Source organism: Notolepis coatsorum (assembly GCF_963971535.1).
Source record: "Notolepis coatsorum genome assembly, chromosome: 5".
Taxonomy (NCBI): Eukaryota; Metazoa; Chordata; class Actinopteri; order Aulopiformes; family Paralepididae; genus Notolepis; species Notolepis coatsorum.
In genome coordinates this window covers 58,108,218-58,180,306 of record NC_140169.1, presented here as the reverse complement: position 1 = coordinate 58,180,306, position 72,089 = coordinate 58,108,218, and the positions used below count along the sequence as shown (strand labels likewise).

The 72,089-nt window shown below is 44.5% G+C and overlaps 3 protein-coding genes across 3 annotated transcripts; 2 read left to right on the top strand and 1 right to left on the bottom strand.

Moving 5' to 3' along the window:
- Window positions 1–24,437: 24,437 nt before the first annotated feature.
- LOC311228212 (uncharacterized protein) lies at window positions 24,438–30,824 on the top strand (the record flags this gene model as incomplete). The annotated part of the gene is made up of 4 exons (XM_084314123.1): window positions 24,438–24,663; window positions 27,686–27,799; window positions 29,995–30,561; window positions 30,814–30,824. The coding sequence occupies exons 1-4, from the start codon at window positions 24,633–24,635 to the stop codon at window positions 30,822–30,824; spliced, it is 723 nt and encodes a 240-aa protein (XP_084170249.1). The 5' UTR covers window positions 24,438–24,632.
- LOC311229063 (high mobility group protein B1-like) lies at window positions 30,393–34,068 on the top strand. The gene is made up of 3 exons (XM_084315074.1): window positions 30,393–30,561; window positions 33,034–33,168; window positions 33,258–34,068. The coding sequence occupies exon 3, from the start codon at window positions 33,329–33,331 to the stop codon at window positions 33,839–33,841; it is 513 nt and encodes a 170-aa protein (XP_084171200.1). The 5' UTR covers window positions 30,393–30,561; window positions 33,034–33,168; window positions 33,258–33,328; the 3' UTR covers window positions 33,842–34,068.
- An 8,487-nt stretch (window positions 34,069–42,555) lies between these two features.
- LOC311228211 (uncharacterized protein) lies at window positions 42,556–56,570 on the bottom strand (the record flags this gene model as incomplete). The annotated part of the gene is made up of 4 exons (XM_084314122.1): window positions 42,556–43,511; window positions 44,326–45,797; window positions 54,600–54,983; window positions 56,522–56,570. The coding sequence occupies 4 exons, from the start codon at window positions 56,568–56,570 to the stop codon at window positions 42,912–42,914; spliced, it is 2,505 nt and encodes an 834-aa protein (XP_084170248.1). The 3' UTR covers window positions 42,556–42,911.
- Window positions 56,571–72,089: the final 15,519 nt, after the last annotated feature.

Sequence of the window (72,089 nt, the reverse complement as noted above, 5' to 3'; positions counted from 1 at the left end):
GGGATATCCGAGAAATGATCATTTGAGCGTATTTTCATTGCCAATAGATGGCTAGGTCTGGAGCCGTGAAAGTAGTAATTTTGTCTTGTCCTATGTATCAAGAACTCAGACTGTTGTTTAAGTATGGAGTTTATTTCTTTTTTGACTATCTTACGTTGTGTGTTTAGTCGTTCACTATAGTTAGTTTGCAAGGATGCGTATAGGTCCGCATATAATGTTTCCAGTCCTTCTAGCTTTTTTGACCGGGATTTTCGCAAATTGGAGGCAAATAGTGTGACATGACCCCTGATAAATCCTTTCAATGCGTTCCACAGGACCCTAGGGTCTTCTACTGTGCCAACGTTGATCTGCAAAAATTCAGCTAGTTTACTCCTGAACTCAGAACAGAAGTCATCGTTCTTTAGCAAGGTCGAATTAAAACGCCATCTGGGAGCTCTTGCGGAGAGCCTGCCAAAGGTTGCCGTAAGGAAAATCCCCTTGTGGTCTGAGAGAGCCAAGGGAACCAATGAGACATCGAAACTGTCAAACATATTAGGGGACGCGAATGCATAGTCAATTCGAGAGAAGCTTTTGTGTCTGGCTGACAGGTGAGAGTAATCTTTGAGTGTGGGGTTGGATAAGCGCCAAAGGTCTGTGAGCCCCGTGTCCTGGGCCCACATCCTGAGGGCCTTAGAGGCCCGTTTTTGGTCGCTCGTCTCAGAGGGCCCGGACCTATCCATCTCCGCATCCCAGCACGCATTAAAATCGCCACCCACAATGAGAGCGTATCCATTAAGTTCCAACATATTCTTCGTGATTGTATTATAGAACGCTGAATCAAATGTGTTAGGAGCATACAATGCTATTATAGCCATCTTCCTATGCGAGAATTCAACTTTTGCTATAGTAATCCTTCCCTCCGTGTCCGACCATACGTCCAGGACTTTGATATCAAGGTTACGTCTTGTAACTATGACGACTCCTTTCGTCTTATCATCGGCTGAGGATGAGGAGATAACGTGATATTGCCGATTTGCCAGTCTTGACACGTCACCTACCAATAAATGCGTCTCACTAAGGAGAGCAAGGTCAATATTTCTCCTCTTCAATAGCCAAAGGACACTGGCACGCTTGTGTGGGGCGTTAAGCCCTCCTGCGTTCCAAATTAAAATATTCAATTTAGCCATGGTCGAGCTTGTCTAAATGCGTAGAGAACATACCAGTGCAGCCAGGCTGAGTACAGAGGCGCTGATCCAGGCGGGCCCAGACGGTCAATCCCAGGAGTTCAGAGGAGGAACAATTACACACATATAAGACAACAGTACATAAAACACATAAAAATACCACCCCAGCTACAACCCCCCCTCCTTCTACTCTAAACCCTTGAAGTGGATTCCCAAGCTGTTTCGGCTCTGCTCTGATCAGAACCGGGTTGCCTGCTAGTACTCTGCGTTGTGATTCAATACCTTTAAAGCCCTGGGAATCACTTCTCTTCAAACTGAGCAGTCAGGCAGAAGGAATTAGGAGGAAAGTAGTTTAACAGTTGTTTAATCAAAGTTTAAGAGTGTATACAAATTACAATAAGAAAATGCTATAGTTGTTGATCAAAGACACTATGCCGTCTTGATAACAACCAGACTAATATTACAGTATAAAGAATGATAGTTGATAAGTTGTTGATGATCTTTGTTCCCTTGGCTAGTGAACAAAGAGTTGATTTTCCCTCCAAAAAGTCATTTTGTTCTCCTGCTGACTGCTGTAGATGGGTGAGCTGGTGGAGAGAGGTCCTGTCCTGTGGGTTGGTTGGTTGCAGAGTCCCTCTCCTCCCATCACACACCATTCTTATAGCACAAAGCCCAGTGTCTCGGAGTTGATGACATCATCACATTATAGGCCAAACCCTCTTCACATTTCTGCAAACGGAGGCTGTATCAGCAATCTACCTTAATCAAAGTTTAAACATTGCATCATTTTCATTTCCTTATATCTATTTTTGAATTACAATTGCCCACATAAACACAGATATATTTCTTTATCACTAAGTCTACTGACTTTCAGACAAATATCTAACAAATCTAATCATTTTGTTAGCTTAATAGAATACATTTCAATACATTAAACAATCAATTAATCATATTGAACATAAATGAAAATAGCACAGACACATTAACTAATTGTAGACATTTAAGTATGACCAAACCTAATTATATTTTAACTTACTTCAATGACTTAATTCAAGATTATAAGTACAATATACCAGGATTTCAATAGTGATCTTCTGTGTGTGTGTGTGTGTGGATGTGTATTTGAAAATGTGTGTGTGTGAGTGTGTGTGTGTGTGTGTGTGTGTCTATGTGTGTGTATGTGAGTGACTATGTGTATGTGTGTGTGTGTGTGTGTGTCTATGTGTGTGTATGTGAGTGACTATGTGTGTGTGTGTCTATGTGTGTGTGTGTGTGTGTCTGAATGTGTGTGTGTGTGTGTGACAGGAAACTCCAGCGAGATAACATGTCTACGTGACCTTTTGTCTTTGGCAGACCAGTTGGCTCTTTGATGTCTCCTAAAAGGAGACATGTTTCTCTAGAATTTCCTGCCCTTTGTTCTGACCCACCCCCTAAAGGGAAGTAGTCTTACCCCAGCTGCCACTATGTGCAAATGCCCTCCTGGGGTGACAATGGCAATCAGTCTATGTAAACACACACACCCAATCTATGAATTATTGTTTTGAGGCCCAAGTATTTCTACACATTAGTTAATCATGAGATATATATGTTTGGATTTTACAACACCCTAACCCACCCGTCCTATTATAAGCCCTCCTATACCCACTCTCCAGTCCCCACCCTATGCCCCATCCACTGAGGATGGTCATCTTCCTATCACTTCCCACTAGAGACATGGATCCAATAAGACGCTCCCCACTCCAACCCCCCTCTAGATAAACCCCTGAGTAAACCCCCACTAGTCCAATAAACACAAATAATAATAAAAATAAAATTCAATAAAGATATCGGTCGAAAACCACCTGAGCCTTGGCCCCAACATGAGACAACCATAATGGTAAAAATAGCCATTATTAAATAATAACTCCACATCAACCTGCAACCATCTATTTCCAAATCTGCGCTTCAACGTCGCAATGTTATAGCCCAAATGGGTACAGGAAAATTCAAAACAAAATTAAATTAAAGCATCCCAGCCGATAGTCTAAGGCAGGATCGGGTCACAGGTTAATTGTGCAAAATTGTGTGAACAATGTCAATTAAACAATGACAATAATAAGAAAGGGAAAAAAGGGGGTATGGTCAAAGTGCACCCCTGTAGCAGTCCCTCTGATCAGGCACAACGGCTGAAATGACATAACCTATGTAAGAAAAGCATTAAACACATTAATTAATCCGGGGATGGTAATAGGCAATATCTGACACAACCCGTTATCATCTATTGTTTCAATAAAGATATCGGTCGAAAACCACTGTGAGCCTAGGACTTAACATGAGATAACTTATAATGGGAAATTTTTTTTTTAAATATAGTCATTATTATATAACAACTCAACATCAACCCTGCAACCATCTATTTCGGAGTCTGCGCATCAACGACGCAATGTTATAGCACCAATGGACAAAGGAAAAATCCAAAACAAAATTAAATTAGAGTATACCAGCCGGTAGTCTAAGGTAGGATCGGGTTCCAGGTAAATTGTGCAAACAAATGCCATTTAACAACGACAATAATAAGAAGGGGAAAAAGGGGTTATGGTCAAAGTGCACATCTGTAACAGTCCCTCTGATCAGGCACAATTAAACACATTCATTAACCCGGGGATGATAATAGGCAATATCTGACAAAACCTGTTATCATATCTTGTTTATATACATATTCAACCGATCTTCTCCTACCGGAGCCCAAAGCTCAAAACAGCATGGATATAAAAATAACAGCATACAAGAATTTAGTTAAGGACCCGATCACCGTTGGATTGTGCGAGCCGATCACACTTATACAGCAACAACAACCAAAGTGCGTCACTATTAACGGGTCTCGAACGACTCCACGCAGGCGATAGACGCAGCCCGCTAGCTAGCCCGAGGCTAGCGCGTGAGCTAGTGATGAATCCGGATAGCACGTTAGAGTTTGTTATGTACATTGATCAGCTAGCTCGCTAGCTTCCAAAGAGGCGATACACAAGTACGATCATGAGGTCAGCATTAGCAAGTAACAGAAGTCATTGGGAAGTCCCGCTAGTTGGATGGGCAGTGGACAGTTAGAGTGTCTGGGCATGACAGCAAGTATTTGTGAATAGTCGGCCCTATCAATGTATATAGGCCCACACCGCCAAGTCACTCACCCGACATAGATATCAAGCAACAGTCTCGGGTATCCCCTCGAGATATTCCTTCGCTTTAGCCAACGACCAAAATGAACGCAGACCATCGGCCTTCTCCAACACAGATAATTTCGCGGGAGCGAATAGCGTGGGCCTCAGGCCTAGTTTCCATAGCTTGGACAGGACCACCTTGTATTCGCCTCTCTGTGCTTGAACCTCCGGCGTAAAGTCTTCGAAAATGGCCACTTTGTGATCGCCAAGCCTCAGATTACCCCTTCTGGTACGAGCCGACCGCATGATGAGTTCTCTCTGCTGAAGCCTGTTCAGCTTGACTATGATGGGCCTTGGCTCTTTGTTCACGCCGGGAGAAAACCTGCCCGCCCTGTAGGCCGACTCACAGACAGGAGGCGAGGGGAGGACGTCAGTTCCTAGTATTTTTTGCAGCAATTCGGGCATGGTCTCAGAGAGACGGCCTTCACCGCTGGCCTCCGGTACTCCAACAATCCTGACGTTGTGGCGTCTATCCCGGGACTGCATCTCCTCCATTGCCGACTGTAGTTTGTTGACTTCAGCCTGCCTAGCCAGCAGGGCGGACTCGAGACCCACCATCTTCTCGCCCTGTAATGATACCTCCGTCGTTAGCATGGCTAGTTCGTTAGCATTAGCCGAGGAGACAGCATGCATCGACTCCATCTTGTCTATCAGCGGGACTACCGCCAGCCGTATTTCTTCTGATATCTCACGATGGAGGTTGACACAAAAATCCGCCAACACTTTCTTCTGTGTTTCAGCGAAGCGTGTCTCAGAGTCTGCGTGTAGCTTGGTCATGACCAAGAGCACAGCATCGCTAATCTCACCGAGACCGGGCGACGATGCGGCCAGGCCCGGTGGTGGTTTGCTGGTTGGGGCGCTCATGGATCTGGTTTCCACCACCGACATCGCAGAAAGTCGAAAAAAGTCGACGACAGTATACTAAACACGACGACCTAGCAAACAGATAAAAAACAAATAAAAATAAAATAAAGACTAATGGGGAGAAACGTATATTCAGCACGGTAGAAGGGAGCTCATGTGAAACACGTCTACTCCATGATCGCTCAGCTCCGCCCCCGGACTAGATAGTCACTTAAGTATATATACAGCGCAAGGTGCACGCATCAGTACCTTACCCCACCTTACCCCGAGCACCTGCTTGTCCATCTAAACAAGCCAACGTAGTTCATCGTGGTGAAGTGAGCAACTCGTGCGTTGAGAACATGTGCGAATAGAGTGGTAAAGTGTCAGAGTTTAGTGTAGTAACGTCAAGTTCGACCTAGTCTGGTGTGAAGTAAATAGTCGTTCATTTATTGTGTATCGTGCGGCCACAGTTCGTTCGTGTGTAGCATTACCCGGCGGTTCGTCGTGTTTTAGCTAGTGTACTTGGCCAGGGTGTGTGGCCTAAATACGTCGCCAACACCCGAGGAGGCCTAGTCGGAAAACCGTTGGACATGTGCACAGGAGAGCCGGCGTCGGCGATTGCAGAACCATTACTGGTTGGATTATATTGATTTGGAACGTGTTACCCGGAGAAGAGCATCATTGATTTCCACTATCGTTTGGGATTCAACCTCGTGAGGATTACAACTCGGGCTGGCCTCGTGGACGGAGGCTGGCTAGCTGTCATCAGTGCTATCGAGCATTTGGATTACAATTATTGCTTTGCTGCTGATCAAGGGATTTACAAGGACCGACTCCTGTACCTGGAGTCTCTTTATTCTTCATTGAATCAGACTGAGTATCCGAGCATTCCTCTACCCTCCAGGCCTTACACCCCGGAGGGAACCCATTGTCTCCAGGCGGTATCAGCGTTGCCTTATATAGTTGCTATTATACGACAGGTGGTGTCAACTTAGACCCATCGTAGGATTCCTGCTATTCTTAGTGACTCATGCTATTGACTGACTTTACGCATATTCTTCGCCATACAAGCGCGACCCTAATTCTCATTCTGTAACCTAATGTTGCATAATAATAAAATACCCTCAAATACTATTTCTTTGTCAATGCCGTGTTCTTGTGGGTGTTCACCATCTATATTTGATGTACTGTCTGGCCAGTAATTAAAGTACATAACTAGCAGTGGTTTAATCTATCACAATCTTTAATACAGTCAGGGTTTTGTAACCCCTCAGTTACAATTGGTCCTTCGAGCCGGAGGGTATCAGTGTAATATTTAATATAATATTAATATTGACATGGCCAGCGGTGAACACTCTCCAAGCGGCTCCCCTAAGCTAGAACGCCCGCAGCGCAAACGTCAGCTACCGCCATATCTGGAGGACTTCGCTTTCGTTCTACCCCCTAGCTTATCTAAACAGATGTTAAATACGGATAAATCGGATAGTTTAAGCATGTCCAATCCTATCGACTTGGCGACCCTGCCAGTAGAGACCCCAGTGGGTTCAAACGAAACTGACTTAGCTCACGGGGGGGACCAAGTGGGACATGACGTGACTATAACTCCAGACAGCGTCACCGGGATAGACCCCGGAGCGCTCCAGGATAAAGAAAGCGCTCCAGGGATAGAACCCGACACACAACCAAGAGAAGAGTACCGCGCTCAGGAGATAGACCTCGGAGCGCGCCAGGAGAACAGATCTCCAACAAGCCCTGTCAGCACTCATTCAAGGGTACTACGACTATGCTTGCACCTCATGGTACCAAAGCACCTCAAAGGCGCTAAAAACAAAATTACAAACATCTCAAAACAAACTGGTCAGACTACTGCTTGACCTTACTCCTAGAACCCACCTCACCCCTGCCCACTTTGACAACCTAGGATGGCTTAGAGTAGACGACAGAGTACAGCAACTTGCAATGGGCCTGGTCTACAAGATACACTACACGACCAAGGTACCCATGTACATGACAAAATACTTCCCAAAGGTCAGTGAATACCACGATCACAACACCAGAGGGAGCTCCACAAATCATGTTAAACCCAGATTCGGCTCAAACAAGGGACTAAACACGTTTCGCAATTATGCCACATCAATGTGGAACGCCCTACCCAAAGCTGTAAAGGAATGTGAATCACTACCCACTTTCAAAAACACTCTCAAAAAACACCTAAGGGAGACTGCAACCCGAAACTGGCCCCTGTAAATGTCCGAACACAACCCCCTCCAATGTACAGTAAATTACCAAGTATGGTCTTGTCAATAATCCAATGTACAGTGTTGTTTGTACAGTTGTACAGTGTCCCCCACCCACCCCTCCTACCCAACCCCCCCCCCCCCCTACCCAACCCCCCCCCCCCCACTCCTAACGAACCCCCCCCCCCCACTCCTAACCAACCCCCCCCCCCACCCACCCAACCACCTCCAATGTACAGTCCCCCCCCACCTACCCAATCCAATGTACAGTTTCCACGCCTAATGTATATACTCCTTTCTTTCTGGACTCTTTTTGTATCACAAACAGTGCTGTAATTGCAAATCTGGTATGATAAATGTATAGATGGAGCAGTACTGTCTATCTGTATGTCATGTATGTCATATATGTTACGATGAATTGAAAATGGGGGACCCTGATGTAAACAAGACGAAAGTCTTTCTCTGGTCTGCATCCCCTTAACAATTGTATGTATTGAGCTGTACTGTACTGTACCCATTCTGCAATCTGTTAATAAAGTTTTCATTCATTCATTCATTCACCCGATCACCTCCGTCAGTGTCATCCCCCAGCGAGGCGGACCAGAGACTGGCGCAAGCCTTGATCGCCACGCTGACAGCCTCAACCGAAAGAGACCGACTCCAGGGTGAGCGCGACCGGCTTCAAGCAAAGACGCTTAGTGAGCGCGAACACTCTGCCACGGAAAGAGAGCGCCTCCACGCGCAACTCCAAGCGCAAGCCCTTAGTGAGCGCGAACACTCTGCAGCGGAACGAGAGCGCCTCCGGGCGCAACAATTAAGTGAGCGCGAACACTCTGCCGTGGAACGAGAGCGCCTCCAGGCTCAACAAATGAGCGAGCGCGAACAACGAGAGCGCCTCCAGGCGCAACAATTAAGCGAGCGCGAACACTCTGCAGCGGAACGAGAGCGCCTCCACGCGCAACTCCAAGCGCAAGCCCTTAGTGAGCGCGAACACTCTGCAACTGAACGAGAGCGCCTCCAGGCGCAACAAAGGAGTGAGGACGACCGCATCAGACTGGAGGAGAGGCGCCTTCAGACGGAAGAGAACATCGAACGAGACCGCGCCAATGCACAGCGCGAAGCAGAGCGCGACGCCGCCAATGCGCAGCGCGAAGCAGAGCGCGACCGGCTGCAGGCGCAGATGATAGAACAATTGATCGCCAGGGCGACACCCCCTCTCTCCGCACGGAGCTCCCGGAGATCATCACGACAAGGGTCTAGGGCACCTTCCCCTACCCGACAAAGCTACCCGGGACCCGGCGAACAGGAGGAACCTGTCTACGTCTCCGAGCCCCCTCCCCGACCGGTCCATACGAGACCCAGCCAACGGGAAGAACCGGCCTACGTCGCCGAGAGACTAACTAGAAGACTCCAGGACCTAGAAGAGGAAGAGGAGGAATATCAAGCCCACCAGCACGAACATACTTTGGACCAGGAGGCCCAGTACAGCCCCGACTTCAGCCCCGAGTCACTGCACTACAAACCCCCGACCCAACTCAAGGGTGAGTTTGACGTACAGTCAGCACCGAGGAACAGCACCTGGGGACCCGGCCTCTGGTACCCACCAAGTACTAACCCACGACCACACGTATGGGGAGACTCGCCCAGGAGGCCTCTTCCCCTACGCTCGCCAATGTACCAGCCACCCATGGCATCTTACCTTGGCACACCGACGTTCCCAGACTTTACGCGCGAGGACAGAGCACAGTACACGGAATTACGCATGTGTTTGGAGACTATGATGTCCGATGTCCACGACGAGTCGTACAAATATGCCATCCTCCTCAAGCATCTCAAGGTGCCCAGAGCGCATAACATAGCGCTGGCATATTCCAACTCAAGCACCCCATACTCCGCGGCTCTGGTGGCCCTCGACCAGCGCTATGGACGCATATGGGATTACGTGATCCAAGAAATACGGGATATCGACCGCCTCCCCCCAGCCAAAGACAATAGAGCACTGGATGACCTCTCTATCAAGGTACAATCCCTCGTGGGGATGCTGGGGTCCCAAAAGGAGAAGGGGAGATATGAACTGTATGCAAATTCTAATGTGGAGCGGATACTGGAGAAGCTCCCTCCAGCCCGCCAAGATCGTTTTCGGCGGCAGAGAGACCACCGTGACCCCAACGGCCCAGAGCCATCCCTCCTAGACCTGGCTGCTTTCCTCGCAAGGGAAGTTAGCAGTCTACGACTGGACACATTCGTGTGGAGTGGCTCTAGCCCAAGAGATGGACCTCGGAGGTCCAACGATAACCGCCGGTCAGTGACAGTTATGCACCAGGCCGAGTCAGTGCCGCAGCACAAGAACCACAGCACCCCCCAGACCAAGGGGAAGTGGAAGATTGTATGCCAGTACTGTGAAAATGAACATTGGCTGTCTCAATGTGACACCTTCAAGAAGCTGACAGCTGACGAGGTGAGTCAGTGGATCAAAGCCAACCGCCGCTGCTTCCGCTGCGCGCGCAGCCATATGGCAGCTGAGTGCCGCCTAAAGAAAAGATGCAGCAAGTGCGACGGCGCCCACTTGGAGGTCCTACACGACAGCAACAAGAAGAAACCCGTACCCCCAAGCAGCTCGAGAGTGAACGTCATGTACATAGACCCTGCGAAGAGCGGGAGCTCCCGAGTGCTCTTGAAGGTGGTCCGAGTGCTCTTAAACTACGAGGACAAGGTCATGGACACTTACGCCGTCCTAGATGATGGGTCAGAAAAGACTCTCCTCCTCGCATCCGCCGCAGCCCGGCTGGGTCTGCGGGGGAACGAAGAAACAATGACAATCCGTACCATTAGAAGAGACCTGAAGACCATAAAGGGTGAAAATGTCTCCTTCACGATAGCAGCGGTCGAGCAGCCCGAGAAGCAGTATAGCATCACTAACGCCTTCACCAGCCACGACATAGGCCTGTCACGGTACACCTACCCCATCACAAAGCTGATGGAAAAATACTACCTATACCGCTCATCGACGACGCCACCCCGACCCTGCTCATAGGATCCGACCACGCACACCTCATCGTCCCAACGGACCGGGTCCACATCGGGCCCAGAGGCTGTCCAGCAGCGGTCGAGACCCGCCTGGGTTGGACACTACAAGGCCCCCTCTCCGGGTCTTCCAACCGACCGACAGCCCCTTGCTGCCTCTACACGAGGATAAACGAAGACGACACCACCCTCTTGCAGCACGTCGAGAGGCTATGGACATTAGACGCAATGCCCTTTAAGAATGAAAAGAAACTCGTTCGCTCAAAGGAAGACACTTATGCCATAGCCCTCCTCGAGCAGAAGACAAAGAGAGTCGAGGTCAACGGAGTGATGAGATACGCAACTCCACTCTTGAGGCGAGAGGGTATGCCCACCCTCCACGCCTCAAAAGAAGCGACAGAGCGATATCTACTGAACACCGAGCGGCGTCTAGCCAAAGACACCACTCAAGCCACTGTGTACCGCGCTGAGATCGACAAGCTGATCGCCGCGGGACACATAAAGAAAATTGACATTCAAGAGGCCGACCAGACGACTGAATCCTGGTACGTGCCCCACCACAAGGTCCACCACAACGGCAAGGATCGCATTGTATTCAACTGCAGCTACCAGATCGGACTACAGAATCTGAATAAAGAACTCTTGCCCGGCCCGACACTCGGCCCCTTTCTCCTCGGCGTACTACTACGTTTCCGCCAAGACAAGGTGGCCATCAGCGGCGACATCAAAGGGATGTTCCTGCAGGTGCGACTAGTGGAGGAGGACAAGCCCCTGCTGCGGTTCCTATGGAGAGAGAGGATCAACGATGAACAACCATCCATCTACCAATGGGAGGTCCTCCCCTTCGGCACCACATGCAGCCCATGCTGTGCTACGTTCGCACTTCAAAAACATGTGACAGAAGACCCTGAAGCTGACGAGGAGGTCAGACAAAGTGTAGAGAGGAGTTTCTACGTGGACAACTGTCTGCAAAGCGTCTCGACGCCAGAAGAAGCCGAAGCCCTCCTGCTCAAGCTCCGCGCCTCACTGATCAAAGGCGGCTTTGATCTCCGGCAGTGGGCCAGCAGTGACCCTCAAGTACTTCGCAGCCTCTCCCCAGAGACAAAGGCAGCAAGCAGCGAGACCTGGATGGCGACCACCCCAGGTGAAGCACAGGAAATGACATTGGGCCTAGTCTGGCGCTTCAAAACAGACTCGCTCCATTACAAATACACACCCCTGACCCCGGAGCAGGGAAGGTCGACCCCTCTACCAACCACCAGACGGAGCGTATACAGAACACTCGCAAGTCAATACGACCCGCTGGGGTGTATCCTACCTTACACCACTCGGGCGAAAATGATTGTACGAGAGCTGTGGGACAAGGAACAGGGCTGGGACGACCCCATACCCGACCACCTAGCTTCCACCTGGAGAGAGTGGGAGAGAGAACTCAGCTCGCTCCAAAATGTGAACATACGCCGGAGCTACTTCCCACCCACAGTGCGGCTGGAGACGTGCCAGATGGACCTGCACGTCTTCAGTGACGCCTCGGAAGTAGCCTACGGTTCGGTGGCTTACTTGCGGGCCCGAGAGGAGGGAGGAGAAATACACACAGCCTTCATCCTGGCTCGCTCAAGGATAGCCCCCCGCAAGCAACAATCGATCCCGCGTCTAGAGCTCTGCGCAGCTCTGGTAGGCGCGCAACTCGCCACGTTAATCCAACGTGAACTCACCATACCGGTGCAAAGAACAATCTTGTGGTCAGACTCCATGACCGTAGTCACATGGATCCAGTCCGATTCTTGTAGATACAAGGGCCCTCATTCATCAACGTGTTCTACGCACAGATTTGTGCTTACCCTGTGCGTACGATCATTTCTAAGCAAAGAGTGGGATTCATCAATTTCAACTTGAACTTGACTCCGTGCTTACGTCTACGCACAGGTCAGAGCACACTTAGCTGACGCCCAGTGGTAGAATATCGTTACTACGCATAAGCACTCCTCAGTTCTGCATTAGTTTCAAGGCGGAAATAAAGACACTGGCGCGTGTTCTGTATGACCCCCGTGATTCATTATAGTTCATTGTAAAATAGCAACAGTAGTGTAATTATGGTCAAAACCCTATAAATAGCATTTGGAATAATAGATCTTTCTCTCAGAATGAATGCAGCATGGTTTATATAGCGTTATCGGAATATACGGGGTGTAGGCTACTGACTGACTGCGCTCCGCGTAGCTTGATTGATTGATTGATTGATTGATTGAAAAGTTTATTAACAGATTGCAGAATGGGTACAGTACAGTACAGCTCAGTACATACAATTGTTAAGGGGATGCAGACCAGAGAAAGACTTTCGTCTTGTTTACATCAGGGTCCCCCATTTTCAATTCATCATAAATCATAAAGCTCAACTCGTTATTATTTTGCGCACAGACCACAGAAACACGGGAACGTTTTGATTATATTTAAAAGGCTTTACGTTAAACGAAACAAGTGGAATTTCGAAGCTGTAAGCAGAATACAAGTCATATGAATATAGTGTTCTTCCCCCTTTTTACTGTATAAGAAAGAATAGAAAATGCATTGCAATGACACCAGATAGTGGACAGACTATGTATATGATGGGATTCAAGTTCGCGTTTTTGTTGATCATAGGCATGCTGTCAGAGTATGATATCTTAATCAAACATTCTAGAACATTTGTCGTCACAGATCATGTTCTAATAGAACATAGGCTATGGCATGGATCGTGATATTGTGTGGACTGTTATTATTACTGTACCGGTACCACCCATTGTGACAACAGCCTTGTGAGTCCCGCACACAAACATGATGGAATTCAAGTTCATGTATTGAAAGGCAGGCTACATCATACATGCAGTGAGATTCATTGTTCTTGTATATGCTCTCGTATTATTGTTTATATAGGCTACCCAATACTGACATCAAAATAGATTGTAGTATGCCTCTAGAAATCATATGCAGCAGGTAGAAAATTGACGGGAGATCCATCGCGATTTGGAATAAAATTGAGGAGAACTTTAATCCCTGGGTATTAATCAAACAACACGGGAAAAGGCAGTCATATTCCAGCGCGGTATTTATTAGTGTTTGCGCTGCCCAGGCAGCAATGGTTAATAGATATCATATCCGACATCACCGTAAGTGTACACGTCTGTCAGCCTGTCTCATGACACGCTTCCCTCGGCTTAGTCCATTTTTCCACATTTCATGGGTGTATTCCATTACCGTATATGGTTAATCGGGGCGTTTCTGGTATGCAAATACTTAAAACAGTGCACAAGCTCAAACGTAGGATCAAAGTCATATTCATCATGACAGGTGTGCGTAGAACCTGCGTACGCACGTGTGATGAATCCCGACTTTCCTGTGCGTACACTCATTCTAAATTCTGTGCTTACGTGTGGAAATAGAACATGTTCTACGCACACGTTGATGAATGAGGGCCAAGGTCTTCGTGGGAGTCAGAATCACAGAGATTCAAGACCTGGTAGGATCAACGTGCTGGAGGTACGTGGACACGAAACAGAACCCAGCCGATGTCATCACACGGGGGATGTCCCTAGATGACCTCACACGTCCCAATATCTATAGTGACGGTCCTGAGTTCCTCAAGCTCCCGGAGGAGGAGTGGCCTACCCCCACCCCACGGGAGGCTAGTCAAGAGGAGGCAGAGATCAAGAAATCTATGTTCTGTGGGTTGACGCACATCCCAGTCCCCACTGACCCTAACATAGACGACTGCCTCACCTTTGAGAGTGCGCAGCTAAAAACATTCCTGTGGCACCACCCTGAGGTTCCCCCCACTACAGACATTGATGCATCGAACTACGCAGAGGCAGAACTCCTTCTGCTACAGCGAGCCCAAAGAGACTCGTTCCCCGACGAGCTAGACTGCCTGCAGGGAACAAAGCCAATCCCTTCAGACAGTAGACTGCTCCACTTGGCCCCTGAGCGCGACACCCATGGCCTCATCAGGGTGGGTGGTCGTCTGAGACGGGCCCCGGACTTAACGGATGACGTCAAGTTTCCTATAGTCCTCAACAGCCGACACAAGGTCACTGAGCTCATCATAAAGAAATACGACGAGGATGTGCACCACGCTGGGGCAGAGAGAGTCTTCGCTGAGATCCGACGTCGCTATTGGATACTGAACGGAAGAGAAGCAGTACGTCGCTTCCAGCGGACTCGTCTAGACTGTCGCAAGTGGCGAGCACAACGCCCTCGAGTACGTCTCAAGTGATGTAGCAGATGTCGACCCAGTCACCCCCAACACTCTCTTGATGGGACGGCTGGACCCTGCGCTTCCACAGACGGTGTACAGACCTGAAGAAGCGAACGGCCGAAGAATGTGGAGGTACAGTCAAATATTGGCTGACAAGTTTTGGAACAGTTTCCTCCTCCACTACCTACCGTCTCTCCAAACCCATCAGAAATGGGTAAAGGACAGAGACAACTTACAAGTGGACACAGTCGTTATGATCATAGACCAGTCACTACCCCGAGCTATGTGGCCGGCCGGCCGCGTAAGCAAAGTGATCACTGGTGCCGACGGAAAGGTCAGAGCGGCAGAAGTTATTGTCCAGGGGCGGACCTACACCCGACCCGTGGCGAGGCTGATAGAGTTGCCGAGGCTCCCTGACTCCCCTGATGACGATCATGACCCACTGACTTTGTAGATTGCCCTACTCCCCACAACAGACATTGAGCAGTTGACTGGACTATTAATCTGTCTCCCTTAACTAATTAGGTGCGGACTAATTAGGAGGCGGCTGTTGTGAAGGGCCAGATTAAACTGAGAATCTACCTCTATTGTTTGATATACTTTGTATATTATTTATATATACACGGAATATCCCTTTACCTGCGTTCAAACCAGAGTAATATTCGCTCTCCTTATTGGACAGCGCCCCTAGGCGCCAGCTCGCAGGCCCTCAACGGCAGGTTCAAAGACAAGTTCAGGCATGTCAGGACATGCCCGGAGACAGCGTATTGATACCAGACAAAGACTGCGGTTTGGGACTAGATAGTCACTTAAGTATATATACAGCGCAAGGTGCGCGCATCAGTACCTTACCCCACCTTACCCCACCTTACCCCGAGCACCTGCTTGTCCATCTAAACAAGCCAACGTAGTTCATCGTGGTGAAGTGAGCAACTCGTGCGTTGAGAACATGTGCGAATAGAGTGGTAAAGTGTCAGAGTTTAGTGTAGTAACGTCAAGTTCGACCTAGTCTGGTGTGAAGTAAATAGTTGTTCATTTATTGTGTATCGTGCGGCCACAGTTCGTTCGTGTGTAGCATTACCCGGCGGTTCGTCGTGTTTTAGCTAGTGTACTTGGCCAGGGTGTGTGGCCTAAATACGTCACCCACACCCGAGGAGGCCTAGTCGGAGAACCGTTGGACATGTGCACAGGAGAACCGGCGTCGGCGATTGCAGAACCATTACTGGTTGGATTATATTGATTTGGAACGTGTTACCCGGAGAAGAGCATCATTGATTTCCACTATCGTTTGGGATTCAACCTCGTGAGGATTACAACTCGGGCTGGCCTCGTGGACGGAGGCTGGCTAGCTGTCATCAGTGCTATCGAGCATTTGGATTACTGTAAGAGCCAAACCTTGAAAGTTTATATTTTGAATATATTTGTATTCTATATATTTAGAAAACGAGCAGTAGTTTAATTTGTAATGCTGTGGTATGCTATAAGCCATATTTATATTTTAGTTGCGAATTATTTCTAAGAATTAACATTACATGTACGTTAGATGTGTTACTGCGCATGTGCGAGAGTGTTTATATGCAGTGAACTTGAAGTGCCTAGTTAGTAGTGAGACAGTGCCCATGCAGTATAGAAGCACATAACTTTTTGACCGTAGTCCAAAACGAAGTCCACCGATCCTAATTCGATCTATATCCTGTTGAAGAATGATGTTGTATATTGTGTGACTGCCCAAAGAAAGTAAAGAACCTTCAAACTTAATCCTGGAGTCCGTGAGTGTACATCATAACTGTGGATACAGATTTGTATTAGCCATTGGACACGAGTGTGAAACTTTTTGCTGCACGCACTGAAAACGAAATGGTAAACGAAACTCTGAAGAAATTCTGCCATTACATTAGTCAAAAAGTTGTCTAACCAAGAGGAAATATTGCTATTGACATCGTTATCAAGAAAATAAACTGGCTATTGGAAGAGTTAGTTAAAGAAGCCCCTCGTTGACGACGAAAGCGGGAGCTAGCAACTCGTGACGTGACGTCAGCTTTAGAATCTAACGTTACTTTGCTGAGCTAAACTGGATGACGACGTTGCAAAAACGAAACAAATAAGAACATTGTGCATGTCAACTGAATAAAGAAAAGTGTCAAAAGTGTCTCATGTGACACCTGAAGAACTCAAAGAGTTAAATCATTACCGTTCTCTTCTCACGGTGTATCTTCGCATCAATAACAACCAAGATGGACGGTGAAACTGCAGCGAAGCTCACGGAGCCTGAGCCAGAGGGTGCAGTTACACAGAATGTCCGCAAGAGGGAGCTAACACCCAAGGGATTAGAGGACAAGCTGACTGGGCTTATAAAAGCCAGAAGATGCAAGCTAGGACAATTAACTGCAAAGGCAAACGAAATAGAAAGTCTTCTGGCAAATGAAGAAGAACAAGCCCCTGATATAACTATTGTGCAAAGGGAAATAAGAATGTATGACACATTCTATCAAGAATTTACACACGTTAATCACTTGGTGCTGTTATATCTCAGTGATGAAGAAGAAAAGAATGCTGATCAAGACCTGTGGTTTCAGCCTAAAGCAGATAAATGTGAACAATTTATCACAAAAATAGAAGAATGGATTCAGGCTGCAATATGTAACAATGAGGTGACAAGTAAGGACAGTGTGTCTAATGCAGCCACAGGTGCTTCTACTACAAGTTCAGCACGCATTAAAGAAGAAGCAACCAGAGCTGCCCTCATGGCACAGAAGACAGCCCTGACAGAAATGCAGGCATTAGACAAAAAAGAAGCAAAGCTTAAAGCTGAACGGGAACAGTTAGAGATCAATACAGCTCTAGCAGTATCCAATGCAAAGATCAAAGTGTATCAGGAATGTGAGGAACAGCGGAGCAATGTGAGCAGGAACAAACGCGTGTCGACTACGCTGCGCCAGGTAAAATCGGAGTCTGGAGCTGGGTATGGCTGCACGAGTGGCGCCCAACCCGCCAAGCCACAAAAGAAAGAAATGTCCACGTTTCCAGTGAAAGGTACTTCCAAGCAAAAACATACTCATCTGAGACCTGATACAGAACAATGTGATGATCATCAACTACACGATGACAGTCCGCAACAAATGGACAGTGCTAGAGAAATGTATCGGCTCATGCAGCGACAGACAGACCTCGCTGAAATGCTCGCAAAGAACCAGGAGCTCTCTCGTTTGCCACAAAGAGACGTGCCAGTGTTCAGTGGAGAACCATTAGAGTTCAGATCCTTCATGAGAGCTTTCAATCATGCTATTGATGCACGAGCCGACAGCAGCGCTGACAAACTGTACTTCTTAGAGCAGTACACCAGAGGGGAACCACAGGACCTCGTGAAGAGCTGCCACCATATGACTGCAGTGCGTGGATATGCAGAGGCAGTGAGACTGCTTCATGAACGTTACGGAGACCCGCTGAAGATCGCAGACTCTTTGATCAACAAGGCTTGCAAGTGGCCGTTGATAAAGTCAGAGGATGGGAAAGCCCTCAGCGCTTTTTCAGTGTTTCTTGTGAGCTGTCGCAACGCTATGGAAGATGTCGATTACATGGAAGAGATGGACAATCCGACGACCATGAGGGCGGTTGTTGCTAAGCTGCCATTCAAGATGAGAGAGAGATGGAGAGTTCATGCATATGACCTTCAAGAACGCCGTCGGAGGCGAGCCAAGTTTACAGATCTGGTGAGCTTCGTAGATCGCCAAGCAAAGATCACATCTGACCCTCTCTTTGGAGATCTCAACTCTGCAACAGCGGACAAGAAAGATACAAAGAAACCTCAGCACGGAAAGAAAGATCAAAGAGAAGCTAAAAGGGGAAGCAGCTTCGCTACCAGTGCTGAACAAGTGGATGATGAAAAAGGTGAATCATCAAAATCAAAGGATGCTACATACTTCAACCGTGCCTTTACAAAGCCATGTGTGTTCTGTGAGAAAGGTCACACCCTGGAAGAATGTTGCAAGCTAAGAGACAAACCACATAAGGAAAGAGTGGAGTTTCTGAAGAGGAACGGCTTCTGTTTCGGCTGCCTGGTGAAAGGCCACCTTAGCAAGGAGTGTAAAAAGAAAATGACATGTGAACACTGTTCCATGAAGCATCCCAGCATGCTACATTTTGCAAGGCAAGACAAAGGTGCAAAGGAGAAGACAACAGAAGTTGCCTCAAAAGAAGATGAACCCGCCTCCCAAGCCAGTACAGAGGAAAACAAAGTGTTAAGTGCCTGCACTGGGGCCGGAGACAACTGCGTGCTCGCCATAGTGCCAGTCAGAGTAAAGAACAAGAAAAGCAACAAAGCTGTGGAGGTCTATGCATTCATGGACCCAGGCAGCTCTGCAACGTTTTGTACAGAGACACTGGCAGAGCGATTGAACATTCAAGGCAGAAAGACGGAGCTAGTGCTAAGCACCATCAATGCAAAGAAGCGAGTGGAGAGTTACATCCTCACTGACTTGGAAGTTAGTGGGTTAGAGGAGAATAACTTCATTGAACTGTCCAAGGTGTTCACACAGAGGAACATCCCGTCTCCGTGAAGAACGTTCCACAACAAAAGGATGTTGACAAATGGCCGTACCTCAGCGAAGTCAGGTTGCCACGCATCAACGCCGAAGTGGAGCTTCTCATTGGAACAAGAGAACACAAGCTGCTAGAGCCATGGAAAGTGATCCACAGCCAAGCAAACGGACCATATGCGGTCAAAACTGCTCTTGGGTGGATTCTGAATGGTCCACTGGAAGAGCCAACGGACACTACAGCACGTGACGGTGAACAATCAAGTGCTGCAGTGAACAGAATTGCTGTCGAGACTGATGATATAGAACGGCTTCTTCTCCAGCAATATAACCATGACTTTCCTGAACGAAACTGTGATGACAAGTTAGAGATGTCACAAGAGGACCATCGTTTCATGGACTTTGTGTCAGGCTCTGCACGCTATGTGGATGGACATTACTACATAAATCTTCCGCTGAAGAGAGCGAGTGTCCAAATGTCAAACAATCGAAGTGCTGCTATGCAGCGAGCACTAAACCTCAAGACCAAGCTGAAGAGGAATCCTGAGTTCCATGCAGAGTACACCAGCTTCATGTGTGACATGATTAACGCAGGATATGCAGTGAAAGTACCAACAAGACTGTTAAGTCGTCAGGATGGAAAAGTATGGTACCTTCCCCATCATGGAGTCTTCCACCCACAGAAGAAAAGGATTCGTGTGGTGTTTGACTGTGGCGCCAGCTACCAAGGAGTCTCATTGAACAGTGAGCTTCTACAAGGACCAGACCTAACGAACACCCTGGTCGGAGTGTTGACTCGCTTCAGACAGGAGCCGGTCGCCATGATGGCTGACATCGAAAAGATGTACTACCAAGTGCGCGTGCCTGATGAAGACACCGATCTCTTGCGCTTCCTGTGGTGGCCCGAGGGAGACATCACCCAGGACATTGCTGAGTACAAGATGGTTGTGCACCTCTTCGGTGCGACCTCCTCACCCAGCTGCGCCACATTCGCTCTACAGAGGACAGCACAAGAGAATAGGAGCAAGGCTCCACCTGAGGCTGTAGACACAGTTCTCAAGAACTTTTATGTAGACGACTGTCTAAAGTCGGTCTCCAACGAAACTCAAGCTATCGCCTTACGAGCAGACCTCACCGCATTGTGCGCCGACGGAGGTTTTCACCTGACCAAATGGACAAGTAACAGTCGCAGGCTGCTTGCGTCTGTCCCAGACAACGAAAGAGCAAACGAACTGAGAGACCTGGATCTGACCAACGATGCTCTCCCTGTGGAAAGGGTCTTAGGAGTGTTGTGGTGCATCGAGTCCGACTCATTCAAGTTCAGGATCAATCTTAAAGACAGACCCGTCACAAGACAAGGAATCCTTTCAGTAACCAGCTCTATCTATGACCCTCTGGGTTTCCTTGCCCCAGCAATCCTCCCTGCAAAGATGCTCATGCAGCAGCTGTGCAAAGAAAGGCTTGCATGGGACGACGAAATTCCTAAAAAGTTTGCCCAAAAATGGACAACGTGGCTGCAAGAGCTTCACCAACTGTCAGAAGTGGGTGTGACCAGATGTGTAAGACCAGTGGACTTCGGACCTGTTGCAGAAGCACAGCTTCATCACTTTTCTGACGCGTCTGAAAATGGATACGGGACAGTCTCCTACCTCAGACTGACAAGCGGCAATGGACAGGTTCACTGCGCCTTCATGATGGGAAGAGCCCGTGTTGCTCCAACAAAGCAAACTACTATTCCACGAATGGAATTGACAGCAGCGGTAGTGGCCGTGAACACTGACAAGATGTTGAGACGAGAGCTCCAGATGGACCTTCATGACTCGACATTCTGGACTGACAGCACAACCGTGTTGAGATATATAGAGAACGAAACACTGCGTTTCAAGACCTTCGTTGCCAACCGTGTCGCCACCATCAGAGATGCAACGAAGGCGCACCAATGGAAGTATGTCAATACCTCAATAAACCCTTCCGACTGTGCTTCCAGGGGGCTTACACCTACCAAGTTCATGGAGAGCCCTAGCTGGTTTCATGGTCCAGCTTTCCTTCGAGAACCAGAGAGTCAATGGCCGGACAGACCTGCCGAGATGAAGGTCGAAGAGGACGACAGCGAGGTGAGACACGTACACCTTACACGCGCAGTCGAAGACACAGACGCTGTGAACAAGCTGATCAACCACTATTCCAGCTGGTACAGATTGAAAAGAGCTGTCGCCTGGATTCTCCGACTGAAGGATATGCTGCTACAGCGCTGTAGGAAGAAGAAGACAGATCTACAAACAGATCCCGATCGTCAAACAAGAAATGACAACCAGAACGACAACAAGATGATGCCAGACGTGGGCACCTTGACAGTTGAATGTCTAACGAGAGCTGAGATGGAGATCATCAGATTCACTCAAACCCAGCATTTCCCTGAAGAAGTACTCATGCTGGAGAAAGGAAGCAACGTGAAGAAGAGCAGTCATCTAACAAAGCTTGACCCAGTGATCCAGGATGGAGTTCTGAGGGTCGGAGGCCGTCTCTGTGCATCTGCTATGCCGGAGCATGTGAAGCATCCGGTCATCATCCCAAAGGATTCGCACGCCACTACACTGATTCTGAGAGACACTCATGAGAAAATCGGACACTGTGGAAGAAACTATATGCTCTCACGTTTGCGTCAAAGGTATTGGATCCCCTCAGCGAACTCAATGGTGAGGAAGTTCTTGTCAAGATGTGTGGTCTGCAGAAAAGTCAAAGGCAAGACCCTCGGACAAAAGATGGCAAACTTGCCTCCAGACAGGCTGGAACCTGACAAGCCCCCTTTCACTAACGTAGGGGTGGATTACTTTGGTCCGTTTGACGTGAAGCAGGGCCGCAGCACTGTGAAGAGATATGGCGTCCTGTTTACCTGTCTCACTACGCGAGCAGTACACCTTGAAGTAGCGCACTCGCTTGACACTGACTCGTGTGTGAATGCAATCCGTCGTTTTCTGTGCAGGAGAGGACAAGTAGCAATTATGCGCTCAGACAATGGGACAAATTTCGTAGCCGCTGAGCGTGAGCTGCGAGAGTCGATTCAGCAGTGGAATCAAACAAAGATTCAAGATGCACTGATGCAAAGAGGAATCAAATGGGTTTTCAACCCACCTGCAGGCTCACATTTTGGAGGAGTCTGGGAGAGACAGATCCGATCTGTAAGGAAAGTAATGAGATCTGTGCTGAAGGAACAAACAGTCAGTGATGAGTGTACACACATTGCTGTGTGAAGTGGAATACATACTAAATGACAGACCACTCACAACAACAACAGACGACCCTTCAGACCTCGAAGCATTGACCCCTAACCACTTACTACTGATGAAGAAGCAGCCAGTCATGCCGCCTGGACTGTTCAGCAAGGAGGATTCATACGCACGCAGAAGATGGAAGCAGATACAATATCTCGCCGACTTATTCTGCAAGCGATGGGTGCGTGAGTTCCTTCCCCAGTTGCAAGAGCGTCAGCGATGGACCCAGATCAAGAAGAATCTGTAAATTGGAGATGTCGTCATGATCTTGGATGAATCAGCGCCACGGAGCTCATGGTTGCTGGGAAGAGTCGCTCAGATCATTCCCGATGCAAACGGACTTGTGAGGCGTGTGCTGGTCAAGACGAAGACGAACACCCTTGAAAGACCTGTCGACAAGCTGTGTCTCATCTATGAGAAGGACAGTTAAACAAAAGAACTTTGATCTACGTATCCTTTGTACATTCATTACATTCACGCTAGAATTTGATTAGCATATAGGATAATGCTTTATGTTTGGAAATTTACGTTGGCTCTAGTTTGTTTATTGAGTAATTGGCAGCCTGCTTGTCTTCCAATTAGAGGCCGGTAATGTAAGAGCCAAACCTTGAAAGTTTATATTTTGAATATATTTGTATTCTATATATTTAGAAAACGAGCAGTAGTTTAATTTGTAATGCTGTGGTATGCTATAAGCCATATTTATATTTTAGTTGCGAATTATTTCTAAGAATTAACATTACATGTACGTTAGATGTGTTACTGCGCATGTGCGAGAGTGTTTATATGCAGTGAACTTGAAGTGCCTAGTTAGTAGTGAGACAGTGCCCATGCAGTATAGAAGCACATAACTTTTTGACCGTAGTCCAAAACGAAGTCCACCGATCCTAATTCGATCTATATCCTGTTGAAGAATGATGTTGTATATTGTGTGACTGCCCAAAGAAAGTAAAGAACCTTCAAACTTAATCCTGGAGTCCGTGAGTGTACATCATAACTGTGGATACAGATTTGTATTAGCCATTGGACACGAGTGTGAAACTTTTTGCTGCACGCACTGAAAACGAAATGGTAAACGAAACTCTGAAGAAATTCTGCCATTACAATTACAATTATTGCTTTGCTGCTGATCAAGGGATTTACAAGGACCGACTCCTGTACCTGGAGTCTCTTTATTCTTCATTGAATCAGACTGAGTATCCGAGCATTCCTCTACCCTCCAGGCCTTACACCCCGGAGGGAACCCATTGTCTCCAGGCGGTATCAGCGTTGCCTTATATAGTTGCTATTATACGACAGGTGGTGTCAACTTAGACCCATCGTAGGATTCCTGCTATTCTTAGTGACTCATGCTATTGACTGACTTTACGCATATTCTTCGCCATACAAGCGCAACCCTAATTCTCATTCTGTAACCTAATGTTGCATAATAATAAAATACCCTCAAATACTATTTCTTTGTCAATGCCGTGTTCTTGTGGGTGTTCACCATCTATATTTGATGTACTGTCTGGCCAGTAATTAAAGTACATAACTAGCAGTGGTTTAATCTATCACAATCTTTAATACAGTCAGGGTTTTGTAACCCCTCAGTTACAGTTTGGTTTATTACAAGCATTATTAACGTGGCTATGATTCAAGCGGTTTGTAAAAAAAAAACATATTTAACATTTTTTTTTTTATAAGTATGCAGTATCATAACTACATCTTTGATGTTTATAGCAAACCAAACCGTTTGTAAATCCGTCAATATTTCAGCGAGTTATGAGTATTTTTGTCTGTGCAGCTCACTCACTCTCACTCAAGGCTGACTGCCCCAAGATGGCGGCGGTTCAGTGACGCTGGTGACTCCGCCTTAAGCTATCTAGTGTTCTATAGATATCTATGTGTGCAGTAGCATAGATGCAGTATGTGGCGGTGTGCGGCTTTTGTAGTCGCGACCCGCCATAATTTTGTTTCTACAGTGATCTCACTGTCATGTGGAGGGCGGCAATACGCCTAGATGCGTAGTCCGCCGGAAACTTAAACGAAGAAGAAGAAGAAGAAGAAGAAGAAGAAGAAGAAGAAGAAGAAGAAGAAGAAGAAGAAGAAGAAGAAGAAGAAGAAGCTCTACTCAAGAGTCAAGACATGCGAGACACGCGGCAACTTTTCCGAGATAGTAAGTTAATTTTACTTATTCTAGTCTAAAGAAACATATATATTGCTATTGATAAATCTAGCTAACGTGAATGCCACAAAACGAATGCCTTTTGTTAATCAGAACGTTATTTACGCGACGTTTCTGGATTTTTTTTAGTATCACTCACAACCCGTACTGTATTTGAAAATCTGGTATGTCATAAATGTATAGATGTAGCAGTACTGTCTATCTGTATGTCGTGTGTGTCATATGATGAATTGAAAATGGAGGACCCTGATGGAAACAAGACGAAAGTATTTCTCAGGTCTGCATCCTCTTAACAATTGTATGTATTGAGCTGTACTGTACTGTACCCATTCTGCAATCTGTTAATAAACTTTTCAATCAATCAATCAATCACGTGTTGTTGTTGCTGCATCACATTCATCATCATTCTCTCCGTAAACTGTAATGTATTATTCACGTCAACTCAATTCCACTCCAAACAAACTTTTCTCTGATTCTTATTTGCAGTTTGCACCTTGTGGTCTTCATACAGTGTATCGGCAGTCAACTGACATGTAAACGTTGTGCACCCTTGTGGGAAGCTCAGGGGGTTTAAGCTCAAGTATTACACGTCTTTTAGTTGTATGTCTGCAACCATAATAACTTGTGCATTTCGTCTCTGACTTGGTGGACATGTGTATGTGCTTGCGCCGCTCGCTGTCCGTGTATGATAAATGTACATATGAATGTTGATAATTTTTTTTATTTTGTTTACTGTTTGCATACGAGGTGGTCCGCAAATGTTCTTGATAACAATCTAGTGGTCCGCATAAACAAGACGTTTGGGAACCACGTTGTAAACAAGACGAACGTGTTTCTCTGGTCTGCATTGATTGATTGATTGATTGATTGATTGATTGATTGAAAACTTTATTAACAGATTGCAGAATGGGTACAGTACAGCTCAATACACACAATTGTTAAGGGGATGCAGACCAGAGAAAGACTTTCGTCTTGTTTACATGATCAGGGTCCCCCATTTTCAATTCATCAGGACATATATGACATACATGACATACGGATAGACAGTACTGCTACATCTATACATTTATGACATACCAGATTTGCAAATACAGTACTGTTTGTGATACAAAAAGAGTAAAGAAAAGGGACATTTGACGTAGAAACTGTACATTGGAGGAGGTTGGGTGGGGTTGTGTGGGGGGGGGGGGGGGTTGGGTACATTGGGATATTGACAACCATACTGGGTAATTTACATTAGAGGTGGTTGGGGGGGGGGGGGGTGAAACTGTATAAACAAGCAAAACTGTACATTGGGGGGGGGGGGGACACACACTGTACAAACAAGCACAATTGTACATTGGAATATTGACAACCATACTAGGTAAATTACTGTACATTGGAGGGGGTTGGGTTAGGACATTTACAGGGGCCAGTTTCGAATTGCATTCTCCCGTAGGTGTTTTTTGAGAGTGTTTTTGAAAGTGGGTAGTGATTCACATTCCTTTACAGTTTTGGGTAGGGCGTTCCACATTGATGTGGCATAATTGCGAAACGTGTTTAGTCCCTTGTTTGAGCCGAATCTGGGTTTAACATGATTTGTGGAGCTCCCTAAATACCAGATTTACAAATACAGTATTGTTTGTGATTACAAAAATAGTCTAAAAAATAGAGTATATACATTTGACGTAGAAATTGTACATGGTGGAGGTTGGGTAGGTGGGGTGGGGGGACTGTACATTGGAGGTGGTTGGGTGAGTGTGATGGGGGGGGGGGGGGGGTTGTAACTGTACATTGGATTATCGACGAAAACGTACTTGGTCCCAAGAAGAGGGTCTCATGTATTAAATAAAGTTTTCATTCATTCACTCTGGATCTGGTAAATCCAGTAGCAATACACACAATTGTTAAGGGGATGCAGACCAGAGAAAGGCATTTGTCTTGTTTACATCATCAGGGTCCCCCATTTTCAATTCATAGTGACATTTATGACATACACAACATATATGACATCATGACATAGGGACATACATGACTTACAGGTATATAGTACTGTTACATTTGTCACATATACGATATGCAAATATACAGTACTGTTACCCAGAGATCCTAACAGTAAATATATACATATGATGAGGAGGAGACTGTACATTAGGAGGGGGTGGATGGTAAAAAAATATATACAAATGGTGGGGAGGAGACTGTCCATTGTTGTTGTGGCATAATTACGGTACGTGTTTAGTCCCTTGTTTGTATGATAACAAGCCGTTTAGTTCATGGTTCAAAGTAATGGGAAAGGGGTGCTAGCTCGCCATCAATCAGAAGCTAGCTAGTGCCACAAGACTTGCATTCACGCTCTCCAGCACACAGCCTCCCTGCCTGGCACAACAACCACAACAGTAGGGTCTATAGTCACAGTCAGGACAGTAGGCTCTACAAGTAGGCTCCCTTAAAACACTAACGCTATTAAAAAAAAAATACAGTGGAGGTTAAAATAATAATATGACTTGGCCAGAAAAAAAGTTCAGTCAGGAGATTTTTTTTGCTTTAATCCCTGCATAAAGCAAGCATTTGTTGACTCATGTTGACAAGAGTATTAAAACTTGAAAAAGATCAGTTTAAGGTAGATTTAGAACAGATAAAGAATATGCGATTTAATCGCGAGTTAACTATGGACAATCATGCGATTACTCAGATTAAATATTTTTATCGATTGACAGCCTTATTCATAATGCATCACTGAGCACAGAGTGACAGTACTATCTGGCATACTCTTCCTGGACTTTTACTTTTTAAATCGACATTTTACAATTAGACACTTATTACTGTACATTTGACTGTATATTTCTGTATATTTTAGAATGTATATACATATCAGAATGTATATCTCTGACAATATTTTATATCGTTTTTATTCTTATTCGTGACTTTGTTTTTCACTCCCTAAATGTTTACTATTTACTGTGAGCGATCAGTAGTGCCGAATTTCCCTCTGGATAAATAAAGTATTCTATTCTATTTCTATTCTATTCAGATCAACCCGGAAACCTCATGCTGGTCATTAATAAAGTAAAGGCTCAGGACGCACTAGATCCACCCATGGATACGTGCGTTGAGATGAAGGAGGAGCACATAGACCAGGATGTCCGTACGTTTCTTTCTCTCATCTTGATGATCTTCTCCTTCCTCTGCTCCAGCATGTTTCTGTTTCTTTCTCTTCCTCTCTTTTTTTTCATTTGACCAAACTCTGTTCACATTTAGACTATTTGGAGCACTTTGTAGACGGAATGTGTGGTCTGCCCCTAACGTGTGTTCCGGGGGGGGAAATTATGGATTCCATGCATAGATCACTAGATTTATCATCTTATAATACACATTCCTCGGGAGGTAGAGCAGTCGCCTCCCGGAGGTTCCCGGTTTGATTCCCGCTCCTCCCGGGCAACGTGTCGAAGTGTCCTTGAGCAAGACACTTAACCCCTAATTGCTCACGGTAGAGCAGGTTGGCACCTTGCATGGTCGCCTCTGATGTCGGTGTGTGAATGTGTGAGTGAATGGGTAAAATGTGAGGAACAAATTGTAAAGCGCTTTGGATAAAAGCTGTTATATGCAGCCATTTACCATTTATTTACCATTTATGGCTGATGCAGAGACCGACACACAGACAGGAGTGCTTGCAACACCCCCCCGCCAGCGCTTTGCGTGCATGGGTGTACTCAAATTGCACAAATAATATATATATTTTTTTAAATCTTTCCCTCCGCCTGATTTTCAATTTTTCTCCCCATTCCAATTTAGTCGTTATGCCAATTCCCCCCCCCCCCCTCCCCTCCCCTACCTGGTTGTTGTGCGCATGTTCCTCCTACTGGTCGGTACAAGGGAACCCTGAAGTCTACCACATGCTTCCTCCGACACATGTGGAGACGCGTTATTTTTTTTCGTAGCCGCAATTTGCGGAGACGCTCTCTGATTGGCCACTGACTTGACGCTCTCTGATTGGCCACTGACATGTGCGCCCAATCGCGTGACGAGCTGTGTCTTTGCCCATTTCCGGGTCTAACAGCCTGCAAACTACCAAACGCCTAGTTTATCACTGGTTAAGCTTAGGTGACTCTTTCGAAGTTGGTTACGGTTAGAGTTTGGAATCAGGGCTGGTGTTCTATCGCCCTGCTCTAAGACTAACTCTAACCTTAACCAACTTCGAAAGAGTGCCTAAGCTTAACCGGTGTAGAAACAGGCGTCACACGATTGGGCGCACATGTCACATGAAGTGGCCAATCAGAGAGCGTCTCCGCAAAATGTGGCTAAGAAAAAAAATAATGCTGTGGAGACAGCCAGTCTCCACAGCGAGGACTTTCATTGGTGAAGTGTAACGCGTGGGAGGTCACGCTGCCTTCACCATTTCCTGCCTTTCGCTGAGCAGGCGCCCAGACCTGACACAACGCCAGATTACCACCCACGATTTCCCTCCCCCTAACTCTCTAATTTCCATGTTCCAATGTCCGGTTTTACCTTGCACATTACTTCACAGGTAGGGTATGGGAGTGATCCTACGCAGTAGACACAGCAACACACACAGATGGATGTCCAGTTGTGATTCCAGGTTTAAGTGTATTTATTGCTTGAAGTTGCAGTTGTACATTCCATTAATGCCACTGTGGGTTCTGTAGGAATTATATGGTGTTCTATATTTATTTGGTATTTCTTGGCTTCTCGTTGCTGAGCTGCTGAGTTACTGTTACTGAGCTACTGGTAAGAACGGTGTACTCCTCACTACCTGTGTCCTAGTTGATTACTGCACCTGTGACCCTCTAAATACCTAACCAGTGCTGTCAAACCTAAAACCCGCCACCAGGTGTCCAATATTAATATTATAGTCAAGTTAGACCGCGCTCACAAGTTCTCACACTGGGTGCTGTAATCCCATAAAGTTCAGTATATCAAAAAGTAGGGTAGCCGGACCAGCACTCACAGGTTCAATGTTTTTTAATGGCAGCCTGAATAAAAAGCAGACATGTTTCGGCCATATCACTGAAGAAGGACATTGTCCGAAACATGTCTGCTTTTTATTCAGGCTGCCATTAAAAAACATTGAACCTGTGAGTGCTGGTCCGGCTACCCTGCTTTTTGATATACCAATATTAATATTAAAAATAATAAAATAATATGTCACCATCATAATGGTTCCTACAATGATGACTGGCCCAAGCCGCAGGGCAATGCTGACTCCGGGAGTCGAGACCGCAGCCTCTTCCATTGGTGACTAGCGCAATCTCCGCTACCCGACCGCCCTCACAAATACATTTTAATGCCAATATAAATACTTGTTCTCTCTCTCTGCCCCAGATCCGTTGCTGATCATTAAAAGAGAAGAGGCTCTGGAGCGGCTAGAGACACTCATGGGTGTTTCCACTGGGCGTCAGGAGGAGCCTGCAGACCACCAGGGTGTTTCCACTGGGCTGAAGGAGGAGCCTGCAGACCACCAGGGTGTTTCCACTGGGCTGAAGGAGGAGCCTGCAGACCACCAGGGTGTTTCCACTGGGCTGAAGGAGGAGCCTGCAGACCACCAGGGTGTTTCCACTGGGCTGAAGGAGGAGCCTGCAGACCACCAGGGTGTTTCCACTGGGCTGAAGGAGGAGCCTGCAGACCACCAGGGTGTTTCCACTGGGCGTCAGGAGGAGCCTGCAGACCACCAGGGTGTTTCCACTGGGCTGAAGGAGGAGCCTGCAGACCACCAGGGTGTTTCCACTGGGCGTCAGGAGGAGCCTGCAGACCACCAGGGTGTTTCCACTGGGCTGAAGGAGGAGCCTGCAGACCACCAGGGTGTTTCCACTGGGCGTCAGGAGGAGCCTGCAGACCACCAGGGTGTTTCCACTGGGCTGAAGGAGGAGCCTGCAGACCACCAGGACATCAGTATGTTTCTTCTTCTTGTCTTCATTCTCTCTTGCAGCACAGCTGTATGTCTTTAAAGCCCCAACCTGTGATTCTTCTTTTTACTGTAACAAAGTGAGGTATTTAAGCATTACATTCTTGGAGAGTCTGATAGGTGGAAAATAAGCAAGATGGCCATGGGTTTCATTACTCTTTATAAAGGGAATAGAGTTCCGCCCCCTAGCGTGTGGTCTGCCCCTAACGTGTGATCCGCCCCCTAGCGTGTTTCCTCAGCCTACCTGTAAACACATCTGCATATGGCTCGCTGATAACAAACTATCATTACACATGGGCAAAACAGAGTCCATTCTCTTCGGTTCAAATAACAAACTCAGCAAGACCGACGGCTTCTCAGTTACAGTGGGTGACAATATTGTCACAAGGAAAGATGCCACTGTCCTGATGAAGGCTGAATAGCCGAAACGTTGACGACAATAAAAGCAGAGAAAAAGTGAGTGCGGGAATTGTAAATTTTTTCATCTGATGACAATTAAGGGGAGCAATTCCCAGCACAACAATATTTTTTGAGAGAGTGCATGTTGATTTTTCACTAAAGATGTAATTACCTACCTGGGTTCCATCCTAGAGGCTAATCTCTCCTGTGACAAAATGGCATCCAATGTAATAAAAAAAGTCAACCAACGAACTCAAATCTTGTACCGGATCTCCTCTCTGGTAAACAAGAATACCCTGAAGACTCTGGCAGGAGCACTCATTCAAGGGTACTACGACTATGCTTGCACCTCATGGTACCAAAGCACCTCAAAGGCGCTAAAAACAAAATTACAAACATCTCAAAACAAACTGGTCAGACTACTGCTTGACCTTACTCCTAGAACCCACCTCACCCCTGCCCACTTTGACAACCTAGGATGGCTTAGAGTAGACGACAGAGTACAGCAACTTGCAATGGGCCTGGTCTACAAGATACATTACACGACCAAGGTACCCATGTACATGTCAAAATAGTTCCCAAAGGTCAGTGAATACCACGATCACAACACCAGAGGGAGCGCCACAAATCATGTTAAACCCAGATTCGGCTCAAATAAGGGACTAAACACGTTTCGCAATTATGCCACATCAATGTGGAACGCCCTACCCAAAGCTGTAAAGGAATGTGGATCACTACCCACTTTCAAAACCTCTCTCAAGGGACACCTACGGGAGACTGCAATTCAAAACTGGCCCCTGTAAATGTCCTAACCCAACCCCCTCCAATGTACAGTAATTTACCTAGTATGGTTTTGTCAATAGTCCAATGTACAATTTTGCTTGTTTGTACAGTGTCCCCCCCCCCCCCCCCATCAATGTACAGTTTTGCTTGTTTATACAGTGTTTCCCCCCCCCCCCCCACCCACCTCCAATGTAAATTACCCAGTATGGTTGTCAATATCCCAATGTACCAGAGGGGACTGTGTAGTCCCAAACAGGAGGTCTGCTTTTAGTCAGACAGCCTTTTCCGTGAGAGCAGCCCACACCTGGAACAGTCTGCCAACACGGCTCAGGGAGTATCAAAGTTACATCTCATTTAAAACTAACTTAAAATCATGGTTGAGAGATGGTCAAGTGTGCAACCATTTTAACTGAGGGGTTGTATTTTGGTGTATTTATTTGTATGTATTTTAGTGTATTGTAACCTATACTGATTCCTACTGTGTTTTAATTACTGTACTATGTTTTTTAACTGAGGGGTTGTATTTTAATGTATTTGTTTGTATGTATTTTAGTGTATTGTGGCCTATACTGATTCCTACTGTGTTTTAATTATTGTACTATGTTTTAATTATTGTTGTGCTCATGTCACCTGCCCCAGAGACTACAGTTATTAGCCAACTTGGCTAAACTGGCATATTTACAGTCAAATGTTCCTTAATATGCACTGTCTCTGTATTTTAAACCAATAAATACAAATACAAAAATACCCAACCCCCCCCCCCCCCAACCTCCTCCAATGTACAGTTTCTACGTCAAATGTATATACTCCCTTTTCTTGACTCCTTCTGTATCACAAACAGTACTGTATTTGCAAATCTGGTATGTCATAAATGTATAGATGTAGCAGTACTGTCTATCTGTATGTCATGTATGTCATATATGTCCTGATGAATTGAAAATGGGGGACCCTGATGTAAACAAGACGAAAGTCTTTCTCTGGTCTGCATCCCCTTAACAATTGTGTGTATTGAGCTGTACTGTTGTACCCATTCTGCAATCTGTTAATAAAGTTTTCAATCAATCAACCCTAGACCGCCTGAACCATTTGAATCCAGTCTAAACCAGTTTGTGTCTTTCTAGCTTTGTCCCATTCTAGGAGGAGGGGGGCAGAACCCCCCCCCCCCTTCATTCACCCCATCATCACATGTTCAGGACAGGAAGTGTCATGTCAAACTCTTCTCATTACAGATGCAAGATTACCACCCCATAGATTTGATATATATTTTATTTCGGTAGAGATCCCATCCGACACCTCGAGTGCTACGGAGAGTTGCAGCCTTCAACGTCCAGGTGCAGAAGGAGCTGAGGTGGAGGTGGAGGTGGAGAGCGGAGCTACACAGGAAGAATCTTTCACAGGAAGAAAAAGATCAGGTTTGTGCGAAACACATAAGAATTTGGTTTATTTAACAAATAATATTTTTATTTACTCATTACATTATAAATACCGATGTCTCCTCCAGTCTGCTGCAGCCCACCAGACACACAACACAACAAAACACCTTTAACTGGACACATCAGGCAAGTCGCCAGTATGATGCGGAAGGATCACAAGAAGCCCAAGGGGAGGACGTCGTCCTACGCCTTCTTCACCCAGACCTGCAGGAAGACGCACCCGGAGCAGAGCCTCACCTTCGGCGAGTACGCCAAGAAGTGCTCGGAGAGATGGAGGGGTCTGACTCCCGGTGACAAGAAGTGCTTTGAAGACATGGCTAAAGCGGACACGGTTCGCTACAACAGGGACATGAATGACTACATCCCAGTCATCCCACCCAAGGGCTCCGGGCTTTTTAATATGTTAGACAAAGATCCAAATGCACCCAAGCAACCTCCGTCAGCGTACTTCGTGTTCAGTAGGGAGTATCGTCCCACAGTGAAGCAGCAGTATCCAGGCATGTCCATAGTTGACAAGAAGCTGGGAGAGGTGTGGGGCAAACTGACTCAGTCTGACAAGCTGCCCTACAAGGAGAAGGCCCAGAAACTACGGGAGAAATACGATCGGGACATGGTGGTGTACAGAGGAAGAGGAGGACGAGGAGGGAGATGATGATGATGATGATAATAATAATAAACTTTATTTGTATAGCACCTTTCACCAGTCCACTCTGAACTGTTGGCCCGTCCTCATCCTCCTGTCATCCCCTCCTTCCTCCATCAAAGTCTTTTGTTATTTTCTTACTTGAGACTGGTTCTCAGTTGCAGTTCATAGTCAAAGGTAGAAGAAAAGTTCAACTTTTATAATAAAACCACAAGAATCCAAAGAAAAATAAAATACTGATGTCTATATTTTCACATTTGGTTTGATTGATTGCAGAATGGGTACAATACAGTACAGCTCAATACACACAATTGTTAAGGGGATGCAGACCAGAGAAAGACTTTTGTCTTGTTTACATCAGGGTCCCCCATTTTCAATTCATCATAACATGACATACATGACATACATATACAGTGCTGTTACATCTAGACATTTATGACATACCAGATCTACAAATATACAGTACTGTTTGAGTACAAAGAGTATATACATTTGAGGGGGATATCCTACAGTATACATAATATACCTATATATAATATACAATAAAATATACCTATTTCCTATATATAATAATATACATATAATATAATAATATATAAAGTGTTTCCCCCAGGATGTTATTTTGCAGCAGCACTTGGATCAATGCTTTGCACCTGCTGCACCTCATCCCACTGCTGTGTGTTAACTTATCAGTTAACATATTAGTTATAAAAAATAAATATAAAAGAATGCTGCTGTTGAATGCATATATAGGGAAAACACTGCATACATGGCAACAGATATTGTTATATATCAACATTATGTCCACCCTGTTGGTTGAATAACAGGATGGACGTTAGCCTGCCTGTGTTAGCATATTTACTGGCAAGACCTTCATTATTTGATGAGGAATCCAATTCTTCACAAACCCTTTTTTTTAATTATTCAAATTGATTGATCTCAATACTTAGGCCTAACAGGGTGGACAGTTATTTTCAAACATAACAAACTCACTTAATAAAAACATCAAAATCAGATAGCAAGAGGTAGAAAATCACACATCTTACATTTGATTTTCCCTCCACTGTTGTGACGTCGCCTCATGAGTGATGTCATTGGGAAATGTGTTTTCTTCTTAAAGGGACAGTGACACAGCTCAACAGGGTGGACAGTGATGCCAGGGACTAACATAAACACCTTTCATTTTTTTTTTAATAAAAATAGAATCAAATAGTTTGACCATGTTTTTATTAGTTATTCTTTAGATTGAAGTTGAACGAACGGCACTGGAGACATGGCATAATACCTCTTTAATAAAAGCTTTTAAAAGCTTAGAATCCCATATCATTGTTCATGATAAATAACAATTGACCATACATAAAAAACCAAATGGAATTAGTATTTGTCCAAATCAAAAAAAATATATATTATACTGGGGAAAAGGCACAGCATAAGAAATATTTACCCAGTGGTTCCCAAACTAGGCCCCACTTGGGTGTAGTTGGAAATATTTCCGAGCCCCACCTAACCGTGTCCCCAACTAAATGTAGGCTAGAATAAATTTTAGGCTACAAACATGCCATTTCCTCTACTACCAACAAGACGAGATTAACATAACACGACAAAGAGACAATACATTTTATTTGAAAACGAACAAAAGCTTGCCAGATGATCCTGTGGCCTAATAATTAGGCCTAATTAAAATGCAGTTGTAGTAGGCCTACAGTAGGCTACTTCCCTGAGATGATTTCTTTTCATTCAAATAATAATAATGAGCCTGCAGTACTTCCCTGAGTAGGCTAGTAGAGTTCTTTACATTCAAATAATAATTGCACTACTTCCGTTGCTCGTCTTTTAGCCGTTACCAGAAACGTAAATTTTTGTTCGATTCCTCTCACAAATTCCTCTCATGCAGCGTAACGTTACGTCTCACTCTCTTCGATTCACACTCATTCACTCATTCGATTGGACAACAGCTAGCTAGCCTGAAACACAAACTTACAATGGTTTTACAATGGACCAGGAGGACAATAACACCTTTTTGTGGCAAAATGTATATTTAGGCTTCTGAATGTGCTCTGTATATAAGGAATAACAAACGACAGTCAATACATTTTTGTTGACGAAAATATGAAAGTGACGCGTTTATCAGTTTTGGTAGGCTAAATTAATATAATTCTTTCTTTTCTTTCGCGCCCCCCCACCTGCAGTACCTCCGCGCCCCACACTTTGAGAACCACTACTACGTCATCGTGGGACGCGGCGGGGGATAAACGAACAGAGTCGGGAGCCGTCTGGTCTCGAGGGGAGCGGCTGGGTGGCGTGGTCTGTAGAAAGACTGCGCACCACAAGGAGGGCGGGTGCCGTTGGCAGTCGTTTAGGGCTGCAGGCGGCTGAGAGACGGGGGGAGTGAGCGTGAAATAGGGCTGGGCGATATGGCCAAAAATTTTATCACGATTTATCACGATAACATTTTTCATATCATTCAATATCGATAAATTATCGATATTTTTATTAGTATTAAAAAAAGATTTTTTAAAATGATTATTTAAAGGGCGGCTAGGTGGTGCAGTGGGCAAGGCGCTCACCACCAATGCAGGAGACGCTGGGTTCGAGCCCAGCTCTCCGCATTGCTATCAGCTTGGCTGGTCGTTCATACTAATACAATTGGCAGTATTAGGGGGTGGGAAGCTGATGGGTGGGGATCGGACGTTGTGGACAGCGACTCCTACAGGTTGGTTGGTGCGCCTGCGCAGCAGAATCAGGAAGCGACGAGGGCGGCGTGCCCTCCAAACGCAGACCCCCGACGCTGAGAGATCACGCTGTACAGGTGAAAAGATGCGACGGCTGCTTCCTCGAGTACCGGAGGGGACACGTGATGCAAGGCTTAGTCCACATTGCAGCCGGCTTGTGGGAGGCATGGCCTAACAGCGTTCGAGACAGGGGAGGGTAGAATTGGACGATACGAAATTGGGATGGGAGAAAAATAGAAAATGGGAGAAAAAGTAGATACAAAAAATATATATATTATTATTTAAACAACAAATGTATGTTTATTTTGCAGCAATTCTTTGTCGTCGCCGCCTTCTTTAGTGTTGCATCCCCTCACACTCCACTTCTCAGGCTGCAGCTGGTTTAAAAGCGAAAGTAAACCGGCTTCTCTGCTGGCTGTGGCTCCAGGGGAGTTGAACAGTTCTGGCTCTGCTAGTTTCTTTTCTATCTTTTGGCGCTTTTTTGGTGGACAAACCACCGCGCACATGTGCACCGTGACTCACGACTGGAGACTAGCTCTGCTAGCACACATAGCCTACTGTGTACAGACGGTTTCAAACTATTTTAAATTAGAAAGCAAACAAAATAAATGGACAAGAGAAAAATAAATCTCAAATTGGTCAGTATTGTCATTTGGACAAGCAAAGCCGTTACTTTAAGTTGCAGGCAAGAAAGACAAGTCTGTCCACCACCTCTGGTTTTAAAGCTGCCCTGTTGCAGGTCACAATAATTTATTTTTATTAGTTATTTTTATTATCTATTATTAAAATATATTGCGATAATTATCATTATCGTTTTATCGCCCAGCTCTAGCGTGAAATGTTACAGTCGTAGGGCCAGCTAGCGTTAGGGACGGGGGGGAAATAGGTGCAAGCCCGGCCGTTCTCTGAAAACCGACAAGGGACACTCTTACTGCTGAGCTGATGAGCAGCCCCACTACCACCACCATTTTATCGCGTGGCTTTTACAGTGTTGATTTGCAGAGTGGCAAACGGTTAAATACTCTGGTGGGAGGGTTAGTGGTAGCGGGACTGGGGAGCGGGCGTCCTGACCTCATGTGACATGAATCTTATATAATAAAGTAGACCCGTTGATTTTATTTTATATTATTTTTCCGATTTTTCTCCCATCCCACTGTTAGTCGTTATGCCAATTCCCAACCCCCTTCCTGGTTGTTGCGCACCCCCCCCCCCCTACTGTTGGTCCGGGAGGCCGGAGACTGTCACATGCTTTCCTCCGACGCATGTGCAGCCAGCCGGCAGAGCCTGGCCGCGCAGATTCTCACCGGGAGAGTGTAACGTGTGGAAGGTCGCACTACCTCTCTCCAGATCCTACCCTTGCTGAGCAGGCGCCCCGATCGAACTGTAGGGGTCGCTGTCCACAACGCCCAGGACCCACCCACGGCTTTCCCTCCCCCTAACTCAGCCAAAGAGTTAGTATAGCGATCAGCCCGAGCCAAGGCAATGCTGACTCTCCGGGAGTCGAGATCGCAGCCTCTTGCATTGGTGACGAGCACAATCTCCGCTACGCCACCTGACCGCCCCTGTTGATTATTTATTCGTTATTCGTTATTATTCGTTTTAACTCAACTCTGATCGTGTTTGCCGACCATGTTTTTCGTCTGGTGAAACACAGGACTGATTGTTAGAAAAACACGTTTCAGATTCGGTAAAATAGACATATGTACCTTACCTTAGCCGGCCCGGGAAGGTATTCCAATAAGAATAATTCCAAGTGATCGCATCGCCATTACCAGTGTGTCTATACACATTTCGATGGTCAAATACGCTTATGCAACGGAATTCCGAGGTGGGCACTGTGCATTTGTCCCAGCAGGAGGGGCCACTAACCTAGGAGAAAATGAAGTGAAGATGACCATCAACCCCCAAGCCATTGCAGTTCAGACATGGACGATACTGCCGCCTGGTGATAGTCGATCAGAATGCAGTTCTAATGTGTGGGGACGTGCCTAAATGATGCAGATCACTCCCGGCAGGTCTGTAGAGCGGGGATCAAAGTAAAAAGATCAAACGATCCAAAAACGTATTATCTCGTTTTTGGCACTGAACGGTTGGGGCCCAAAAAACGTAATATGTCGTCTTTGGCACTGAATGTGTTAACTTCCCCTGAGTTTGCTCTGAACAGGTTAAATCTGCATTTTGCTATGATGCCCCTCTAGCTCATGGAATTAACTCCAACAGGCCTTAAAGCTTGAGATTCTCCCCTCTGTTGCAGAGTTTAAAATCTTGATCTCCATCCTTTGTCAATCAAGTTGTAACTTTTTATTGATTTGTCATCCTTGCTTTTTGCCTCGTCTTGTTATGATTTCATATGCTGTGTGAATTCTTTTGGTGCTAATTTCTGTACAGTATGTACTCGTAAATGAGGGAAACCTCAGTTACCTTTCGATATTAAATGAAATATCTATGGTCTGTCAAAATCAACACTGGTATTTGTGAATTTTTAAGGCCCACATCAAGTGCTTCCCTGAGCCTCCCTTTTCATTAGGACACACTTAAAAGGGGAACTATTTTATAAATAGCCTTTTCCAGTGTTTAGCATTGTTTTCTAGCAATGTGATGTTGTACCAACACCGTCTATGTCGCAAATTCAATTTTTGGCACATTCCTCCAGTTCAGATGTAAACTGTGATACGTTTATATGAGTGGAAATAATGCGGAAGTGGTTTCCCTGTCACTGACACTTCCCCAAAAGAGAGAGGGAGACAGACAAATAGAGAGAGGAAGAGAGAGGCTTTCATACGGTGCACTCGTCTCAGAGTAATCTCTCCTCTGTCTCTGCATGTGTCGTGAGTCGAGCCACTCACACACACGCGTGCTCTCGGAGCGCTCTCCTCTCTCTCTCCCTCCCTCCCTCTCTCTGTATCAGCACTCACGTCAACCTGTTGCAAAATATCATAGCGCACGCTCCCACGCGTATTCCGAATTGTGCAATAATATTCACGGGGGTATATATTGTCATTTGAAACAAGTTACCAATGCATTGTCCCGTGGGATTATGCCCCCGCGGCAAAATGAATTAGTCCTCTCTATCTCTCTCCCCTAAAAGGTATCTGCCAGTATGCAATGCAATGCAGTGGGTGACTGTCACTCAAAGCGCATTGCGAGTAAGGGCGGAGCCCAGCCAAAAACAGCATGGAATCTTGAAGGGGAGAAAGTGCTGCTCTACAGTACTTGATTAGAAATACAAAACAATGATTTTTTTTTAAACCGTACAGATGTGTTCCATAGACTCACAGGAATTGTGTAAAATTGCCCAAATAGTGAAAGAAATAGTAAGATAGTTCCCCTTTAAACCTCAACTCATTGGGCGCCATTCACGAGAAAAGTCGGGTTAACTCGCCATCGCTTGAGCGCCAATCACGAGAAAAGTCGGGTTTTAATCACTATTTATTTTATTAGCTATTGCCATTCATAATTCATCGGGCAGCCTGTGCATACTGTTCTGAATGTGTCTGAGCTGGCAGACGGGCAATACCGCCCTCTAACGCCTTCGGACGCTATTGCACTCCATTTGAAACAATGTAGTTTTTTTCTGGGCCGAGCTGAGCCGTGTGGGCGGGGTTTAAATACTCCGGCAGGACAAGTGCCTTACAACGATGCATCAACTAGCCCCCCCCTCGTTCATATGCAATGCCGGACAACGTGGGACGGACCTCTGCGACCAGTACTTGGAATGGCGATCAGATCATTGGATTATTTCTTTTGCATTACATCAGAGACAAGGTAAGAACACTATATATCCAATCTTGCGTTGATCTGATCTTTTTTTCTCCCGCGATCGAAGCCGTCTGTGTGGACTGTGTGTGTGCTGTTTGCCGTTGGTGGCGGGGGGGGGGGGGGGGGGGGGGGGGGGGGGGGTGCTCCAAGCCCCACCCATGAGGAGACATAATAACGATAATCTAGCATTGATTTCAGGAAGATTCGATAATCAGCCGAAAAATGACAACGTGATAACTCAATCTGTTTTGTGCATGTTGACTGGAAGCAACTCACTGACAATCGACGGGTGTATTAGATCTAGTGATCACGATATATCGGCCGATATGGCTGTTTTTTTACACATCGGTATCGGTCCGATATCAAGATAGAGCCGATATAATTGTATTTTAATTTTTTTTATCTTTTTACATGTTTTGGCCTTATAGTTTCAAAATATCTGTCATTTCTGAAAATAAGTAAAAAAAAAAAAAAATGTTTTGGAAAATAGCTCTTTATTTGATTATCATAAAAAAGTGTTTTCTATACAGAGATATCGACATCTGTAAATATCGGTATCGGCCAGAACAGCAATATTAATATCGGTTATCGGTATTGGCCACAATTTTCACATCGGTGCATCACTAATTAGATCCATAGCTATAATATTTCATATAGTTTTAGCACTCGCAAGTTTAGCTTTCTCCCCATTGAACAAAGCGATGGCATTCTACCCAGACGGTAAACAACGACCCCTAGCGCTGAATGAGTTAAAGAGATCGAGGAGGTGGTGCGATGAACCCAACTACGTAATAGAGAGAAGGCAGAGATAGGAGCGGCTAAACACAGACTTGAGAATATCGACTGCAGTTGCAAAGCATAATAAAAGGTGCATCTTCGGTCTACTTAACTCTTTCAGTGCCACTCACGAGATTTCTCTGGTTTTTTATAGGTGGTTGCGTGCCACTCACGAGATTTCTCGGAATTATTATTATTTTTTTTTTTTGCGATCTGAAAAATTATTGCATCACCCGAGCCTACCCGAGTATAGCCGAGCTGCGCCGGTGATCACTGTGGAAAAAAGCGCCCCCTGTCGTCTCCCAGATGACATAAGTGATTTTGGAATGGACTCAATGAAAATGAATCGGGAAAAAAATCCGGTACTCCACATTTTCCAGTTCACTGATCCAGCCGGGGTTACCACAGTTCATTCTGGAGCCTCAGATCCCCGCGGATCATGGAGGTCTACAGTGTCGCGTTGGATCCATACACGTATCGATTTTTTCGAATGGTGATCAGGAATTGGAATATACCAGTTGGATACCATCTGATGTCAGGTAAGGACTCTATGTTATCAGTGGTAGGATAATCGGAGTAAGTTTGATGAAGTTATAAGCTGTTTTGTGAAATGTCTTCTTTCGGTTTCACTGTAAAAGTCTGTGAGGAAATCAACGGAGCGATTATCAGTGCGCGGCCGTAATGTGCTTGCGTGCACGTATAATATTGATCATCTAGCGTTTATTTGAAAACGATTAATAAAAAGGCCGACGAATATCAACGTTGTGGAATATTCCACTAAAAGACGATTTTCATAGAATGCTCCAGAATGAGCTGTTTTTTATATCAAAACGGGGGCTTTTCTAACTGCTCTGAAACGGAAACGACGCGATAAAAAAACAATCTGCCTTCACAGCACTGACTGGAAAATAGTCTTTGATAATGCGATGGGCAGATTAGACACATAGCCATAATTTAAAACATAGATTAGGCGATATTAACGTTAACATTGGCGCCGATGGTGGCATTCAAGCGGTAAAACGGAAAACCAGGCGTGGCACTGAAAGAGTTAATAATAATAATAATTAATTTAATTTATATAGCGCTTCTCAGTAACCCGAAGTCACTGACAGTAGTCGGGAGCAAGAGTACAAACAAAGAAACGAAAGCAAAGAAACAAAAACAACAAAGAAACAAAAACAAAAGGAACATGAGACCATGGGGGGAACAGGGGAGTAGGGCTGGACGGTATGGTCTAAAATTTATATCACGGTATAATTTGAAGCATAGACGGTAACGGTATATATCACGGTATATAAATTTATCTTAAAATGTCTATATAATGCTTCTGAAGGGGTAAAACACTGGCAGCTATTACTGTACTCTTGTATTACTAGGACATATTTCACATAGTACAGAGGTATTTTAAGAACATTTATTGTGCAAAACTGCAATAGAAAAATGCAAAACCTTTCCTCAAGTTAGTTCCATCTCTGAAAAACACTGTTTTCATTAAATACAATCAAATCAAGCGGCACAAAGTGAAAATAAAAACTACAGCAGGACAGGAGGTTTCTTTCCCTCAAACAACTCAAACACAATACAACTCCAACATAACTTAACTTTAGTGTACATGTTTGACAACGTAGAGAGAGCGAGAGTGTGATGTAATAGGTTTGAGTTTGAGGTTTGAGCTTCCTAAGATGCCGTAGGTGATGATGTCACACCAGGATTTGTCAACACACAGAAACGGGAGCAGCCCGATGGATAAAGCTTTTCTCTCTTCCAGAGCTGCAAATTTCTCGATGACCTTTTTGGTGAAGTCCGGAATGTCAGAAATCAGTTTCCTCTCGACGGAAACCATGGCGTTCAGCTGCCGCCCGTTGCGGAGGTGAAAGTATGTACTTGTACGTAAACACTGCTTTTCTCTCTTCCAGAGCTGCAAATTTCTCTATGACCTTTTTGGTGAAGTCCGGAATGTCAGAAATCAGTTTCCTCTCGACGGAAAGCATGGCGTTCAGCTGCCGCCTGGGCGCGGGGCTCTTCAGAAAGGCCTCGATCCTGCCCCGGGTGGACAAGAGCCTCTGGGACTCGGTGCACATGGGCGTGGTCACGTGGATCTTCAGCAGAGCCACGGTCTCCGAGAACACGCCCTTCGGGTTGTTTCGGGTGAAGTGCTTCAGCATGGCTACGGCCCGACCGCCGCAGGCCCGCAGCTGCTCCTCCTTCTCGCCGCCGTAGACACGGGAGAGTTCCGCCCGCAGCTTGAACTTGTTCAGCACCGGGTAGGCGTCGACGACGGCGCAGAGGGACGCGTCGGGGAACTCCGCTCTGTACCGCGGGAACATGTCGGCGCGCAGCAACGCGGCGGTGTGAGCGTGTCCGTTGAAGGAGAAGAGCTCCTCGGCGTGGGACACAATGACGTCACACACCTGGGGAGTGACAACACAGCAGCTTTACAAAGGGGATTATGGGAACTTGTGTTTCATTAGGTCACAGACTGAGATACACATGCAGGTCTTATTCAGCTGACCGCTCTTCTTAATCAGGGTAACTGCAGGTTTCAACAAGTTCAATTTAAGACCTTTTTTTTACGATTTTCTTTTTACGTTTTTTTTTTCTTTCGTTTTATCGCTTTATTACTACTGGGCAGTCCAGTAGGGAGAGACAGAAGAGAAATGGGAGACAGAGTGGGGGGAAGACATTCGGGAAATAACAACGGATTCGGGAACCGAACCCGGGTTGCCCGTGTCGCGGCTGAGCGCGCTATGTGGTTCGCCACTGGGGCGCCCCGATTTAAGACCTTTTAAGGCCTTTTTTCTAATACCACTTAGAGCTAAATTTAATACCAATTTCACAACCATACAAAATAAAAATAAAAAACATAGCGACACAGAACTGGCAGCTGCACTTTAACAAATTTAAATTCTTGCACGTTCCATCCAAGCTCTCGCCAGATGCACCTAGCTCCCGGTAGCCCCGCAAAAAACAACAACTTGGATACCCAAATCTGGACCGTAGCATACAGCAATAGTCTTGTATTTAATTTGTCCAAACGCTTACTCAACTGAAAATTGCAAGCAAAATTGCAATTACCAAATTAATGTCGAAATCAATAGCTTTTTGATCATAAGTACATATTTTATTATAAATAACCAATTTCACACTAATGTTCCAATACTGTACCACCACTATACCACCAGCAACATGAATGAACAACAAGCCAATACATGTGACGTCACTCACCTCTGCAGCCATCGCCTGGTAATCCAGTTGGTCCTGCTGTACTGGAGACATCTTGCGTTTAGCATAAAGAGAGGGAACGGACGTCTTAATCCCCCTCATCGTTTCTGTGAAGCTCTTCAGGACGACCTGAGGAGAGACCGTATCCTGGAGCCGTCCAGAGAGAGCGTCCACATGCGGCATGACGGCGTGGAACAGATCCAGGAGGAAGTCGAACTCCTCGTCCTCCAGCAGTCTCTGAAACACTTGCGCCTCTTGCACGGTCTCAGGACGGAGCGGCTCGCCGCTGGACACGATGAGCTCCAGGCAACGGGCCATATCTTCCCTGTGCTCGGACACAATGTACACGCCGCTGCTCTGGAAGTCCCACTGTGCGGGGACGGATCCCGTGGAATGTTGCGCGATCACCGCACGGAGCACGCTCGCCGTCGCGGGAGAGGAGAAGAAAGCGCAGAGGGTGCTGACGTTGGAGAAGAAAGCACTGATGGATGGGATGCGGCTGGTCACCTGCTGCATTACTGGACCCACCTGGTACGTGTAGGAGTGGTCCTGGTGTGCATGCGGGTAAACATGGGTGACACCCCGAACCTCGCGGGTTCTGGCAATCTCGTCCGTCCCCGTGTTCTGGACGGGGATCAACTCGACGTAGCGGTACACGAGCAGCCATTGGCGCCGCGCGGAGAAGACGTTCTTCTTGTCGAACTGGAACGACAGGAAGTCGGCGCCACCCATCTCCGCACGGACGTGTTCCCGCATCACGGACAGCATGCAGTCCAGCCAGTCGTCGATCACGGACGCCTTGGAACGGCCTCTGAACCCCAAGAAACACTGCATGTGGTGCAGGATGGTGTCAAGTATGACCACAAAGTCTAGTAAACCGGAAAACGGTCCCGTGCTCAGAGACGTGTTCGTTTTGCTGCTGCTCTCCGGAGCGAACACGACGGTGCCGCCGGACAGCACGCAGTCGGTCATCCTGGATAAGATGCAGCGCTTCGTGGTCACTTCCTCGTTGTGCTGCTCGAAACTGACTGACTTCCCCTGCGGAGCAGAAGCCGACTCCTTGTCGAACTGCATCAGCTTGAGCACATTTTCCATGTGGCCCCCATGCCGCTCATGTGCCTCTATTCTTGCCGCTAAATGTTCCATATCGGTGATCCCCGCCACGGTCCATGCCGGGTCTGTGCCCACGGCCTGGAAGAGCAGGCATGGGAAGCAGAACAGAGCCCGGTCCTGGCAGCAGCCGGTGAGCCAGGACGTTTTACCGTACAAGCACTTCGTGAAGATCTTCATGTGCTTGTTGCCGTCTGCCGAAAGCTGCCATATCTCCAGGGCGGGTCGATCGGGCCCCAGTATCGTCACCAATAACTTGTCTTCCCACGTCCGTTGCAGGAAGGGACGTTTCTGCAGGGATTTGACTGAGATCAGACGGGACGGAGCTCTTCCCAGTGCCTGTGAGGTGCCGGCAGTTTCAGCGACTAGAAGAAGAGGGTAATAGGGCTGTGAAAATAACCTGTTAACGCTACACATTTATTTGACGCATAATGCATGTTACAAAATTAGTTTTTTTGTGTAATTATAAAAATATACAAACACTCAAGTCATACCAGTTCATATATCAAGAAGAAAAAAAATGTCATTTTGGTGACAGATTTTTTATTTTTGTTTTCAATTCAGTCAGAGTGGGTTTGTTTAGTTTTTATCGTTTAAATTAAAAGGTTAAAGAATGTGTTGCATACACCTCTCTACCTGCATAAATGGATAGAGCGGGTCTATTCCAGGCAGGGGCGTAGCTCCAGATTCTGGGCCCCATGAAAGAATGTATTTTACATTTACATTTAGTCATTTAGCTGACGCTTTTATCCAAAGCGACTTACAAGTTCTGTACGACAAGACAGCAAGAAGGGTACAACTCTATCAGCTGAGTAACAATGTTCATCAAGTGTTGCGTGTTACAGTGTAGGTTAGTTTATTAGGACAAGTGCATGACAGTAAGGTTAGTCAGGGTTAGATTTTTTTTTCTTTTTTTTTTTTTAATCATTTCAGATAATGGTTGAAGAAGTGAGTCTTTAGTCGACGGCGAAAGATTGGACGGGATTCGGCTGTCCTAACTAATTTGTAGGCCCCCAGTGAATGCGAGCGCGCGCCAGCGGAATTTTTTTTAATTTATTGATGAAAACGCATAAAATGGTTTTTACCTATACATTCGGATCAGCAGTTCAGCACCTGCACTGTTGGTGGGTGAGCCTAGTAAAGGATGTCGCATTGCGTTCATCTTCAATGAATGGACCAATGCAATAGTCTACCAAAGCCCCCCCCTCTCTCTATATATATCTCACACACACACACACACTTCAGAAACAAACATAGTATCAATGAGAGCATCAATAATACACCTGAGTGATGTCTAGTTAAAAAAAAATTAAATAAAAAAATGTGGGCCCCCCCCCCCCCAGTGCTGGGCCCTTGGAATCATCCTAAGCTACCCCCCCCCCCCCCAGCTACGCCCCTGATCCAGGTATAGAATAGAATAGAAATACTTTATTGAGGTGTCGGATGGGATCCCTACTGAAATATAAAGTACAAGTTCCAATGTTCACCACTGCTGTATTTACCAGGGCTTGGCACAGCGAGCGGTGCACATATAATCCCCCATCAAATCGTCAACCAAAACGAATTTTTGATTTCCTGTGATAGAGTGCCTAAAAAGGGGAATTGTGCCTTGTTGGAACTGTACATAGCCATATAATATAATATCTACATCCCGTTATCTGCAAAGCACACTTTTTTAGAACTGTATATAGTCATCTTGCTGTTATTTTTCATTTTCTCATTTCTCAAGCTCCATGCCATCAGGGACAACCCCTCCCACCCACTATACTGATAGAAGGAGCATGTTCAGTGCTAGACTAAGACTCCCAAGATGTAGCACTGAAACAGCACAAGAAGTCCTTCATTCCGACAGCCATCAGACTTTATAATGCATTTCTCTCCTTTCTTTCTAAAACACTTGAACGTGCTGTATCCAACCAACTTACTGCTTATCTCTTACAGAATGACCTCCTAGACCCCAATCAGTCTGGCTTCCGGACTGGCCACTCCACAGAAACGGCCCTCATTGCGGTCACAGAGGCACTTCACTTAGCAAAAGCGAAAGGCCTCTCCTCTGTCCTGATTCTCCTAGATCTATCTGCAGCCTTCGACACAGTCAACCATCAGATCCTCCTCACGGCCCTCGCAGGAATGGGAGTGGCTGGATCTGCGCTGACATGGCTGACATCATACCTCAACGACCGCTCCTACCAAGTGTCATGGAGAGGGACTCTGTCGGCCACCCGCCCCCTCCGGACGGGTGTCCCCCAGGGCTCGGTCCTAGGACCCCTTCTCTTCTCCCTCTACACTAAATCACTGGGTAACATTATCACGTCTCATGGCTTCTCATATCATTGTTATGCCGATGATACTCAACTCTTCCTCTCCTTCCCTCCCTCAGATATCCACGTCTCTGAGCGGATCTCGGCCTGTCTGTCCGACATCTCCGCCTGGATGACGACCAACCACCTCAAACTGAACCTAAGCAAAACAGAATTGCTCCACCTGCCGGCCAAATCCTCCCCCCTGACCGACCTCTCCATCACAGTCGAGAATGCAGCTGTGACCGCGTCCCCGAACGCCAAGAACCTTGGTGTTGTCCTTGACGACCAGTTGAACTTCTCTGCTCACATCGCAGCGACAACCAGAACCTGCAGATTCCTCCTGAGCAACGTCAGAAGGATACGCCCCTTCCTGACAAAAGAAGCCACCCAACTCCTCGTCCAATCAACAGTCATATCCCGCCTCGACTACTGCAACGCACTGCTAGCTGGCCTCCCGGCCACTGCCACCAAGCCTCTTCAACTCATTTAGAACGCAGCGGCTCGCCGGATATCAAACCTACCGAAGTCGGCCCATGTCACCCCACTTCTTAGGGACCTGCACTGGCTCCCCATTGCTGCACGTATCCGCTTCAAGGCCCTCGACCTAGCATACCGTGCAGCAAAGGGAACCGCTCCCGCCTACCTCCGGTCAATGGTCTCTAACTACACACCCTCAAGACCCCTACGCTCTGCATCTTCTGGCCGCCTCAGACCTACTCCTATCCAAGCTCCCGGAGGGTCATCAAAGAGAAGCCGCCTATTCTCAGTCCTTGCCCCACAATGGTGGAATGAACTACCCATCCCAGTTAGGACAGCCGAATCCCGTCCAATCTTTCGCCGTCGACTAAAGACTCACTTCTTCAACCACTATCTGAAATGATTATATAAAAAAAAAAAAAAAAAATCGAACCCTGACTAACCTTACTGTCATGCACTTGTCCTAATAAACTAACCTACACTGTAACACGCAACACTTGATGAACATTGTTACTCAGCTGATAGAGTTGTACCCTTCTTGCTGTCTTGTCGTACAGAACTTGTAAGTCGCTTTGGATAAAAGCGTCAGCTAAATGACTAAATGTAAATGTAAATGTCACTGTGCCTGTGTATATTATTATTATTGTTACTGTATTGTGTTTTGTCTTGTTTCATGTGGGAAAAGAAAAATAACGAAAAATGTTATCACAAAAAAAATGTATACCTTCCTGGACATTTACATTTTATTTTGCTGTATATTGTCTAGGGCTGTCTTAAATACTTCGAAGCTTCGCTCGATGGGCATGGGATTCGAATATGAAAATAAAATTGAATATATTAAAAAGAAAATTAAAAGATTATTTTTTTTGCAAAATCAACTCTGCCTCTCTTTGTTAACTACAACAAGCAATGCTGTTTGTTATTTAAGATGAGGTTGGACTCGGCACTGACAGATTTGTGTTCATTGTGCTGCTTTTATAAAGCCTCAAATGACGGCTTACAATATTTCATGAAAGCAAAGTGTTTCGTTTGTCTAAGATTTAAAAAGGTTTAAACTTTACAGCACTGACAAAGTGAAAGTGCTGTACAAGTCCCACAACATTAAAAAAAAAAATTAAATACAATTACAAAATATATATATGTTTATATATATATATAATTTTTTTTATCTCGAAGCTTCAAATTAAAATCGAATCTCGGCCCCGAAGCTTCGAATTCCAAAAAAGAATTCGAGGGTCAGCCCTAATATTGTCGGACTGTATATTTCAGAATGTATATACATATTTTAGAATGTATATCTCTGACTGTGTATTTTTATTTTATTCTTATTTTTTACTTTTGACCAACTAAATGTTCATCTGTGGTGCTGAATTTCCCTCTGGATTAATAAAGTACTTCTATTCTATTCTAGTGACCCTGTTGTGCCAGGTGTCTTTATTTATTATGGATTTATTCCCAACTGTATTTGGACCGGGTCACATGCAGGAGGGTCTACCGGCTAGTGCAAGACAGTCCACTCTATTCCATTTATAAAGAGTAATGAAACCCATGGCCATCTTGCTTATTTTCCACCTATCAGACTCTCCAAGAATGTATGTGAAAATACCTCACTTTGTTACGGTAAAAAGAAGAATCACAGATTGGGGCTTTAAAGAGATACAGCTGTGCTGCAAGAGAGAATGAATTGATTGTCAAATAAATTCAATCAATCAAAATTACATACAATACCGGTACACACATGTACATGTACATATACACATATCACATATAATCTAAAATCGTCGAGGATTAAAACACAATAAAACCTTACGGTTTATTTCCATTGTGGTCCTCACAATGGACAATGGACAAGATGACTAGTATCCACCATGCACAAATAAGACAATAACAATGCAATAACACAAACAAACACAAAGTCTACAGCACACCCCCATATATCATCATCCTACGCGACTAAGCCATTTCTTCATCTCTTTTAAAAAAATTCCTTCTGAGACAATAATTTTTATGGACACTGGCAGTTTGTTCCACTCATAGGCTGCAGAGTACCGAAAGGTATTTTTCCCCATTGAGCTACTAAAAATGCACAGTTTGATATCAGTTAAACTGCCCCTCGTTGCATAGGAGTGTGTGTCCCTAAAGCACATAAAATAATTTGAGAGATATGAGGGGACCCTATTATACATTATTTTATGGGTAAGGCCCAACTTGATTTGAATAACCCGTTTTTCCACTGGGAGCCAATTAAGTTGATTAAATATGGCTACATCCAGGTGAGTGCGGGTAGGAAGCTTTAACACTACAGTCTGAAATTTATTTTTAATTTTCTGGGGTGCACTACTGTACCAGAAGGAGGCAGCATAGTCAAAATGACTCTGTATCAGGGCACCTGACAACATCCTAAGTGTTTTTCTATCCAACATAACCGACTTACGTGCTAGGAATTTGGTCCTTTGGCTTATCCTAGCCAGGGCTTTCAAGGCCATAGCCTCCCCTGTGAGACATTCGTCCAAGGTGCATCCTAAATATATTACTGAATCATTACCAGCAATGACCGACTCTCCTGCCTGGATCTTCAGCCCTGGGGACCTTCACAGCTTTATTTTGGATCCAAAAAGTATGGCCTCAGTTTTACCAAGGTGGAGAGACAGCTTATTGTCGGCCAGCCATGTTCCCACACTCTGAAGCTCCTTACTTAAGGTCTTCTCTACCTCTCCTAGAACCAACGCTCTAAAGAAAACTGCAATGTATAGAGCCATAACATACTGGAATAGGATCCCATTACATATTATACGGACGGAAAACAAGGAAAGTTTCAAAAAGAAACTCAAAGGAGCCATAATCCGGAAGGAAATTAATATATGTCATGCATGAGTGTAGCTGCAGCCATGTTATCCAACATTTCTTCTGATTACTTTGTGTGTTTTTTCTTTTCTTTTTAAAGGTATGGTGAAATTGATGTTTTAGTAACATTGATGAGCATTCTAAAAGCAATTCTTAAAAATATTCAATTTTAAAAACAATCTTAAATTGTATTTAACACTTTCACTGCCACTCACGAGATATCTCGGGTTTCCGATAGTTATGTTGAAAGCCACTCACGAGATTTCTCGGATTTTTTCTTTTTTTTCTTTTTGCGATCTGAAATCATATTGCATCACGCGAGCCTACCCTAGCCTACCCAAGGCCCGCCGGCGATCAGATGTGGAAAAAAGCACCCCCTATCGTCTCCCAGATGACATAAGGGATTTTGGAATGGACTCAATGAAAATGGATGGGGAAAAAAATCCGGTACTCCACATTTTCCAGTCCACTGATCCAGCCGGGGTTACCACAGTTCATTCTGGAGCCTCTGAGACTCGCGGAATCATGTACTGCACTGCACACACGTTGGATCCATACACTTATCGATTTTTTCGAATGGTGATCAGGAATTGGAATATACCAGTTGGATACCATCTTGATGTCAGGTAAGGAATCTATGTTATCAGTGTTAGGATAATCAGACTAATTTTGATGAAGATATAGGCTGTTTTGTGAAATGGGCTCTTTCGGTTTCACTGTAAAAGTCCAAGAGGAAATGAACACGGCGATTATCCGTGCGCGGCTCGAATGTGCTTGCGTGCACATATAATATTGATCATCTAGCGTTTATTTGAAAACGATTCATAAATAGGCCGACAAATATCAACGTTCTGGAATATTCCAGTAAAAGAAGATTATCATAGAATGGTCTAGAATGAACTGTTTTTTTTACCTCAAAACCGGTGCTTTTCAAAAAGCTCTCAAACGGAAATGAAGCGATAAAAAACCAATCTGCCTTGACAGCACTGACTGGAAAAGTATTCTTTGATAAGCGACGGGCAGATTAGACACATAGCCATAATTTAAAACATAGATTAGGCGATATTAACGTTAACATTGAAGTGGACCGTGGCATCAAGGGGGTAAAAAAAAAACCCGGCGTGGCACTCAAAGTGTTAACACTGTATTTTGTATTTTGTTTTGTTTTTTTGTTTTCTGTTTCTTTGCTTGCATGTAATTTTAGCCATCTTAATTGTTAGTTTCATTGTGTATTGTATGTTGAGTACTGGCTTTTAATAATTCTGTTTTGCAATAATTGTTTTTGTATGTTTTTTTGTGTGGACCCCAGGAAGACTAGCTGGTTGCCATGGCACCAGCTAATGGGGATCCGTAATAAAATCAAATCAAATCCTAGGTCTTTGTGAGACACAAGAATGGCGGAATCATCGGCGTATAAAAACAGGTCAGACATACAGGCAGATTTCATGTCATTAATATATAATAAAAAAAATAGTGGCCCTAGCACACTCCCTTGAGGCACCCCACAGCTAACATTCTTGGGGGAGGAAAAGGTACCATTTATATCGACCATTTGGGTCCTTCCCGAAAGGTAGGGGTTTACCCATTCAATTGACAACCTGCTGAAGCCTATGGCCTTTAATTTCATTAGCAGGATGCCATGGTCGACCGTATCAAAGGCCTTTTGGAGGTCGAGCAAGACCATTCCACAAAAGTGGCCTGTGTAAACCTCTTTTCTGATGCGGTCCGTTAAATAGAGGAGGCATGTTTCCGTAGAGTGGGATCGTCTAAAACCTGACTGAAGTTCAAATAAAATATTGTGACCTGTTAACCCTTTCTCTGCCACGCTTATATCCATCAATGTTTGATCACTGCCAGCTCTATTTGTCTATGGAGATGTTCACCTACTTTGCAGGGCTATAACTTTTTAAATTGTATTGCTAAATTGACATTACTATGGCCCATTCAACATCGATTAGCTATTGTTCAGGGTGTAGGAACGTTTTACTTTTTCATTCACACATTCATACTAAAATACCGTCCAGAGTATAAATATGTTTTTATCGTTTTCTGCAGTAATTCATAGAACGTGAGTTATAGCCATTTATGCATATATTAGATCATCAAATGCAGTTTGCTAGCGATTGACGTCAGATTAAAAATTTCAATTGTACAAGGTCCTAAACGTCATGACTCATCATCTGATGTTGACCGGAGGGGGGGGGGGTCGTTTATAATTCCGTGGCCAACGTTAAATCATTATGTAGTATGGGTGATATATAGATCAGAGCAGTTTGTATAGAAAATGGTCAAGAAAAACGCTGAAACTCACCCCAGTCTCCTCTTACCGTTGGGTGATGAGTGGAGCAAAAAGTTCGCTATTATGGGATGTTGATCTAGATTAACCATTTCCGGGTTGTATAATAATTAAGGCTGTCAAATATATCGCGTTAATATCGCGTTAACTCCCGATTCTATTAATGCCACAAATTTTTTTAACTCGAGATTAACTACATTTTTTTTTTTTTCTACTAGACTTCACTCAGGTGTATTATTGATGCTCTCATTGATACTATGTTTGTTTCTGAAGTGTGTGTGTGGTGTGTGTGTGTGTGTGTGTGTGTGTGTGTGTGTGTGTGTGTGTGTGTGTGTGTGTGTGTGTGTGTGTGAGATATAGAGAGAGAGGGGGGTGAGAGAGATGAGGAAGGGGCAAAAGAGAAAAAGAGCTGGGAGAGTGTGTGTGTGAGGGAGAGAGGGGGGGGGTGTGATTAATCAGCCCTTGTGTGTGTGAATGTAACAAGTTCCTAACGTTTTCTTTCCCCTATTATTTCATGCACACTTTATTCATTGTTTTAAATTATTATTTTCTTTTAAGTTATTTTGTGCATCACTCTGTTTTGAATTTGATGCAAATTTGCAATGCATGAGGGTCATCCTTTTGTGTTAAATGGCTGCACAAAGCAAGCATTTGTTGACTCGCATGTTGATAAGAGTATTAAAACTTGGAACTTGAAAAAGATCTGTTTAAGGTAAAAAAAAAAATGCGATTAATTTGCGATTAATCGCGAGTTAACTATGGACAATCATGCGATTAATCGAGTTAAATATTTTAATCGTTTGACAGCACTAATAATAATATATACGTCCAAATAACGTTGTTTATTGAGTTATGGCAACCGATCGATTATCCAGTGTGTCAAGATGGAGTCCTGCGAGCGATAGCGAGTGGCCGGACGAAATATGGGTGAGCACCACTTCCGGCCGCTCACTTCCGGTTTTGGCAACTCGCCGATCGGCCACCAGGTGGCGGTCTTGAATCGTTGGAGAGTTGAGAGGAGATCTACAGCACCCGTCAAGTCTCCGTGGGTGAAATATGATTGCCATGACAGAAATATTGATCTCAAAGACGCTGTACGACGTCATTGGCACATTACGCATGGCGTAGAATGATGTCGTAACACGTCATTGGCGATTAAAGGGTTAAAAATGCATTAATCTGCTCGTGAATAATCTTTTCCATGACCTTGGATAAAACACTTAAAACTGAAATTGGTCTGTAGTTACCCTTTTCAGATGTTTTTCCCTTCTTATGGAAGACAAGAAGATTAAATGTACTGATGTCCTGGTGGTCTGCAGGCTCCTCCTTCAGCCCAGTGGAAACACCCTGGTGGTCTGCAGGCTCCTCCTTCAGCCCAGTGGAAACACCCTGGTGGTCTGCAGGCTCCTCCTTCAGCCCAGTGGAAACACCCTGGTGGTCTGCAGGCTCCTCCTTCAGCCCAGTGGAAACACCCTGGTGGTCTGCAGGCTCCTCCTTCAGCCCAGTGGAAACACCCTGGTGGTCTGCAGGCTCCTCCTTCAGCCCAGTGGAAACACCCAGTGGAAACACCCTGGTTACATATCCATAATTCCTCTCCTGAGCCTCTTCTTTTTTAATGATCAGCAACGAATCTGGGGCAGAGAGAGAGAACAAGTATTTATATTGGCATTAAAATGTAGTTGTGCACTTTATGAGTACACCCATGCACGCAAAGCGATGGCGTGTTGCAAGCACTCCTGTCTGTGTGTCGGTCTCTGTACCCGCCATAAATGGTAAATAAATGCCAAATGGCTGCATTTATCCAAAGCGCCTTACAATTTGTTCCTCACCTTCACCCATTCACTCACACACCGATGGCAGAGGCGACCATGCAAGGTGCCAACCTGCTCATCGAGAGCAATTAGGGGTTAAGTGTCTTGCTCAAGGACACTTCAACACGTTGCCCGGGAATCGAACCTCCGGATTACCAGGTGACTGCTCTACCTCCCGTAGACTGCACTGTCACCCCATAACTCCTACAGTTCTGATCCGATATGGGTGTAACTCAGCACATAGGATGACTGCAGGCCCGGGACAGTTTCATGTTTGTAGGTTAAGTATTAAATGTTTGCTATTGGTCAATTGTCCTCTCATCTTGTTATGATCAGGAAATGCCCCATGTGAAATGTTTATTATAAGATGATAAATCTAGTGATCTATGTATGGAATCCATAGTTTTTTCCCGAGCAAATCTCTTAGTTAGAAGATTGTATTAGCTGGGTAACCTTGTGTTTTATAAGTGAAGTATTTAGAATGTTTGCTATTTGGACAAACGAGATGGCTGGTCTAAAGTAGGGGCAGACCACACGTTAGGGGGCAGACCACACGTTAGGGGGCAGACCACACGTTAGGGGGCAGACCACACGTTAGAGGAAGGAGGAAGAGGAAGGAGAAGACGACATCAAGATAAAGAGGCGGGCGGCTAAGTGGCGCAGTGGGCAAGGCGCTCCACATTGCACCCGGCCTGTGGGAGGCATGGCCAACAGCGTTCGAGACAGGGGAGGGTAGAATTGGACAATACGAAATTGGGGAAGGGAGAAAAATAGAAAATGGAGAGAAAAAGTAGATAAAAAAAAAGATAAAGAGGCGGCTGGGTGGCGCAGCGGACTAAGCGCTCGTTAATAACGCAAGAGACACTGGTATCGAATCCGGCTGTCAGCGTTGCCCCCGGCTTGGCCGGCCGTCATACTGGCTCGATTAGCAGAGTCAGCGGGAGGGAAGCCGGTGGGTCAGGGTCTGGGTCGTTGTGGACAGTGACTCCTACAGTTCGGTCGGGGCGCCTGCACAGCTAGGGAAGGATCTGGAGGGAGGTAGTGTGACCTTCCACACGTTACACTCTCCCAGTGAGAGTCCGCGCTGCCAGGTGAAAAGAAGTGGTGGGCTGGGTACACATGTGTCGGAGGAAGCATGTGATAGTCTCCGCCCTCCCAGACCGACGGTAGGGGGGTAGAGTGCGCAACGACCAGGAAGGGGATTGGGAATTGGCATAACGACTAATATTGGGAGGGGGTAAAAAATGGAAAAAGGGGAAAAAAAGATAATTAAAAAAAAAAAAAAAAAAGAGAAAGAAACAGAAACATGCTGGAGCAGAGGAAGGAGAAGATCACCAAGATAAGAGAAAGAAACTTACGGACATCCTGGTCTATGTGCTCCTCCTTCATCTCAACGCACGTATCCATGGGTGGATCTAGTGTGACCTGAGCCTTTACTTTATTAATGACCAGCATGAGGTTTCCAGGTTGATCTGAATAGAATAGAAATAGAATAGAATACTTTATTTATCCAGAGGGAAATTCGGCACTACTGATCGCTCACAGTAAATAGTAAACATTTAGGTAGTGAAAAACAAAGTCACGAATAAGAATAAAAACAAGAATAAAGAATAAAATATGGTCCGGGATATACATTCCGATATGTATATACATTCTAAAATATACAGCCAAAAATATACAGTAAAATGTACAGTAATAAGTGTCAAATTGTAAAATGTCGATTTAAAAAGTAAAAGTCCAGGAAGATTATGCCAGATTGTACCGTGCTCAGTGATGCAGTGAGGCACAGTGATGAGTTATAAAGTCTGATGGCTGTCTGAATGAAGGACTTCCTGTGCCGTTCAGTGTTGCATCTTGGGAGTCTTAAGGGGTCCCCACACGGCGACCGATTTTAGCCAGGCGACCGATTTTTTTAGCGAGCCGACAGACAGAATTGTATCGCCTCCATTGTTATGAATGAGAGAACCCACACGGCAGGGGATTTTGAAGCGACGGTCGGCAAGCTATTTCTGTCGCCTCGCTAAATATCGCCTCAATCCTATTTTTTGAGGCGACGGCACACGGACAATGAGGAAATAACATGACTTCTACAGTAGAAGTAGTGCATAAGTTCTACTGGTTTTGATTGATTGATTGAAAAGTTTATTAACAGATTGCAGAATGGATACAGTACAGTTCAATACATACAATTGTTAAGGGGATGCAGACCTGAGAAAGACTTTCGTCTTGTTTACATCAGGGTCCCCCATTTTCAATTCATCATAACATATATGACATACAGATAGACAGTACTGCTACATCTATACATTTATGGTGTATCATTTGTACACATTTAATGTATCAATACATTCATTGATCAATAACCTACGTATTATTACCATGCTACTTATGTTCATTATTATTAACGGGAACAATTTAAATAAATAACGTTAGTTTGAGAAGCTATAGTGACCGCTTGTCATTAACTAATAAATGAACAATGCGCCACGATGCACCTACTAGTGTTTTAATACTCGGTAACAAAAGAAGTTGTGGGTGTTGACAGAGTTTAATGTCCAGGCTGCAGCTGATGTGGTTTGTAAGATTTATTGTCCAAAGAAATGATCGTTGAGAACAGAACAGCGTCTCCTGTGAAAAAACATCCTCTCAGCGGGTGCATGAATGAATGAATGAATGAAAACTTTATTTAACAGATTGCAGAATGGGTACAATACAGTACGGCTCAATACATACAATTGTTAAGGGGATGCAGACCTGAGAAAGACGTTTGTCTTGTTTCCATCAGGGTCCCCCATTTTCAATTCATATAGACATATATGACATACATGACATACAGATAGTCAGTACTGCTACATCTATACATTTATGACATACCAGATTTGCAAATACAGTACTGTTTGTGATACAGAAGGAGTCAAGAAAAGGGAGTATATACATTTGACATAATGTATATAATGTATATGTAATGTATATATATAAAGTAAATAACATTACTTGTCCAATCGATGGTAATGAACGTATTGTAGTGATCAGTCATGCAGTAATGTCAGGAAGAATGAGGAGAGGTTGTATTCGTATATATATGGTGGTTTAATTCCAGCTCAATATGGGTTTTACAGGTTAATATTCCCTCGTAAAGCACAACACAGCTACGCTCGCTTCACAACAAACTAACATCCGGTCCGTCCTCCTATATCTCCCTCCGGGGGGAACAAGTAACCACACCCCCAGCTAGACAGAGAGACAGGTGTGGGGGGCCAGGCGATTGTCATTGAGCGACAGACAATCGCATCGCCAGGCGACGTCGGTCGCCCGCCGTGTGCAGACCACTTTAGTAACACTGAACGTGCTCCTTCTATCAGGGACACACAACGTACAGGATGTCTACAGGTATCAGCAAATCTTTTTTTTTTTTTTTTTTTTTTTTTTACAGTTTTTCTTTATTTTTCCTTTTTAACATGAAACAAGACAATACAATACAATAACAATACTAATAAACAAGACATCACAGGACAATAACAGTAATAATAATAATAATAATAATAATAATAATAATAATAATAATAATAATAATAATAATAATAATAATAATAATAATAATAATAATAATAACGACAATGACAAGACCATCAGTTAAATCAGAATAATGAAAAATAAAATAGTCATGTATAAATTAAATATATAAATTAATAAGAATATATATATACATATACATACACACATACATATATATACATGCATATACCCACATGTATGTACCATAAGGCGAGATTACTTGAGCACCCGTCATCTCCAGTATCGACAACCAAGGTCCCTACCCCGTGAGGACCCCAAATCCGGCGCCCCAGCGAGCCAGAGCATCATGCCTCTTTAACACTCCGACTCACCAAGACCTCGAATCAGGGGCCCCCACCAGTCCGAGACCGCGTCTTGTTTGCTTTTCTCATATTTTTATATTCAGAGTTAATGATATTGTTTACACTGTTAATTTTTTCTCATACGTATTTTTAAATAAACAATAATAAATAATAACAACAATGACAACAACAACATCATTGTTATACAACAGACAGGCCTCTTACGCGTCTGTTGTACAACTTCTTCCACTAGGGAAACCCACCTCCAAAAAATACACAACCGGGGATAGACATCCCAAGACCCCCGGCCCCCACCCCTCCCCCAACCAAACAGCAAAACCACCAATCGACACGGCCAGCGACAGCATGCGGATATATTCACATACCGCCACTAGCCGTATCAATCAACAGCCCCTCTGCTCAATCGAGAAAACAGCGGAGACCAAAGGTCCCGGAACATCCACCCCCGGCCGCGCTCCTCCAAGGTCAATCTCTCCAATGGAAGAAGCTGGGATATCTGATCTTGAAACATCTCAAAAGTGGGCGAAGAGTCATTTTTCCAAAACAGGAGAATACATTTCTTGGCAAAGTATGTTATAACAATCAGCAGTCTATATTTTTTTGGATCCATCTGGATCTCTGGTAATTCATTAAGTAAATAGGCACATGGAGACAAGTCAAATTCCGTTTCTAATACAGATTTTGTAAATAAATGAATACAATTCCAGAATCGTTTTAGTTTATCACAGTGCCAAAACATGTGTAGAAATGTTCCTTCGTTAGTTTTACATCTAGGACAGTTTATTGAATTATCTCTAGACATTTTATGCATTTTTATTGGAGTTAAATACAATTTATGGATACATTTAAAATTAGCTTCTTTGATTTTGTTACTTGTAAATGGAAAGTGTATTCTATCACAAATATTTAGCCATGTATTTTCTTCAAATTTCATGGTTAGGTCTGTCTCCCAGATCCTCAACAAAGGCAAAAAAGATGAGTGACATTCTTTGGAGAAGATGTCATAAAATTCACTAATTTTACCTTTAATTGTGGTCGATGACATTAGTATTTCTTCTATTTCATGTAATTCTAGTCTTAGTTTATTTTCTCTTCTCAGTATGTGTATAATGTTTCTCATTTGTAAATATTTAAAGAAATCAGTATTTGGGATGGCATATTCTGTTCTTAAATCCATAAATGATTTTAACTGCATATTTGTATGAAACAGGTCTTTGAATTGACTTATCCCCAACTGAGCCCATTTGAGTATATTAATTGATCTTAGATGTTTATCTAGATCAGGATTGTGATAGATAGGAGAGTATATGGAGGTACAATTGGTGATACCCAGTTTTTTTGAGCAGTCCTTCCAAGCACATAGTGTGTTAAAAACAGTGAAGCAATTACCTATGTTTCTTATCTTTTTAAATTGTTTTATAAATATGAGAGAGTCCAATGGTAACGGGTCAACAAATTTAGCTTCTAACTGAAACCACTGTGAGTCCCGTCTTCCCAACGACCATGACAGTACATTTCTTAATTGGGCTGACCAAAAATAATGTTGGAGGTTGGGGAGACCGAGACCTCCCATGGATTCTGGTTTCATACGTGTCATTAACTTTATCCTAGGCATTTTGTTGCACCAAATACATTTTGAGATGGGTCTATTCATAGATTTGAAAAATTCTGTAGATAAGTAACATGGTAACATTTGAAAAAGGAAATTTAGTCTTGGAAGGACGTTCATTCTTATTACATTTATTCTTCCCAGCAGAGATAATGGGAGCGTGGACCATATACACAAATCAGTTTTTATCTTTTCTATAAGAGGACAATAGTTTTCCCTGTACAAGTTCTCTAGTTGCGGTGTAATGTTTATTCCCAAATATTTAAACCCTTCTGGAGACCAATTAAAAGGATATGTTTTATACATCGTTTCGGTTGGGGTCATATGCAGGAGACAAGCATTTGATTTATTAAAGTTTAACTTATATCCAGAGTATTTTCCAAATTGTTCTATTTCGTTATATAAGTGTGATAAGGACTGTTCTGGGTCTTTTATGTATAAAATAATGTCATCTGCGTATAAGGATATTTTATGTTCCTCCTTATTCATTTTCAGTCCTTTAATGTGAATATTGTCTCGTACACATGACGCCAGCAATTCAATCACCATCGCGACGAGTGAACTCGACAGTGGGCATCCTTGTCTTGTCCCTCTCGTTAGTGTAAAAAAATCAGAGGAAGCTCCATTGGTAATGACAGCTGCTTTAGGATTTTTATAGATTGCTTTAATCCAAGCGATAAAGTTTGGTCCCATATTAAGCTCGTCAAGTATAGAAAAAAGAAAGTTCCATTCAACCCTATCGAAGGCCTTCTCTGCGTCCAGTGATAGGAGCAGAGAAGGGCTCCGACTGGTGTCCAAATGGTTTATTACATTTAAAAGTCTCCTTATATTGTCAGCAGAATATCTCCCTTTTATGAAACCTGATTGGTCTGGATTAATCAATTTAGGCAAAATATCTTCTAGTCTTTTTGCTAATAATTTGGTTATAATCTTGTAATCGTGATCTAAAAGACTAATAGGTCTATATGATGAACAATTTAAAGGATCTTTGCCACTTTTGTGCAATACTGTGATATGTGCTAGGTTCATTGATTGAGGGAGTATTCTATTGTGACAGAAATTATACATCATTGCCATAAAAATGGGATGAAGTTCAGTCCAAAATTCTTTATAAAATTCAGCAGAAAAACCATCTGGTCCTGGGCTTTTATTTATGGGCATTAACTTAATTGTGGCCAGAACCTCTTCTTTTGTAAATGATGAGTTAAGGTATTGCTGGTCTAATTCAGACAATTTTGACAATTTCTTATTTTGTAAGTACTGGTCCAGTTGTTCTTGTGAATGAGAACTTTGAGATTTGTAAAGTGTATTGTAGAATTCAAAGAAAGCTTGATTAATCTCTTTAGGTTGATATGTTATATTATCATTGAGATTAATTGCTTTAATAGTTCTTTCAGTTTGTTCTTTCTTTAATTGATGGGCCAGTAATTTACTTGGTTTATTGCCAAATTCGTAATGCTTTTGTCTAACGTAATTCATTTTTGTTGTAATTTCGTTTGAAATATTAAGGTTTAATTTGGCCCTTGCCACAATTAATTGTCTCCAATTGTCCTCTGTAGACGCTGTCTTATGAAGTGCTTCACATCTTATTACTTCTCTCTCAAGTTCTTGTGCTTGTGCTCTTTTTACTCGCTTTTTAAATGAACCATATGAAATTATTAGTCCTCTTAAAGTGGCTTTTGCAGCCTCCCAGATAATGTTAGGGTCAATGAGGGGGTCATTATTTTCCTTTATGTAGTTTGTAATCCATGTTCGCGTTTTTACTTTAAATTCTTCATCTTGGAGTAATGAATTATCAAATTTCCATTGTTTGGTGAACGAGTTGTTCCTATTAAACTGAATAGTCATGCATATTCTGGCATGATCTGATAAAATGATTGGGCTAATTTCACATTCCTTTATCATGTATATATATTTTGAGTAAATAAAAGGCATAGTCTATTCTACTATACGAGTTATGTACATTTGAGAAGAAGCTGTAGTCTTTAATGCCTGGATGTAATTCACGCCAGACATCAATTAGGCCACTTTCTGCACATAACCCTTGAAGAACTTTTTTTTTTTTGATCAAATTTTTTTATTGACATTCTCACGAAACAAGACAACACATTAACCACAATCACAATACATAGAACTTCACAAGAAAATAACAAAAACAATAATAATAATGACTAACAATTATACAGACAAAAGAAAAGAAACCAGAGTTCAACCTACTAAATTAATTCCAAGGGGTACTATCTAATAAATGGTCTTTCCCAGTGTTCAGTCCCGATTCCCGGCCGTGTGACCCCATATTAATAAAACGTACATCTCCAACCCACCACAAGGACCATTTTTTGGGGGAACACGACCTGAAACCAGAGCAATGAACCTTCATGAAAAAACAAAAACCTGTAGGTGTTCCATAGACTCACAGAGACCGTGTAAAAGTGGCCAAACAGTGAAGAACTAGTTAAATAGCTGCCCCCCCATAATATCCCCAGCTAAACTCAAGATGACAAGACAAGGGACAAGACAGACAAAAACACTTCCTCCTCCCCCTCCCAAGAGACCGCCGGACTCACCCGAACACGCACCCCGACCCCGCTCAGCCGCACACTGCGGTCTTTACCTTCTCAGCTGCTGCGAACCACAGGTCAATTCCAGCCTGCCCCACCCCAATCACCCGGGCTGTGGATATCTCAAGATAAATCACATCCAATAGAGTTAGGGACCAGTTAATCATTGTAAGCTTCTCAGGCTCCTTCCATCTCATTGCTATTAGCTTCTTCGCTGCTGTGACGCCCGCTAGGACAACCCTTTTCAGTTGTACGGACGCGGGTAGTGTCGTTATATCGTTCAGGAGTAGCGTAACAGCTGAGAATGGGATAGTTAAGCCACACAGATCTGAAAGTTTGTCCGTTATTGACCTCCAGAAGCGGGCCACTGGTGGGCAATCCCAATACATATGCATATAAGTGCCAGTGGCCTTTTGAGAGCACAAAGTGCACCGAGAGTCGGTTATCAGTCCCATAGCAAATAGCTTCCTAGGTGTAAGATAGGTCCTATGAATATAATTAAAATTAATTTGCTGGTGATTGGGGTTGCGGGAAGATAATGCCACATTTGCCCAAACATCATCCCAGTCAAACTCGGGGTCCAACTCCGGGATATCCACACGCCAGATTGTATCCAATGATAAATTTTTATACGTGGATTGAATTAAGAGCGCATAAAAGTCGGAGACAAACCCTCTGGATGTCGTCCTGTCCACTATGAGCCTGAGGAAGGGGTGTGGGTGCAAGGCTTGAGCCCACGGTACGCCATGCGCCCTCAGTGCTGACCTTAGTTGAAGGTAAAGAAAGAAGGACTCGCCGGGAAGATCATAAAATTCTCTTAAGTCCTGAAACGCACGGAGGCCGTTCTTATCATAAATATCCTCCAGAGTATGCACTCCCCTCCTTTGCCATTGAGGAATATTAACCGGCTTGTGTCCAACAAGTAATTGCTGGTTATTAAAAATTGGAGAGTCCAGGTGCCAAGGGCATTTAACCCCACACGACCTCTGTACATTACGCCACGTTTGGATCACGTGAGTTATGATCGGTCCATACCTCAGCCGGCATTTCGCAATAGAGACAGTGGAGTACACTACATCCTGCAATCTTAGCGGAGACACCGCCGCCGCTTCTAAGGAGCGCCACGATACAGCCTCTACAGGGTCTAGCCAGCACATCAGAGGTCTCAGTGAAAAGGACCAGAAATAAAGTTTAAAATCAGGGATTGCGAGGCCCCCATCTTGTTTCCTACGTTGAGTAGTAGCCCTTTTGATTCTCGGGCGTTTGTTATTCCAGACAAACTTAGATACCATCGATTGTACCTTGCGCCAGTGGTCTATTGGAGGGGGCAGGGGGAGCATTGAGCTAATAAAATGTATCCTAGGCAGGATGTTCATTTTGATTATGGAAGCCCGGGCTTGTAAGGAGTTAGGAAGGGACGACCACCTGTCTAGATCCTGGCGTATTTTATCATAAGTACCCGTGAAGTTGTACTTAGTAGTTTGGTTCAGCGTGGGGAATATCTCTATGCCCAGGTATTTAAAATGTTCTACTATGGGGATATCAGCTGGTAGTCGTACCGCCTTGGCCAGTTCATTAAGAGGTAGGCAGGCTGATTTGTTCCAGTTAATCTTAAAACCTGACAATTTACCAAAGTCGTCGATTATCCTCAATAATTTTGTGGCCGAGCGGGAGGGGTCGTCCATGAAAATCAGCAGGTCATCCGCATAGAGAGCAATTTTGTGTGGAGTATTGTTGACCATTATGGGGACGATGTCCTCCGATTGCCTAATAAATTGGGCCAAAGGTTCGAGGGAAAGCGCGAACAGTCCCGGGCTCAGAGGGCAACCCTGTCTAGAAGATCTGGAGACTGGAAAGAGTGTGGAACAGTTTTTGCCTGTCAGTATCATCGCAGACGGCGAGGCATACAGGACTTTAATCATATGAATAAAACTCTTTCCAAGACCCATGACCTCAAGTACCTTCCACAGGTATGACCACTCAAGTCTGTCAAACGCCTTCATGGCATCCAAAGACAGAACTGTGGATGGAGTTGTATTGTCTTTACTGTTATCGATTACATGCAACAGCCTCCTAAGATTATCTGCAGCCAGACGCCCCGGGATAAAACCAGTTTGATCGCAGTGTACCAATACAGGCATAAATCTCTGCAGGCGACGGGCCAGCACCTTGGCAAACACCTTTAAATCGGCCCCGAGAAGACTCAAGGGTCTATAGCTACCACAATCATTGGGATCTTTGTCCTTTTTGAGAAGTAAAGAAATCAACGCCATATTGACATCTCTTGAGAACTCCCCTTGTTCGATAGCGTAATTGATCATATCGAGCATCAATGGACCCAGTTGGTCCCAGAAAGCTAAATACACTTCGGGTGGAATACCATCCCAGCCTGGCGCCTTACCCCTCTGCATTTCAACAATAGTCTCCCTCAATTCTACGAGAGTAATCGGTCTCCCCAGTTCCTTGGCCTCTTCCTCAGAAATGTGGGGTATCTCAAGCCCGCCGATGAACGATTCAAATCTAGAGTCATCCAGATTACCCTCTGAGCTATATAACTGTGAGTAAAACTCTTTAAAAGTGTCATTGATCTTTTTCGAATCAGTAGTGACTGCACCCTGGCTCGTCCTAATCGAGGGGATATCTGAGAAATGATCATTTGAGCGTATTTTCATTGCCAATAGATGGCTAGGTCTGGAGCCGTGAAAATAGTAATTTTGTCTTGTCCTATGTATCAAAAACTCAGACTGTTGTTTAAGTATGGAGTTTATTTCTTTTTTGACTATCTTACGTTGTGTGTTTAGTCGTTCATTATAGTCAGTTTGCAAGGATGCGTATAGGTCCGCATATAATGATTCCAGTCCTTCTAGCTTTTTTGACCGGGATTTTCGCAAATTGGAGGCAAATAGTGTGACATGACCCCTGATGAATCCTTTCAATGCGTTCCACAGGACCCTAGGGTCTTCTACTGTGCCAACGTTGATCTGCAAAAATTCTGCTAGTTTACTCCTGAACTCAGAACAGAAGTCATCGTTCTTTAGCAAGGTCGAATTAAAACGCCATCTGGGAGCTCTTGCGGAGAGCCTGCCAAAGGTTGCCGTAAGGAAAATCCCCTTGTGGTCTGAGAGAGCCAAGGGAACCAATGAGACATCGAAACTATCAAACATATTAGGGGACGCGAATGCATAGTCAATTCGAGAGAAGCTTTTGTGTCTGGCTGACAGGTGAGAGTAATCTCTGAGGGTGGGGTTGCATAAGCGCCAGAGGTCTGAGAGCCCCGTGTCTTTGGCCCACATCCTGAGGGCCTTAGAGGCCCGTTTCTGGTCGCTCGTTTCAGAGGGCCCAGACCTATCCATCTCTGCATCCCAGCACGCATTAAAATCGCCACCCACAATGAGAGCGTATCCATTAAGTTCCAACATATTCTTCGTGATTGTATTATAGAACGCTGAATCAAATGTGTTAGGAGCATACAATGCTATTATAGCCATCTTCCTATGCAAGAATTCAACTTTTGCTATAGTAATCCTTCCCTCCGTGTCCGACCATACATCCAAGATTTTGATATCAAGGTTACGTCTTGTAACTATGACTACTCCTTTCGTCTTATCATCGGCTGAGGATGCGGAGATAACGTGATATTGCCGATTTGCCAGTCTTGACACGTCACCTACCATTAAATGCGTCTCACTAAGGAGAGCAAGGTCAATATTTCTCCTCTTCAATAGCCAAAGGACACTGGCACGCTTGTGTGGGGCGTTAAGCCCTCCTGCGTTCCAAATTAAAATATTCAATTTAGCCATGGTCGAGCTTGTATAAGTGCGTAGAGAACATACCCGTGCAGCCAGGCTGAGTACAGAGGTGCCGATCCCGGCGGGCCCGGACGGTCAATCCCAGGAGTTCAGAGGAGGAACACTTACACATATATAAGACAACAGTACATAGAACACATAAAAATACCACCCCAGCTACAGCCCCCCCCCCTTCTACTCTAAACCCTAACCCACCCGTCCTACTATAAGTTCCTCTATACCCACTCTCCAATCCCCACCCTATGCCCCACCCACTGAGGATGGTCATCTTCCTATCACTTCCCACTAGAGACATGGATCAATAAGACGCTTCCCACTCCCACCCCCCTCTAGTTAAACCCCTGAGTAAACCCCCACTAGTCCAATAAACACAAATAATAATAAAAATTAAATTCAATAAAGATATCGGTCGAAAACCACCTGAGCACTGGCCCTAACATAAGACAACCATAATGGTAAAAATAGCCATTATTAAATAATAACTCCACATCAACCTGCAACCATCTATTTCCGAATCTGCGCTTCAACGTCGCAATGTTATGGCCCAAATGGGTACAGGAAAATTCAAAACAAAATTAAATTAAAGCATCCCAGCCGATAGTCTAAGGCAGGATCGGGTCACAGGTTAATTGTGCAAAATTGTGTGAACAATGTCAATTAAACAATGACAAAAATAAGAAAGGGAAAAAAGGGGTTATGGTTAAAGTGCACCCCTGAAGCAGTCCCTCTGATCAGGCACAACGGCTGACATGACATAACCTATGTAAGAATCGACAATAATAGGAAAAGGAAAAAGAGGGTTATGGCTAAAGTGCAAGCAAAGTTAAACTTGACCCAGCCTGTTATCACATATTTATGTATATTCGTTCGAGAGCCAACATGAACCTTGGCCCTAACATACCCTTGAAGAACTTTTGAGGATTTGGACTCGCTATGGTTAGTTTGACTAGACTTATCCAATGCTGTCATTGTCAGATTAAAATCTCCCGCCATCACTCCAAAACCTTTACAGTTTATTGAACAGCAACACCATGTCAGACATAAATGTGGGTTCATCGGCATTGGGGGCATAAATGTTCCAAAAAGTAATGGATGTTCCCCAAATGCAGCCTGACACCAAGACAAACCGTCCGTTTGGGTCTGTAATTGTTTTTTCTACTGTAAATGGTATTGTTTTGTTAATCAAAATAGCCGTTCCCCTGCTATGACTTTTATATGATGAGAAATAGACCTGACCTACCCATTCTCTTTTTAACTTTGCGTGTCTGACAAATATGTTTCTTGTAAAAAAGCCAAATCTACTTTGTTTTCTTTTAGAAGGGATAACATTTTTTTCCTTTTAATAGGATTTCCCAATTATATCTGACATGGTAGTTGGTGCAATCTTTGAGGAGTATCTATGACTGTATACATTTGCCTCGAAAATATTGCCATTGCTTTTATTAATAAACATGACCAAAAAACAAAAACATAGAACACAAAACATACATAGAATACGGTACACATACATAGAATAAAAAACATACATGAAATACATCAACCCACCCCAGCCATGGTTTTCTGAACCACGACATTTACCCCCTTACTCCTAGTAGGGCAAGTAGGCCATAGAGAAACAATAATGGAAAAAACAAAATAACTGAAAAAGAATTAAATCTTTCTTATATTGGCCCCTGGAGCTCTTGTCTTCAGTGTAATAACTTCCTTTTATTTATTTGTATTTCTCTTTACACCCCCTCCCCTCTTCACTTCCCCCCATGTTGTTAAATATGAGTTGGTCACCTGATATTACTGAATGGTGAGGGGTGTTTCTTATTAGGCAGACTTTTTTTTCTTCTTTTTTTTTCTTTTTATTATACTGCTGAGAGTTCTCCTCTCCACATACTTTTTACCATTCAGTCATTGTGACCTTCTAATGTTTGAGAGAAAAATATCAGTGCAAAACAGATGCATGTTAAATTCGTGCCATTCCTTGTACCCCCCTCCCTTCCTTTAGTCATGGTATCGTCCGTATGACGTCACACGTTGTTGCAGGAAGTACCGCTGCCAGACAGTAAATATACACGTTGAGGAGAAAAGAAAGAAAACAGCCGATCGCGACTGTATTGGCAAATCAATACCCCTTCCTCTGGGGTTTCAAAGTCAAGTGATTTGTCCGTATTATAACAGTCATAATGAGGGGGTGCAAACAAACAAAGAAAAAACGTAAATGTCATCTTCTTACCTCCACCATGGGTAACGGTTTACGAGGCAAACCTCAGTCCAGCTCGTCAGCGAATGATTCTGCCTCTTTTGGATCGTCAAACAGGACAATTTTGTTTTTATGGAGGATTCGAAGCCGGTGAGGGTATGCAAATCCTCGAAACATGCCCTTTTCGATGAATATCTTGGTCATCCGGTCGAATTCTCTGCGTCTTCGACGTACCTCTGTGGGCAGGTCCTGGCGAATGGTGAGTTTGGCTTCCCCCTCTGTGATTGTAGATTTCTTTGCTGCTTGTAGGATCAGCTCTTTGTCCCCGATTCATAAAAAGCAGATTAGGACTGGTCTGGGATATTTCCCAGCGTGTGGTTGTGATTGTGGTCGCGCTGGGCGAAACACTTGTTCCAGGTCGAGTGTTTTTTCCAATGAAAGCTTGAGCCAGTTGGGTAGTTTGTGCTGAATGTACTCAGGTAGAGTTTGGTCACCCTCCGATTTCTCTGGAAGCCCCAGCAAAACCAGATTTTTCCTCCTCCCTCTGTTTTCTAATTCATCCGTTTTCATCTCCATTGTTTTTAATGTCTTTTCGGCTCGGTGTAACTCTTGCTGGGTTGTTTGCAGGTTGTCTTCTAGTGTAGAAATCCTCTCTTCTGCTTCATCCAGGCGCTGCTTGTGTTTGTCGACTGCTTTGTTTGTTTTAGTCAGTCCTTCTTTAATCGCCGATACTTGGTTTGTCACCTTTTCCAGACGAGTATCGATACCGTCTAATCGGCCCAATATTGCAATGCGTTGAGATTTTAACTCTGACATAATTTCGACCAGAGTGGGGTCATTGTCTGTTTCAATTGTTTGGTCGTCGACATCTGGTTTGTTTCGCTGGCCTTTCCTTGTTGTTGCCATCTTGCAAATCACCACGCTTTATCAAAAGCCTTTACTTAATTTAAGTTGAAACAAAATTATTGAAATTGTCCTTGAGTGGAGGTAAGAATTGCAAATTTAATCACTGAGACAGTGTAGAGCTCTTAGTTCAGGCAGCCATCTTGTTTCCCAGCAGCCTCTTTTTATTGCCACAGTTTAATTAGAATTAAGGCCAATTTTGCAATAGAAATAAGCACCAAATGTGAAAATATAGACATCGGTATTTGTTGCGGCAGTAGACTGTCATAGACAGGTCGTGCCGAGGGGCTAAGTAGAGGAGTTCAAACAATTGACGCGCATCGTGAAATAACTCCGTTCCACGTCCAGGAAATACTTTTGAGGCTTTTATTCTTTCGCTTCATGAGACAAACAAAATACACTTAATTACATAGACTAATATTCTGATACTGATGCGTTCTAATGATACTATTGAGTTAATGTTCACGTTCCTATAACTATCTTTTTTTTTTATCCACTTTTTATCCCATTTTCTATATTTTCTCCCATCCCAATTTCGTATCATCCAATTCAACCCTCCCCTGTCACGAACGCCGTTTCTTGCCTCCCACAAGCCGGCTGCAATGTGGACTAAGTCATACATAGCACAAGTCCCCTCCGGTACTTGAGGTAACAGCAGTGGCATCTTTTCACCTGCGCAGCTCGATCTCTCAGTGGCGAGGAGTAACGCGTGGGAGGCTCACGCTGCCCCCGACACTTCCTGATTCTACTGCGCAGGCGCACCAACCGACCTGTAGGAGTCGCTGTCCACAACGCCAGATCCCCACCCATCAGTTTCCCACCCCCTAATACGGCCAATGTGTATTAGTATGAACGACCAGCTAAACTGAAAGCAATGTAGAGCACTGGGCTTGAACAGGCGAGCCCAGCGTCTCCGCATTCGTGGCGAGCGCCTTGCCCACTACGCCACGTAGCCGGCCCACGTTCCTATAACTATCTTGCGTGTATTGCGCTCTTGCGAGGCTTGCGTGTGGCTAGCGCTATTGCGTGCTTTCAATATTGTGGTCAAAAGAAATTATGCCCTCCTACTCTCACCCCCTCTCTCCGTAAACTGTCAACCCTGTGAAAAGGTGAATGAAACTCCATAAGAACACTCCCATTAGCGCCACACGCCCACCACCTAAAGTGACAGTACAACTAATAATAATACACCAATAGAAAATACTGAGACTTACGTTACGCCGCCTACAGTATTTATAATGTAATGAGTAAATAAAAATATTATTTGTTAAATAAACCAAATTCTTATGTGTTTCGCACAAACCTGATATTTTTCTCCCTGTGAAAGATTCTTCCTGTGTAGCTCCGCTCTCCTCCTCTGCCGTCTCCACCTTCACCTCAGCTCCTTCTGCACCTGGACGTTGAAGGTTGCAACTCTCTGCAGCACTCGAGGTGTCGGATGGGATCCCTACCGAAATAAAGTACAAGTTCCAATGTTCACCACTGCTGTATTTACCAGGGCTTGGCACAACGAGCACACGTATAATCCCCCATCAGATCGTCAACCAAAACGAATTTTCGATTTCCTGTGATAGAGAATACCTAAAAAGGGGAATTGTGACTTTAAAAAGGGTAAACATTTTTCTTTCCTTGTTGGAACTGTACATAAGTAGAAAAAAGCAGGAAGCCGGACCAGCACTCTTAAAATGTTCGAAACCTGAGAGTGCTGGTCCGGCTTCCTGCTTTTTTCCACTTATATCTTCGGGATTGCAGCACCCAGTGTCAACTATTGTGAGCGCGGTCTAAATTGACTTTCATGGAACTGTACATAGCCAGATAATATCTACATCCTGTTATCGGCAAAGCACACTTTTTTAGAACTGTATATAGTCATCTTGCTGTTATTTCTCATTTTCTCATTTCTCAAGCTCCATGCCATCAGGGACAACCCCTCCCACCCACTATACTGATAGAAGGAGCATGTTCAGTGCTAGAC

Bases quoted from the DNA above. Each gene is read 5' to 3' on its own strand.
- LOC311229063 (XM_084315074.1), top strand. From the start codon at position 33,329: ATGATGCGGAAGGATCACAAGAAGCCCAAGGGGAGGACGTCGTCCTAC.